This window comes from Arachis hypogaea, chromosome 14 (genome assembly GCF_003086295.3).
Source record: "Arachis hypogaea cultivar Tifrunner chromosome 14, arahy.Tifrunner.gnm2.J5K5, whole genome shotgun sequence".
Lineage (NCBI taxonomy): Eukaryota > Viridiplantae > Streptophyta > Magnoliopsida > Fabales > Fabaceae > Arachis > Arachis hypogaea.
The window spans coordinates 49,764,529-49,836,617 of NC_092049.1; the positions used below are offsets into that span (position 1 = coordinate 49,764,529).

Consider the following 72,089-nt stretch of genomic DNA (forward strand, 5'->3'; position numbering starts at 1 on the left):
ATCCTTCATTCTCCCTTAAATTATTTTGGTGTGCAACACCAAACTTAGATCCTTGCAATACAGACAAAACCACTCAACCTTTTTATTGAAATAGCTATGAAAAGAAAACTACCTCAAGTTGGGTTGCCTCCCAACAAGCGCTTCTTTATTATCATTAGCTTAACATTCTTCATGCTTGTTCAATTCAAATTCTGAACTTCCTTTTCCTTGTCCCACTGCCCTCCTAAGTAAAGCTTTTCTCTGTGACCATTTGCTGTGAAATGACTCTTTGTGGCTTCATCTAGCAATTCCAGGCTTCCATAAGGAAAAACCTTTGTCACCAGATATGGACCAGTCCACTTAGACTTAAGCTTGCCAGGGAAAACTTTTAGCCTTGAGTTATACAAGAGCACTTGCTCTCCTAGTTTGAACTCCTTCCTTAAGATCCTCTTGTCATGCCACCTCTTAGCTTTTTCCTTGAATATCTTGGCACTTTCATAAGCTTCCAGCCTAAATTCATCTAATTCATTTAGTTGTAGCAATCTTTTCTCTCCTGCAGCTTGAGAATTAAGATTGAGAAGTTTAGTGGCCCAAAAAGCTTTGTGTTCAAGCTCTACAGGGAGATGGAAGGATTTGCCATACAATAGCTGGAAGGGGGATTTTCCAATAGGTGTTTTGAAGGCTGTTCTATATGCCCAGAGTGCATCTTCTAGATTTCTAGCCCAATCTTTTCTAGTAGCTCCCACTGTCTTCTCTAAAATCCTTTTTAACTCTCTATTTGCAAGTTCTGCCTACCCGTTGGTCTGTGGGTGATAAGGTGTAGCCACTTTATGTACCACCCCATACTTATGAAGTAGTTTCTCCAACTGTTTGTTGTAAAAATGACCACCACCATCACTAACCAGGCCCTTGGGCACTCCATACCGAGTGAATATGTGCTTCTTTAGAAATTGCAAGACAATTTGTGCATCGCATGTGGTTGTGGCTATGGCTTCTACCCACTTTGAGACATACTCTACTACTACCAAGATGTATCTGAAAGAGTATAAGGGAGGAAACGGACCCATAAAATTAATTCCCAAAAGATCAAATAGCTCCACTTCTAAAATATAGTTTTGAGGCATCTCATTCCTTCTTGTCAACCCTCCAGTTTTTTGGCATTCATTACATTGATGAACAAACTCTCTAGCATCTTTAAAGATGGTTGGCCAATAAAATCCACTTTCAAGCACCTTGGCTGCTGTTCTTTCAGGCCCGAAATGTCCCCCATAAGCTGAGCCGTGACAATGCCACAAGATTTTACTTATTTCATTCTCAGGGACACATTTCCTTATCATTCCATCTGAGCACCTTCTGAACAAGAATGGCTCATCCCATATAAACTTCTTTGATTCATTGAGTAACTTCTTTGTTTGCTGCTTGGTGAGTTCCTTGGGGATCTTTCTTCCAACCTTATAGTTTGCAATGTTTGCAAACCAAGGGACTTGTTGGATCTGCAGGAGGTGTTCATCTGGAAAGCTTTCATTCATTAGTTGTGATGCTTCTTGGATTGTATCTTGTGGCAGTCTTGATAAATGATCAGCAACTTGATTCTCACTACCCCTCCTATCTTTTATTTCAATGTCAAATTCTTGTAGGAGCAATATCTATCTGATGAGTCTTGCTTTCGCGTCCTGTTTTGACATTAAATACTTAAGGGCAGCATGGTCAGTATAAACTATAATTTTGGATCCAATCAAGTATGATCTAAATTTATCAAATGCATAAACCACGACCAGCAATTCTTTCTCTGTCGTGGTATAATTTTTTTGAGCTTCATTCAGTTCTTTACTTGCATAATAGATGACATGATGCAAATTTCCCTTGTTTTGTCCCAATACAACTCCAATTGCAATGTCACTTGCATTACACATGAGTTCAAACGGTATTCCCCAATCTGGGGGTGTGATGATTGGTGCAGTTGTGAGTTTGTTCTTTAGAGTTTCAAAGGCATGCTGGCAATTTTCATCAAAAACAAAAGGATTATCAGCCATCAGCAAATTGCTCAATGGTTTGGCTATTTTTGAAAAATCCTTGATAAACCTTCTATAAAATCCAACATGTCCTAAGAAACTTCTAACAGATTTTACATTAGTTGGTGGAGGGAGTTTCTCTATGATCTCCACCTTTGCTTTGTCAACTTCTATCCCTTTTCTTGAAACTTTGTAACCAAGAACAATCCCTTCAGGTACCATAAAATGGCACTTTTCCCAATTTAAAACCACATTAGTTTCTTGGCACCGTTTTAAGACAAGGGTAAGATGATGCAAGCATGTACTGAAAGTGTCACCAAAAACAGAGAAATCATCCATGAAGACTTCAATAAATTTTTCTACCATATCCGAGAAGATTGAGAGCATGCATCTTTGAAATGTTGCAGAAGCATTACAAAATCCGAATGGCATCCTTCTGTATGCAAAAACTCCAAAGGGACATGTGAAAGATGTCTTCTCTTGATCCATGGGGTCAACTACTATTTGATTATAGCCAGAATACCCATCAAGGAAGAAGTAATATGCATGACCGGCTAGCCTCTCAAGTATTTGGTCAATGAATGGGAGAGGGAATTGATCTTTACGTGTGGCATCATTCAGCCTCCTATAGTCAATACACATCCTCCATCCAGTCACAGTTCTTGTGGGAATAAGTTCATTCTTTTCATTAACAATAACTGTCATCCCACCCTTCTTTGGTACCATTTAAACTGGGCTTATCCATGAATTGTTGGAGTTAGGATAGATGATCCCTACATTCCACAGCTTCATTACCTCCTTCTGGACAACTTCTTTCATTGTAGGATTTAACCTCCTGTGAGGTTGAACCACTGGTTTGGAATTATCCTCCAAAAGGACCTTATGCATACACACCGCAGGGCTGATGCCTTTCAGATCATCAATGGTCCATCCTAATGCATCCTTATGAGCTTTAAGTACACTTAGGAGTTCTTCCTCTTCCTCTTTTGTTAGGGAAGAATTGATGATTACTGGGAGGCTTTCTGATGTGCCAAAGATTGCATATTTGAGATGAGTGGGCAGTGGTTTCAATTCTTGTTTCGGTACTTCTCCTCTTCTGTCGTGTTTTTCCTCTTTTTAATAGAGATCTCAGCTACTTGTTCTTCTTTTGTCTCTTGATCTCCTTCCTTTTCTTGCTCATGATGATTATCTTCCAACATTTCTTGCACCAAAATCTCTATCATATCCAGTCTCATGTAATCCTCTTGCTCAGGAAGGTGTTGCATTCACTTGAAAACGTTTATGATCATTTGTTCATTGTGGACCCTGAAGATCATCTCTCCCTTTTCTACATCAATGATGGCTCTTGCTGTGGCTAGAAATGGCCTTCCCAAAATGATTGAATTGTTTCCTTCCTCCTCTGTATCCAAAATCACAAAATCTACTGGGAAGATAAACTCCTCAACCTTCACCAACAGGTTTTCCACAATTCCGTTGGGTATCTTGATTGATCTATCAGCCATAACCAATGACATCCTGGTGGGTTTAAGTTCTTCTATGGCAAGCTTTCTTATCATTGACAGGGGCATTAAGTTGATACTGGCACCAAGGTCACAGAGAGCTTTGTTGAGAACTATTTTGCCACTGGTGCGTGAGACTACAAAGATCCCTGGATCTTTGAGCTTTGGTAGAATACCCCTTTGAATCACAGTACTGCATTCCTCAGTGAGCAACACGGTGTCCTTCTTAAGCCAACTTCTCTTTTTGTTAATAAGTTCTTTTAAAAATTTTGAATACAGAGGCATCTGTTCTAATGCCTCAGCCAAGGGAATGTTTATCTCCAACTTCTTGAAAGACTCAAGGAACTTATGAAAGTGTTGATCCTTTGCTTCTTTATTGAATCTTTGGGGATATGGCAACAAAGTTGTGAAAGTTTTCACATCTTGCCTGTGATCCTTGGTTGGTTCCTCCATTACTTCCTTCCCTTTTCTTGAAATTTGTGGCTGGTCTTCCTTTTTTTGAGCCTGATTTTGAGTTTGCTTGCTTGTTACATCCTTGTTGCTGGCTTCTTCTTTCTCTGTTGGCTCTTTATTGCTGTTCATAGCTTTCTTGGTTGCTTCTTTGTTGTCCACCAATGTCCTTCCACTCCTTAGTTGTATTGCTTTGCACTCCTCTTTTGGATTAGGAATGGTGTCGCTTGGCAATAAGCTTGATGGTCTCTCAATAGCAATTTGCTTGGAAAGCTGTCTAATCTGCCTCTCCATATTCTTCATGGAAGCTTCCTGGTTCCTTGTTGTCATCTTTTGGTGCTTTATCATTTTCTCAATTAAGAGCTCCAAGTTGGTGATCCTCTGAGAGTCTTGTGAGATTAGTTGGTTGTGAGATGTTGAGGGTTGATGGTAGGTGTTTTGATTGGTGGCTTGGTTATTGGATGGATGATGGTTGGAGTTGGGTTAAGTGTTTTGTGGTTTTCTATATGTATTTTGTTTATTATTCTGCTGGTTGTTGTGGTTTGTGTTTTTCCAACTATTTTGGGTTGAATTCCTTTGCCATGGCTGTTGAGTCTGAGTGTGATTGTCTCCCCATCTGAGGTTGGGGTGGTTCTTCCAAGATGGGTTATAAGTGTCACCAAAAAATTCACCTGATCCAAACCCTTGATTATGCACTTGTTGAATTTGTTCTTGTTGTTGATCCTCTTGATTCTCTTCATTCTGCCCCCAAGTGGTTGATGGTTGGCTTGTGACATTCACTGCTGCAACTTGGAGGCTATCAATTCTTTTGGCCATTTGCTCAAATTATTGCTAAATTTGCTGCTGCATCATTTTGTTTTGAGCTAGGATTGAGTCCACTCCTTCCAACTCCATCACTCCTTTCCTTTGTGATGGTTGGCATTGCCTTTGGTGAGCAAAGAAATATTAGTTGTTAGCCACCATATCAATGAGATTTTGGGCCTCCTCTGTAGTCTTCATTAATTATAAGGAGCCTCCAGTTGAGTGATCCAGAGCCTCCTGAGATTTCAATGTCAAGCCTTCATAAAAATTCTATAACCTGTCCCATTCATTGAACATTTTAGGAGGGCACTTCCTAATTAGAGCCTTGTATCTCTCCCATGCCTCATAGATGGGTTCAGTATCCATCTGTGTGAATGTTTGTACTTCAGTTTTCAACCTATTGATCCTCTGAGGTGGGTAAAATTTGGCAAGAAACTTGCTCACTAGATCTTCCCAATATTGATGCTATCTCTTGGAAAAGATTTCAACTATTGAGTAGCTTTGTCTCTGAGAGAAAATAGAAATTACAGTAGCTTGTAGCTGTTAGGATGTACACCATTGGTTTTGACAGTGTCACAAATCCTTAGGAAGGTAGACAAGTGTTGGTTCGGATCTTCAAGTGGTCCTCCTCCGTAGGAGCAGTTGTTTTGAACCAAGGTGATGAGTTGTGGCTTTAGTTCAAAGTTGTTTGTATTAACATTTGGGGTAAGAATGTTACTCCCACAATGTCTAGGATTTGCAAATGTATAGGAAGCCAAAACTCTTCTCTGTGGTGGATTATTGTTGTTGTTGGCTGCTCCTCCTGGTGGATTTGTTGGGTTTGTTGAGTGTTCCTCCATGTCCTGGAATTCTTCTTCTGAATCCTCTTTTCCAACAATGTATTTCCCTCTCTCTGCTCTTCTTAATCTCCTGAAGGTTCTTTCGTCTTGTTCACAAAAAGTGGGTATAGCTCCCCTTATTCCTGACATACAACTAAAATAATGAAAATCACACAAAACTAGAAACACAGTAACACTTCAATCCATTGCTAGAGTGAAATTTTAGTTAGCTTAAGCAAAAATTCAAACAGTTAGTGTGTTAGTTAAAAATTAAAGAAACAGAAAAGAAAAAGTGCTTGATCTAGACCTCCACTTCACTTGATCATTGTCAATCTAATCAATCTCCGGCAATGGTGCCAAAAACTTGATGTGTGGAAAATGATCCAACACAAAACTCACCGACAAGTGTACCGAGTCGCATCAAGTAATAATAACTCACGTGAGTGAGGTCGATCCCACAGGGATTGAAGGATTGAACAATTTTAGTTTAATGGATGATTTAGTCAAGCAAACAAGAGTTGATTTGAGTGATTTGTAATTGACAGAAGCTAAATTGCATGAATTGTAAAGGGAGAAGGGGGGATTGCAGTAAATTAAAGAGAACAGAAAGAAAAAGTGATGAATCTTAAAGAACACGTAAAGTAAATGGCACAAACATAGAGTGCAAGAAATGTAAATAACTGAAACTTAAAGTGCAAGAAATGTAAATGGCTTGAATAATAAAATGAATTGGGGACTGGAAATGCAGAATTTAAATAAAGAAAAGTAAAATGACATTAAACAGAGAAGTAAAGGGTGAATTAGAATGCAACAGATCTAAACAAGAAAAGAACAATTGCTTGAAAATCCAAACAAAAAGCAAAATGTAGCTCAATTTCAATGGTTCAAGAGAAGTCAAAGATCTCAGGGTTAGAAGAGACTAGAGAACAAGTCTAGATCTCAATCCTTCCTTGATCCAACCAAGAACAATTGCAAAAGAAGTAGAAAAGTAAATTGCAGGAGAAGTAGAAGATGAAAGCAGTAAATGGAATTTTGATTCAAATCTCAGTTTGTAGAATTATGCAAAAAAATAACAGAGAGAGATCCCAAGGTGAGATTGAAACAGAATTTCTTCAATTCTCCACCCAAGATCCAAAACAAAGAGTAAAAAAATGTAGAAGCAAGAACAAGGAAGAAGAGAGATTAATTCTCCTTCCCAATTCCCCAAAATAGAACTCAGAGATCCAAAGTCAAAGAAAAACTCTCCAAATTACAAGTGAAAATTCTAAAAGAAGAGAAAGGACTTTTCTTAATCAAAATAACACCTATTTATACACTTCCTAATTTGGATCAAAGAATTTGGGTGGGCTCTAAAATTTGGTGAAGAAATTAATTAATTTGGATTTTTGATGAATTTTTGGCCCACGGTGCACCTCCCAGTGGAAAGCTCGCCTCTTGGCAAGAGCTTTGGCCAAGAGCTTTGGTTCCCTTCCTTGCCAAAGTGTGCGCATGTTCCTTCCGTGTGACCCGAGAATAAAGCTCTTTGCAAGAGCTTTGAGCTCTTGGCAAGAGCTTTGCTTGTCCTTGAGGTCCCTGGTTCAAGCCTTGGGTGAAGCACTTGCTGGCCATTTTCATTGGCACAAGAGTAGCGCCCAAAGTCTCCCTTCCTTGAGGTGCCCAGTTCGATCCTTGAGGAGTGCAAGAGCTGCTCATTTTTCATGGCACAAGAGTAGCGCCTAAAGTTTTGCTTCCTTGAGGTATATGGTTCGAACCCCATGGAGTGAAAACAAGCCAATTTTGGCTTGTTTTCCTTGTGAGGTAGTGCTACCCCCTTCCCCCTTGGTCTTGAGTTCAAGCCTTGGTGAGTGCATTGTTGAGCTCTTTTTCTCTTGATTTTTCCTTGAAGAAGCCCGAAAAAGCTCTTGGAAAGAGCTTTGTCTTGGATTTGCCTTACTTCCTCCTTCCTTGTGCACTTGGTTAAGCTCTTGGCAAGAGCTCTAGGCTCTTGGTAAGAGCTTGGCCTTTGATTTGTTAATGTAAAGCTCTCCACAAGAGCTCTAAACTCTTGGAAAGAGCTTTGTGCTCTTGCTCCTTGTTTTGAGCCACGCTTTTCTTCCCTTGAGCACGCTTTCTTTATTTCCTTAGATCACCCTCCTTAGGCTACACTTTTCTTATTTTTTTTCTTTTCTTCACCTACAAGTAATCAAAACAACCAATCAAAGTATCACAAAATTCACAAAGCTTAAAATTCATTTAAAACCAATTAATTTTAGCTTAAACTTTATGATTTTGTGTCAATTGAAGGGTGGTTGATTGATTCAAAGAAACGATGTAATTCCACTCCAAATTGCTAACTTACAATGCAAGAAAGTGTATAAAACCTATTGAAACAAGTGAAAAATTCTTGAAAAACTAGTATAAGATGACTTTTCAACAAGGTTCAATCTTTAAATTCTAGAATCATATCTTTTAGTTTCTTGTTAGTCAAGTCATCAACTTTAATTTTCAAAATTAAATCTTTTTAAATTTCCTTTTCAAATCTTTTTCAAAATAAATTTCAATCATATCTTTTTCAAAACTTAATTTCAAAATATTCTTCTAACTTCTTATCTTTTCAAAATTTATTTTCAAATCTTTTTCAATTAACCACTTGACTTGTTTGTTTTAATTTTAAAAAAAGTTTACTATTTCTTATCCTCTTCAAAACCACCTAACTAATTTTCTCTCTCATTAATTTTGAAAACTAACTAACAAATTTTGCAAAAATCTTTTTAATTAATTAATTTATTTAGTTTTTAATTTGCTTTTATTTCTTTTCTTAAATTTCAAATTCTAACTTATAATTAAAATAAAAACAAAAATATTTTTCTTTTTTTTAATTAATATTCGAATACTCTCTCTCTCTCTTTCATCTCTTTCTATTTATTTTATTTATTTACTAACACTTCTCTTCTACTCATAATTCGAACCCCTCTCTCTCTTCTCTGTTCGAATTACTCATCTCATCTATCTTCTCATTCTTTTATTCTTCTATTCTTATACTCATATAAAGGAATCTCTATACTGTGACATAGAGGATTCCCATTCTCTCTTTGTTCACTTCTTTTTCATATGAGCAGGAACAAGGATAAGGACATTCTTGTTGCAGCTGATCCTGAACCTGAAAAGACTCTAAAGAGGAAGCTAAGAAAAGCTAAAGCACAATACTCCAGAGAGGACCTTACAGAAAATTTCGAAAAAGAAGCAGACATGGCAGCCGAACCCAACAACAATGATGGATATGCAAGGACGGTGCTTGGTGACTTTACTACACCAACTTCTGACTTCTATGGAAGAAGCATCTCAATTTCTGCAATTGGAGCAAACAAATTTGAGCTTAAGCCTCAATTAGTTTCTCTAATGTAGCAGAATTGCAAGTTTCATGCACTTCCATTGGAAGATCCTCATCAATTCTTAGCTGAATTCTTGCAAATCTGTGACACTGTTAAGACCAATGGGGTTAATCCCGAGGTCTACAGATTTCTGCTTTTCCCCTTTGCTGTAAGAGACAGAGCTAGGATATGGTTGGACTCACAACCTAAAGAAAGCCTGAACTCTTGGGAAAAGTTGGTCAATGATTTCTTGGCCAAATTCTTTCCACCTCAAAAGTTGAGCAAGCTTAGAGTGGAAGTTCAAACCTTCAGACAGAAGGAAGGTGAATCCCTCTATGAAGCTTGGGAAAGATGCAAGCAATTGATCAGAAGGTGTCCTTCTGACATGCTTTCAGAATGGAGCATCTTATGTATATCCTATGATGGTCTGTCTGAATTGTCCAAGATGTCATTGGACCACTTTGCTGGTAGATGTCTTCATCTGAAGAAAACACCTGCAGAAGCCCAAGAACTCATTGAAATGGTTTGATGGGATATTTCTGTGGAAGAAACGAATTCCTCCAAAACACCCAAAACTCACCGGCAAGTGCACCGGGTCGCATCAAGTAATAAAACTCACGGGTGTGAGGTCGATCCACCAGGGATTGATGGATCAAGCAACTTTAGTGGGTGATTAGTTTAGTCAAGCTAATATTTGTGTGATAATTGATGCAGCAGAAAGTAAATGACAAGGAAAATTAAAGTGCAGAAAGTAAATTGGACAGTAACTTAAAGAACAAGGAAGTAAAATAGCAAGAATCTTAAATTGCAAGAAAAGTAAATTGCATGAAAGTAAAGGAGACTGGGTGCAGGGAAATTAAATAAAAGCAGTAAATCAAAGCTTAGAACAATTGCAAGGAAATTAAAATTGCATGAAAAGTAAATTCAGATCACAGTGGCTCAAATGTAAAATGCAGAGGAACAGAAGTGCTGGAAAGTAAATTGGGAACAAGGAGATCAGAGAGCAAAGTGACTGTGCTTAATTTGCAGAAATTTAAAAGGATGTTGAAGATCTCAGGAGTGGATCCTTCCTTGATTCAACAAGAGAAAAGTTGCAGAGAATTAAAAAAAGATTGCAGAAGAAGTAAAGAGAAGTTGCAAATAGAAAATGAAAACAAAATTCCTTCCAATCTCAATTCAAGATTCAAAACAGAAAATGAAACTCAGAGAGAGAGCTCTGTATTCCTAATGCTCCCTAGTGGAGCTCGCCTCCCTAATAAAATGAAACAGATGCCTATTTATAGGCATTTTTACAAAATAAAAATGAAATTCAAAACAAATTACAATTAAAATGAAATTTCTATTCTAAGTATCTCTTGTGCCTTTGAGTGATGACAATTGGGCCTATGCTCTTGATGGAATTGGGTTGATAGAGGCCTTGGTTGATTGCTCTTGGAGTTTGGAGAAGAACCGAATTAAACCGGGTTTGGAATCATGAAAGCTTGAGTAAAAGTTTGAGGCTAACTTTTACTCCAACTTTTCACATCAGCCACCCTTCTTTGCTGATACCAACGTTGGGGCAAAAGTTAGGGGTCAAACTTTTGCTCCAACGTTGGCCCCCTTGTGTGCATGTGTGGGGTGCTACTTTGTCCTCTTGTCAACGTTGCCAATTTCATGCCAACTATAGAATATTATATATGGTTGGAAAGCTATGAATGTCAGCTTTCTAACCCAATTGGAATCACCTCAATTGGACATCTACAACTCAAGTTATGCTCATTTGAAGAGGACAAGGTCGCTGGCCTTGGTGTGCAGCGTTTGAGGTAAAGTTTGCCTCAAACGTGGACGAAAACGCCAGTTCTGGAGGCTCAAACGCATTGTTCACCCCATACTATTATACATTATTGGAAAGCCCTGAATGTCTACTTTCCAATGCATTTGGAGCTCTACAGCTCGAGTTATACTCCGTCGAAGGTGCAGAGGTCAGTTGGCCTCACTGCATGTTGCCACCATATTCGTTTATGCACATTTCGGGGCAGTTTTCTCCCTCAATTTTAGTGTCCACCGTGCAGTGCCATATATGCATGGAAAGCTCTTGATTCCTACTTTCCATTGCTTTTTGAATCACCTCATTTGGAGCTCTGTAGCTCAAGTTATTCATGTTGGAAGTATACCCCTTGTATGCGCAAACTTTTGCTCTCCAGGGTGTGTTTTTCATGCGCCAACGTTAGCCAAAAAGTTAGGGGCTAACGTTGGCGCAAACTTTTGCTCTCCAGGCTGTTGATTTGTGATGCCAAAAGTTAGCCAAAAAGTTTGAGGCTAACTTTTGCTCCAGCTTTTTGCCCAAAAGTTAGCCAAAAAGTTTGAGGCTAACTTTTGCTCCAGCTTTTTGCTCCCTGGTTCATTTTCAATTAATCCAAAAGTTTGAGCTAAAGTTTGAGGCAAACTTTTGCTAAAACTTTTTGTCCTCTCTTCCTCCTAGCCATTCCTCCTTGCTTCAACCTTTCTCCAAGCTTTCTTCACCTATCATCAATCAACCAAGCACATCAAAGCTATGCTCAAAATCATGCGTTTGTCATTCTTTCATAATATATGACAATTATAGCATAAAACCTCATGAAATAGCATTAATTCATACATGGTTGATTAAATCAAAGGAAACATGGAAATCTACCCAATTGTCTTGCTTATGGCTTAAGAAAGTGCATAAAACCTATTGAAAACAAAGGAAAAAGCATAGAAAAACATGACATGGTGACATGTCATCACAACACCAAACTTAAACCTTGCTTGTCCCCAAGCAAGAAAAGAATCATGCAATAAAGATTGACAATCCAAGGCAAGAAGAATAGCAACTCAATGTTCATGGTAAGCTAGTTTTCTAAGCATGCTACAATCACAAAAGAAATGTAAATGATTGATGCTTCTATCTAGCTCATTTTATGAAATCTTTTCCTTATATTTCTTCCTTGAAACAAGCTTTTTGCTTTTCTTATTAGCTTCTCCTTTTGGGTGCTTTGCCCCATGAGTTGATAACAAAGCTACGACTTCTAAATGCTTTGTTTTCAAGTATTACCACTTGATACATAAGCACCACAAGCATTTGATTAGAGGACTTCATTAAGCTCATTTTTCTTTTCTTTTCTTGACTCTCTAATCATTGATGCTCAGAGCCTTGAGCTTTGAGGGAGTGCTTTTGCACTTTGAGCCTAACCTGGACTTCTAAGTGTTTTGTTTTCAAGCATTTGGCTTGATACATAAACACCACAAGCACTTAACAAATAAATTGCCATTGGTACTCAGAGCCTTCAGCTTTCTCATTATTTCCCTTTTTCTTTTCTTGCTCTTTTTTGCTTTTTCTTTCAAGGTTTTCATGATTTTCAAAAGATTTCACAAAATGTACTAGATGAAAACTTCAATTAAATAAAATCCAATGCAATTGAGCAACAATTAATCATACTAGCTTTCCAATACTTTTATGCACATGCTAAAATCTTCCTTAATGCCTTGTTTGTTTATGATCATGATACTTTGTTGCTTTTGAATTCACAAAACTCAAGTTGGTAATCATAATGACACAGCACCATGTTGCAAATCAAAATTCAAGTTATGCTTTATTGATACACACATGTAAACAGAAAGGATGAAGACAATCATGCAATTTAAGTGCTGGAAACAAATGAGGAGAAAAGGAACTCTACAACCTTGTAGTTTATCTTCATTATTGTTGTCCTTTTTCCTCTATTCTTCCTCCTTCCCTTGCCAAACTCAGAATGCTTGCTCATCCTCAAGCAACAATTAGAACCATGGCTATGGGGCTAAGATGGATCATGAGTGTCTTACACAATGAAAAGTTAGTAGTACATGTGTTTCAAGCAAGCAAAAGATAACAATCAAGGCATAAGAGATAAGGACATTGTGATTGCATAGATAAGAAGGTGTGCACAATACATTGCATAAAAGATAAGTGGCACACCAAACTTAGTGTGACACTTTCACTTGGAATTAATGCAAGTATCTTGTAAGGATTGGAACCAAATTTTGTTGCATAGCAACACCAAACTTAGAATGCAACCATATGTGAATTTATTTGAACTAAAACTAAACAAAAGAAACTGTTATATGTTAAATACAATCACCAAATGAAGAGTCTATTATGAATAAGGATGTCTTTGTGATGTATTAACAAAAACAGTTAATGAAGAAAAGCATTAAAAACAAGTAAATAAATGAAACAAAGAGAAAACAAAAATTATCCAACTAAGAAGAAAAATAACACTGTAAAAGGCAATATGATTATGCAGACAAGTGATGTTGCTGGATTGATTTGCATAAAAAAATAGGTGGCACAATAAACTTAGAATCTTGGTGTGTCACTTTCATGTAAAATTGATGCAATCATCCATGAAGATGGAAAACAGTTTGTTGTAGGGCAACACCAAACTTAGAATGTAACCATATGCCAATTTATTGAAATTTAAGCCAAGCAAGGAAAAGAAATGTACCTACTGTCTACCTGTTCTTTACTTTCTTCCTCTCCTTCCAATTTGTTAAGAGAAATGACTTCAAAGGAGGAGAAATTTCAGCTACTATCCCTTGCCTTGGCTTTTCCTCAGCAAGCTTCCTTTTGCAAAAGGCTTGATTGATCTTGCTTGCTGGATTAGGGACAGGATTGGTGCTCTTGTTAGTTGCCTTCACTTCTTTGAATCCAAGTCTTGGTTGCTGTGTGATTATTAGAGTTTTGTATTCATCCAGAGCCTTTTGAATCGGTGGTTCCATGAACTCTTCCTCACTTTCTTGCTCCTCCACTTCCTCTTTTACACTCAACATTTGTTTTAATAGCTCTTTTATGGAGGAGGTTTGTTGATCTTCCCAAGCTTTCTTCATCTCCTCTTCATACCTTTCAATCATGGATTCAAGTGTTGAGGCGTTTTGGTCCAGGGAGGTTTGTGAGAGTTGTGAGTCTTCATGTTATCTTGTCATCTCAAGTGGCCTTTGTGAATATGCAAGTTCAGGTTCAAATGTTTCCACCACCTCTTTTTTTTTTACTAAAAATCCACTTGACTCAGTAGCCTCTTCATCTTATTTTTCCTTCTTCTTCATTGCACTCACCAATTGGCCTAGCTGCACTTTCATGTTTTTGAGGGAGTTTTCTTGTTCTTTCCAGACTTTCATTGTCTCCTCCTCATATTTTTTGAACATGGACTCAAGCTTTGAGAGCCTTGAGTGGTTCATGGAAGTTTGTGTGGGTGGTGAGTTTTGAAAGGGGCTTTTTGTTGAAGTATGGTCAAGTGATGATATCTTTGGATGAATATCATATGGAGCACTAGAATTCCCTTCCCAGCCACCATTAGAGTCATGACTTGCATCATTTTGTGGTGGAGGGAAATATCCCATATGATTTTCTTTCTCATCTTGTGGTTCTGAAGCATAGCTCCATGAATTGGAGTGCCCAGAATTTGAAGTTTCTTGGTGATATTCCCAACCACCATTAGAGATTGGTGCTGGTGGGTGATATCCCATAAAATTTTGTTTGACCAAAAGATGAGTTGAACTCCATTTGTATTTTATAAACATCAATGAAAATTGAAATTCATGTCATAGAGAAAGAATTTCTTAGTGAGGCAATAACTCAAATACCTTGGTTTCAACTTAGAACAAAGAACAAAAATAAAGAAAATGCTTGATCTAGACTTCTCACCCACTTAATCATTGTTGATCTAAATCAATCCCTGGCAACGGCGCCAAAAACTTGATGGAATATTTCTGTGGAAGAAACGAATTCCTCCAAAACACCCAAAACTCACCGGCAAGTGCACCGGGTCGCATCAAGTAATAAAACTCACAGGAGTGAGGTCGATCCCACAGGGATTGATGGATCAAGCAACTTTAGTGGGTGATTAGTTTAGTCAAGCTAACATTTGTGTGATAATTGATGCAGCAGAAAGTAAATGACAAGGAAAATTAAAGTGCAGAAAGTAAATTGGACAGTAACTTAAAGAACAAGGAAGTAAAATAGCAAGAATCTTAAATTGCAAGAAAAGTAAATTGCAGTGAAAGTAAAGGAGACTGGGTGCAGGGAAATTAAATGAAAGCAGTAAATCAAAGCTTAGAACAATTGCAAGGAAATTAAAATTGCATGAAAAGTAAATTCAGATCATAGTGGCTCAAATGTAAAATGCAGAGGAACAAAAGTGCTGGAAAGTAAATTGGGAACAAGGAGATCAGAGAGCAAAGTGACTGTGCTTAATTTGCAGAAATTTAAAAGGATGTTGAAGATCTCAGGAGTGGATCCTTCCTTGATTCAACAAGAGAAAAGTTGCAGAGAATTAAAAAAAGATTACAGAAGAAGTAAAGAGAAGTTGCAAATAGAGAATGAAAACAGAATTCCTTCCAATCTCAATTCAAGATTCAAAACAGAAAATGAAACTCAGAGAGAGAGCTCTGTATTCCTAATGCTCCCTAGTGGAGCTCGCCTCCCTAATAAAATGAAACAGATGCCTATTTATAGGCATTTTTACAAAATGAAAATGAAATTCAAAACGAATTACAATTAAAATGAAATTTCTATTCTAACTATCTCTTGTGCCTTTGAGAGATGATAATTGGGCCCTTGCTCTTGATGGAATTGGGTTGATAGAGGCCTTGGTTGATTGCTCTTGGAGTTTGGAGAAGAACCGAATTGAACCGGGTTTGGAATCATGAAAGCTTGAGTAAAAGTTTGAGTAAAAGTTTGAGGCTAACTTTTACTCCAACTTTTCACATCAGCCACCCTTCTTTGCTGATACCAACGTTGGGGCAAAAGTTAGGGGTCAAACTTTTGCTCCAACGTTGGCCCCCTTGTGTGCATGTGTGGGGTGCTACTTTGTCCTCTTGTCAACGTTGCCAATTTCATGCCAACTATAGAATATTATATATGGTTGGAAAGCTCTGAATGTCAGCTTTTTAACCCAATTAGAATCACCTCAATTGGACATCTACAATGCAAGTTATGCTCATTTGAAGAGGACAAGGTCGCTAGCCTTGGTGTGCAGCGTTTGAGGTAAAGTTTGCCTCAAACGTGGACGAAAACGCCAGTTCTGGAGGCTCAAACGCATTGTTCACCCCATACTATTATACATTTTTGGAAAGCCCTGAATGTCTACTTTCCAATGCCTTTAGAAGCACATCATTTGGAGCTCTACAGCTCGAGTTATACTCCGTCGAAGGTGCAGAGGTCAGTTGGCCTCACTGCATGTTGCCACCATATTCGTTTATGCACATTTCGGGGCAGTTTTCTCCCTCAATTTTAGTGTCCACCATGCAGTGCCATATATGCATGGAAAGCTCTTGATTCCTACTTTCCATTGCTTTTTGAATCACCTCATTTGGAGCTCTGTAGCTCAAGTTATTCATGTTGGAAGTATACCCCTTGTATGCCTTGTGGCGCCAATGTTAGCCAAAAAGTTAGAGGCTAACGTTGGCGCAAACTTTTGCTCTCCAGGGTGTATTTTTCATGCGCCAATGTTAGCCAAAAAGTTAGGGGCTAACGTTGGCGCAAACTTTTGCTCTCCAGGGTGTTGATTTGTGATGCCAAAAGTTAGCCAAAAAGTTTGAGGCTAACTTTTGCTCCAAGTTTTTGCCCAAAAGTTAGCCAGAAAGTTTGAGGCTAACTTTTGCTCCAGCTTTTTGCTCCCTGGTTCATTTTCAATTAATCCAAAAGTTTGAGCTAAAGTTTGAGGCAAACTTTTGCTCAAACTTTTTGTCCTCTCTTCCTCCTAGCCATTCCTCCTTGCTTCAACCTTTCTCCAAGCTTTCTTCACCTATCATCAATCAACCAAGCACATCAAAGCTATGCTCAAAATCATGAGTTTGTCATTCTTTCATAATATATGACAATTATAGCATAAAACCTCATGAAATAACATTAATTCATACATGGTTGATTAAATCAAAGGAAACATGGAAATCTACCCAATTGGCTTGCTTATGGCTTAAGAAAGTGCATAAAACCTATTGAAAACAAAGGAAAAAGCATAGAAAAACATGACATGGTGACATGTCATCATGGTTGCACATAACTAGTTCATGTATACTTCTGAAAGAAATCTTGTGAATAATAGGATGACTCGGAAGAAAGGAGTTCTTGAGATTGATACTCTGAATGCCTTATTGGCTCAGAATAAAATATTGACTCAGCAAGTCAATATGATCTCTTAGAATCTGACTGGAATGCAAGCTGCATCTGGCAGTACTAAAGAAGCTTCCTCTAAAGGAGAAGCTTATGACCCTGAGAATCCTGCAATAGAAGAGGTGAATTACATGGGAGAATCCTATGGAAACACCTATAATCCTTCATGGAGAAATCATCCAAATTTCTCATGGAATGATCAATAGAAGCCTCAACATGGCTTCAATAATAATAATGGTGGGAGAAATAGGTTTGGCAATAGCAAGCCTTTTCCATCATCTTCTCAGCAACAGACAGAGAATTCTAAGAAGAGCCTCTCTGACTTACAAACCATAGTCTCTGATCTATCTAAGACCACTCTCAGTTTCATGACTGAAACAAGGTCCTCCATCAAAAATTTGGAGGCACAAGTAGGTCAGCTGAGTAAAAGAGTTACTGAAACTCCTCCTAGTACTCTCCCAAGCAGTACAGAAGAGAATCCCAAAAGAGAGTGCAAGGCCATAACTATATCCAAAGTGGTCGAACCTATAGAGAGTAAAATGGCAGTGATTTCCAGTGAGGAAGACCTTGCTGGACGTCCACTGACCAAAAAGGAGTTCCCTATTGAGGAACCAAAGGAATCTGAGGCTCATATAGAGACCATAGAGATTCCATGGAACTTAATGCTGCAGTTCAAGAGCTCTGATGAAGATTTTTCCTCTGACGAGGATGAAGATATTGTTGAAGAGCAAGTTGCTCAGTATCTAGAAGCAATCATGAAACTGAATGCCAAGTTATTTGGTAATGAGACTTGGGAGGATGAACCTCCATTGCTCATCAATGAACTAAATGCTTTGGTTCAACAAAAATTACCTCAGAAGAAACCGGATCCCGAAAAGTTCTTAATACCTTGTACCATAGGCACCATGACCTTTGAGAAGGCTCTGTGTGACCTGGGGTCAGGTATAAACCTCATGCCACTCTCTGTAATGGAGAAACTATGGATCTTTGAGGTACAAGCTGCAAGAATCTCATTAGAGATGGTAGACAAATCAACAAAACAGGCTTATGGACTTGTAGAGGATGTCTTAGTGAAGGTTGAAGGCCTGTACATCCCTGCTGACTTCATAATCCTAGACACTGGGAAGGATGAGGATGAATCTATCATCCTTGGAAGACCCTTCCTAGCCACAGCAAGAGTTGTGATTGATGTGGACAGAGGACAGTTCATCCTTCAATTGAATGAGGATTACCTTGTGTTTAAGGCTCAAGGATCTTCTTCTGTAACCATGGAGAGGAAGCATGAAAAGCTTCTCTCAATAAAGAGTCAAACAGAGCCCTCACACTCAACTTCTAAGTTTGGTGTTGGGAGGCCACCATTAAGCTCTGAGTCTCTGTAAAGCTCTCTAAGAGCACACTGTCAAGCTATTGACATTAAAAAAGCGCTTATTGGGAGGCAACCCAATGTTATTTAATTATATTTATTTTTATAGACATTTGTTTTCCATTGTCATGTTATGTTTTCTTTAGGTAGATGATCATGTGAAGTCACAAAAACAGCTGCAGAATTAAAGCGGAATAAAAAACAACATCAAAAATAGCACAACCTGGAGGATAGGCTTACTGGCGTTTAAACGCCAGTAAGAATAGCAGAATGGGCGTTTAACGCCCAGTCTGGCAGCATTCTGGGCGTTAAATGCCAGAATTAGCAGACAGACTGGCGTTTAACGCCAGAAAAGGGTGTCTAGCTGTCTGGCTGGCGTTAAACGCCAGAAGTAGCAGACAGACTGGCGTTTAACACCAGAAAAGGGTGTCTGGTTGGCGTTAAACACCAAAAAGGGGCATTAGCCTGGCGTTTAACAGCAGAGAAGGTAGCAAACATGGCGTTAAATGCCAGAAATGGTACACAGAGGGCGTTTAAATGCCAGAAAGGTGCAGGGACCAGAATTTCTTGACACCTCAGGATCTGTGGACCCCACAGGATTCCCACCTACCCCAACTCACTCTCTCTCCTCTTCACACCTTTCCATAACACTCTTTCCCAAATACCCTTGACCAATCACATCAATACCTCTTCTCTATAATCTCTTCTGTAACATCCCGCATTTTTGAAAATCTAATTATAAATAAATTATGATTTTATCTTATTAAGTTTAAACTTTATAATTTTGGAAATTATTTTGTTAGAAATAAATAAATAGATTCGGAGATAGTTTTATTTCGAATCAATTAATATTTTTAAGTAATCTAATTATAATGGAATATTTTGTATAATTTTAATAATTGAAAAATAAAAAAAAAGAATTGTATAATTTAATTTAAGTAACTATTATTCTGAAAAAAAAAAGTTACGATTTATTTTATTAATTTGATATCTTATTTTATAAATTAATTAATTAATAGTAATTAAATTAGTTTTATTAATATTTGGAGTTTAAGTTGATTAATATTCTTATGTAATTTTTATAATTGGTTATTTCATATGCTTTGGAAATAAAATTTAGTAAATAGAAGTATTATATAATTTAATTTAAGTAATTTCTATTATGAATGAATTATGGTTTATTTTATTAGTTTGAGTTTTAGAGATTAATTTATTAGGAATGATTAAATAGATTTTTATAAATACTTAAAGTTTAAGTAATTTTATTATAATTAGATATTTTGTACATTGAAATTAAAATTTTGGTGATAGAAAAATAATAAAAAGTTATATCATTTAATTTGAATAATTAGTATTGAGTTTAAACTGTATTTTATAAAAATGTGATTAATATGTTTATTTTATAATTTAAATTAGAAATAATTAATTTCACTTAGCAATATGTTGATAAATAATGTTCTTATATATTTTTAATAGAGTATATTTAATTTTAAAATTACTTTACTCTTCAATTTTATCAAAATATCTATTCATATCTATCTATATTCTTTTATAAAATCCTAATTTTAACCCTAATATCACAAATTCCTAATTTATAACCTAAATTCCTAAATCTACAATCAGAAAGGGAAAGAAAGGGCACGGGGAGCTTAAGGGGGGAAAACAGAAGGGAAGAAAGAAGGAAATAGAGAGCAGAGGGAGAGGGTGACGGAACAGAGAAGAAGAGGGAGAAGTGGATCGTCATCGAGGAGGGAGGAGATTGCCGCCGTCGTGAGCCATCACTGCGCGCTGCCGTCGAGTACACGGACCAGAGGGAGACGTGAGCAGTGACTGAGAGGAAGCTCCGTCCTCGTCGCTGTTCCATAGTCGCTGTTGAAGCCAACCTCGTTGTCGTCGAATCGTTGCTGCTGAACCGCTGCTGTGCCGCCATCAAGTCTGAGTTGAGGAAAGGAGACGTGGAGTCGGCGTCGCCTAGAGAGAAACGCGAATGGCGAGGCGAAGCAGAACGCATGGTGGGAAGGTTTTCCTTGCCACTGCCGCCGCCGGAATCATGAACCAAGGTGGAGGAGAAGGCCGTCTTCCCCGTTGCTGCTATAATCGTCCGTGCTGCTGCCGGTGCTTCCTTGTTCTGTTATTCCTTTCTAATTTTTGTAAGACATTCTTGTTCTGAACCTCCACTTGATGTTCTTGTTTATTCCACTTCCATTTTATTAGCCTTACTCTTGTTCCAATTTAATTTAGCCCCTGTTCCACCCCTGAATTTCCAGAATTATTACTCTACCCAATATGAATTCATTGTTTTGCTCACTGTCGTGGCCAACTCGCATTGCTGCTGCCCTGTCAAAGCTGTTGTGAGTGTTGCTAATAGTGGCGGATAAGGGATGAAGGAGCTGCTGCATTTTGGGTGCAGCCCAACCAGTCATCACGCCACAATTCCGTCTTCGGTTTCGATTTCTATGAAATTCGACATTGAGGTAGGGGGTTTAAAACGATTTCAATTTAAGAATGCCTACAAGGTTTATTGAATAACTGCAAATAGATTTAATAGCTGTGAGTAATTGATTGATTATGTAATTAATGAATTGTGGCTGAAATTGTGATTGGAATGGTTGAGATTGTGATTTGGAATTGTTGATTTGTGATATTGATTGATTATGTGGATTGGGAATTGCTTGATGACTAATTGTTGAGAATTTCTGAATTTTAATGGGTTATGTTGGATTTGTTTCCGTTGAGTTGTTATTTGGTATATTGTAATGTTAATGAACTTGGTTGGTGGTTGATTTGGGATTGATTATGAGGGGTTTTGAAGGGTTGGATTTTGAATACTAAATAGATTGCTGAAAAACTGATTTTTGAAATTAAAAGGTGACTTTGGAAGTGAATCAGTTATTCAACGATAATCGAAATGATATAAGAGCAAAGGCTGAGTAAATTATAATAAAAGTTGTTGTTGGGACTCAATTTTGAGAAGTTTGAATTAATTATAGAACTAGTTATGATTTTTCACAGTTAAAATGTAAAACTTGATTTTCTGCATTATTTTTAAAGGAAGCCGGAAACTTTGAAAAACTATAACTATTTCTGGGATTATCGGAATTGTGTGGGACCAAGTCCGGATTGAGTTTGGGGATATAGGGAACTGGACTGATAAATTTGAGACTTTTTCACTAAGTTTATGATTTATGGTGAATTTTTGAATCATGGATATCAAAACTGGTTTTTCTGCAGAACGTTTAACGCAGCAGCAACTTGATTCCTCTATTGGAAATTCTGCAGTTTGAATTTTGAAATAGAACCAATTTTAAATAAAACTTTATTTCTATTATTTTAATGCCGTAAAATTTCAGAACAATTGGACTTGTAGTTTTAAAGATATGAATTTTTGAAGGATGATGCATTATGCAGAAAAAGCCAGATTCTGTTTCCTTAAATTAGTAACTTTGGGAGTTTATAACTTTTGATCCTGGATAGATATTGAGATGCAACCAATTGGAGGTGAAAATTAAGTATGTTTAGTATATGTTACTTAAATTTCAGGATTTTCCATGTTTTAATAAGTGAGTTATGGGCTTCGAAGAGGTTGTGTTTAATGATTTGTAAAACAGAATTCTGCAGAAAATTACCTAACTTCCGAGCTACGTAACTCCTTCATTAAAAATGGTATGACCCTGGAACCAATTGAGAAAGAAATTTGGATGAGTTATGTTTAACCACATTAATTTTGAAGGTAGTTGGATTTAATTTGGATTTTATATGAAATTTCAAATGTTGTATGGTGCTGCGGTCTTCTGGTTTTAAAACACTGCAGAACAGTCACGGCTTTGCTTATATTCCCGAAGTTATAGTTAGCAAAAAATTATGATTTTTGATTTAATAGAAAGCTTAATCCGAGACGGTCGCATGGATATAAAGTTTGCGCAATTCCAAATTCATTTGGTATTTTAAAAACAAAATGAAAATCAGGCTGCCAAGTTGTGTTGGTAATTATTTTGGATATGGAATTTAAGAAATAGATTTTCTATTATCAAATGTTTTTGAAAATATATTGCTGTGGCAAATGCTGAAAGAGGCTGATGAACTATTGAGAAAGAAGGAACCCGTAAGGGTGGATAAGTCCTATTTTTAAAGGAGATTATGTCCAAATTTTTATAAAAAATATAAGGACTTAGTCAAAATAAATATTCAAGGCTTATTTAATAATAATAACTTCAATGATTCTTTTAAGAAAAGAATATTTGATCTATGAGATTGTTGGCAAGGGCGTGGGTCTAGTCCCGCTTGCGAATTTGTAATTATGGAAGAAAAAGGAAAGAGTAAAGTACTTATTGTATGATTATCTGTTGCTTGAGGCAACCCAAGAGATATTATTTGTTTGTTTGTTGCTTGAAGCAACCCAAGAGATGTTTGTTTGTTGCTTGAGGCAACCCAAGAGATATTGTTTGCTTATTCGTTGCTGAATGCAACCTAAGAGATAATATTTATTATCTGTTGCTTTAAGCAACAAAAGAGTTTCTGTAGGTAAACTTGGATACCTACAGCAATTTTCCGTTCCCAAGAGTATATTTCCTGCGAGTAGAAAGCAGAGGCTGTCTCAATAGAGCTGCTAATAATTATATGCGCATTTATTTGAACGGAAGATCGTATCCGGGAAATCGTGAACTCGTGACCGGATAAATGTCGGGAATGCAGGTGCTAACTGACACATGAGCTCATGGCCTGTACTAGGACTAGACATTCATCATATGCATCTATGTGACATTGTTTGGGTGTGCATATTGTAATTGGTTTGCCTAAATGAATAATTCTGTTAACTGTTAATTGCTATATTTGATATAATTGCTCTTGATTGTGTTTGAACCTCATTACTTGTGTTTGAAATTGATTGGCTGGATTGTGGTGAATTAGGTGTTGGTTGAATTGCTTGGGCCTGAGGCCATGACTGGTTTGTGTTGGAAGTCTAGTTCTGTATAAAGTATTTGACTGGTTCAGCATAGACTTAATGAACCTATGCTTGGAGCAGGATGATCATTTATACCGCGTAGGTAACTTCTTTTATGTTATGGTCTAGTAAGGTATGAAAAATCAAACTGGTTCAGCATAGACTTAATGAACCTATGACTGGGACAGGTTGGTCATTCATACAGTCTAGGAAACTTTTAAAAGTTTTACAAGAAAAATATGGATTTAGGATATTGAGTAATTAACTAATGCTTTTAAAGAAAGTTAGTTTCCTTTTAGATGTCTATGAATGCAGTTAACTATTTGCGCTTTATTCTTTACTTTCACGGCATTCTCTACCTCTACTGAGAACATGTGGTTTGGTTCTCACCCCCAAATTTTTCACCCTTTCAGTGCCACAGGTTTGAAGACACAATTTGAAGCTGCGAGCGATTAGTAGGCTTTCTTTATGATTTTGATTGCTTTCATAGAGTCCCCTCGCTCTTGTCCTTTGAGGTTTTATTTTAATAGAGGGGTAGGTTTAGTATATTGTATTTGAGATTTATTTGGTCTCTTTTGTATAAGAATTATTATCAATAATATTTATGTGATTATTATTATTTGTGAATGTTTGAATTATGACTTTAATGAATAAAAAAACAAAATTTTCTGGAATTTTCTTAAAACTGAAACGCGAACTCGATACAAAGGCTCGATATTTAAGTAGTTAATACTAGAGGAGGTTACGTAATGTTCTTTCTAGTGGAAATACCCTGACTTAAGCAAGGTATTTTGCTGGACGGGACATTACATCTTCACCACTCACTTCCATCCACTATTCCCCAAAAACCCATCATAAAACCCCACCTACCTCACCATTCAAATTCAAAACATTTCCCTCCCACACCCAACCCCCTCTTACACGAATTCCCTCTCTCTCTTACCCTATAAATACCCCTCCTTACCACCTTCAATTTCACACATCATAAACACTTAAACCCCCCTGGCCAAATCCAAAACACCCCTCTACCTCCTTCATTTCTTCTTTTTCTCCTACTTTCTTTCTTCTTTTGCTCGAGGACGAGCAAACCTTTTAAGTTTGGTGTGGGAAAAAGTTCTACTTTTTGTTTTTCCATAACCATTAATGGCACCTAAGGCCAGAGAAACCTCTACAAAGAGGAAAGGGAAAGCAATTGCTTCCACCTCCGAGTCATGGGAGATGGAGAGATTCATCTCAAAGGTCCATCAAGACCACTTCTATAAAATTGTGGCCAAGAAAAGGGTGATCCCCGAAGTCCCCTTCATGCTCAAAAAGAGTAAATATCTGGAGATCCGACGTGAGGTTCGGAGAAGAGGTTGGGAAGCTCTCACCAACCCCATCCAACAAGTCAGAATCTTAATGGTTCAAGAGTTCTATGCTAATGCATGGATCACTAAGAACCATGATCAAAGTATGAACCCGAACCCAAAGAATTGGCTCACAATGGTTCGGGGGAAATATTTGGATTTCAGTCCAGAAACTGTGAAGTTGGCATTCAACTTGCCAATAATGAGAGGAGATTCTCATCCTTTCACTAGAAGAGTTAACTTTGATCAAAGGTTGGACCAAGTCCTCACGGACATTTGTGTGGAAGGAGCACAATAGAAGAGAGACTCAAAAGGTAAGCCGATTCAATTGAGAAGGCCTGACCTCATACCCGTGGCTAGGGGATGGTTGGAGTTCATCCAATGCTCTATCATTCCTACTAGCAACCGGTCCGAAGTAACTGTGGATCGGGCTATCATGATCTATAGTATCATGATTGGAGAGGAAGTTGAAGTTCATGAGATCATACCTCTAGAATTATACAAGGTGGCTGACAAGCCCTCCACTTTGGCAAGGTTAGCCTTTCCTCATCTCATCTGTAACCTATGCAATTCAGTAGTAATTGTCATAGAAGAAGATATCCTCATTGAAGAGGACAAACGCATCACTAAAAAGAGGTTGGAGAAAACAAGAGAGCCCACTCATGGACCTCAACAAGAGCATAAGGAAGTCCCTCATCAAGAAATCCCTGAGATGCCTCAAGGGATGCATTTTCCTCCACAAAGCTATTGGGAGCAACTCAACACCCCTTTAGGAGATTTGAGTTCCAATATGGAGAAACTAAGGATGGAGCACCAAGAGCACTCCATTGTCCTCCATGAAATCAGAGACGACCAAAGAGTCATGAGAGAGGAGCAACAAAGGCAAGGAAGAGATATTGAGAAGATAAAGCACTCCATAGGATCTTCAAGAGGAAGAACTAGCCGCCGTCACTACAGTGGACTCGTTCTTTAATCTCCTTGTTCTTATTTTTCTATTTTTCGGTTTTTATGCTTTATGTTTTGTCTATGTTTTTGTCTTTATTACATGATCATTAGTGTCTAGTGTCTATGTCTTAAAGCTATGAATGCTCTATGAATCCTTTACCTTTCTTAAATGAAAAATATTTTCTAAAAAAGAAAAAGAAGTACATGAATTTTGAATTCTATCTTGAAAATAGTTTAATTATTTTGATGTGGTGGCAACACTTTTTGTTTTCTAAATGAATGCTTGAACAGTGCATATTTTTTATAGTGAAGTTTATGAATGTTAAAATTGTTAGCTCTTGAGAGAATAATGAAAAAGAAGAAATGTTATTGATAATCTAAAAAACCATAAAATTGATTCTTGAAGCAAGAAAAAGCAGTGAAAAGCAAAAGCTTGCGAAAAAAAAGCAAAAAATAAAGAAAAAAAGAAAGAAAAAGAAAAAGCAAGCAGAAAAAGCTAGTAACCCTTTAAACTAAAAGGCAAGGGTAAAAAAGATCCAAGGCTTTGAGCATTAATGGATAAGAGGGCCAAAAGGAATAAAATCCTGGCCTAAGCGGCTAAATCAAGCTGTCCCTAACCATGTGCTTGTGTCATGAAGGTCTAAGTGAAAAGCTTAAGACTGAGTGGTTAAAGTCATGGTCCAAAGCAAAAAGAGTGTGCTTAAGAGCTCTGGGCACCTCTAACTGGGGACTCTAGCAAAGCTGAGTCACAATCTGAAAAGGTTCACCCAGTTATGTGTTTGTGGCATTTTTGTATCCGGTGGTAATGCTGGAAAACAAAATGCTTAGGTCACGACCAAGACTCATAAAGTAGCTGTGTTCAAGAATCAACATACTGAACTATGAGAATCAATAACACTATCTGAATTTTTAGTTCCTATGGATGCAAATCATTCTGAACTTCAAAGGATAAAGTGAGATGCCAAAACTATTCAGAAGCAAAAACCTACTAGCCCTGCTCATCTAATTAAAACTAATCTTCATTGATAATTTTTGAATTTATTTTATTTTCTCTTCTTTTTATCCTATTTTGTTTTTAGTTTCTTGGGAATAAGCAACAATTTAAGTTTGGTGTTGTGATGAGCGGATAATTTATACCCTTTTTGGCATTGTTTTTACATAGTTTTTAGTATGTTTTAGTTACTTTCTATGATATTTTTATTAGTTTTTAACTCTAGAATTGGCCTATGGACGTGTAAAGCTCAATGCTCAGCCAAGCACACACCAAGTGGGCCCTATAAGTGGATTTCTGTACTTAGTTAATTATTATCTGTAATCCCTAGTAACCAGTTTAGTATAAATAGCACTTTTTACTACTGTATTCGCATCCCTGGATGTTTAGTCCTTAGACTTTGATGATTGGAAACCCTATTTTCACTTTTATATTACATTTGGGAGGCCGGCCATTCGGCCATGCCTAGACCTTTTTCTTGTGTATTTTCTACAGTGGAGTTTCTACACCTCATAGATTAAGATGCGGAGCTCTGTTGTTCTTCATGGATTAATCTAAGTACTATTGTGTCTCTTTCAATTCACGCTTACTTCTTCTCCAAGATATACTCTCGTACTTAATTCAGCTAAGTCAGAATGAAGGAGTGACCCGTGACAGTCACCCACTATCTTCGTTACTCGCTTAGCCAAGATTCGCGTGCCTGACAACCAGAAGCGGTCTACATGATGTTCAACGTAGTCATTGGACGACAGCCAGAGTATATTTTCTTGGGTCTCTAATCCACGGACTGAGTCCGTGAGATTAGAACCTTCGTGGTAGAGGCTGGAAACAATTGGCAGCATTCCTGAGATCCGGAAAGTCTAAACCTTGTCTGTGGTATTCCGAGTAGGATCTGGGAAAGGATGACTGTGACGAGCTTCAAACTCGCGAATGTTGGGCACAATGACAGTGTGCAAAAGGATAGAGATATCCTATTCTGACGCTAGTGAGAACCGACAGATGATTAGCCGTGCGGTAGCTATACCTGGTATTTTTCATCCGAGACGAGAAATTCGACATTTGATTAGCCGTGCAGAAATCGTACCTGGTATTTTTCATCCGAGAGGATCATACAGCTTGCCATGGAAGGGAGCACTCATGGTTGGATGAAGACAATAAGAAAGCAGAGTGGTGCACAAATTATGAATCACACTTTTCACAACTCGTACCACTGACCAGCAAGTGCACTGGGTCGTCCAAGTAATACCTTACGTGAGTAAGGGTCGAATCCCACGGAGATTGTTGGTTTGAAGCAATCTATGGTTATCTTGTAAATCTTAGTCAGGAAGTCAATTATGTTTATCAGTTGAATTGCAAATAAACAATAAAGCATGGATTAAAGGTTACTTGTTATGCAGTAATGGAGAGTATGTTGGAGTTTTGGAGATGCTTTGTCTTCTGAATCTCTGCTTTCCTCTGTCTTCTTGTTCACGCACGCACGTCTTCCTATGGCAAGCTGTGTGTTGGTGGATCACCGTTGTCAATGGCTACCTTCCATCATTCCAGTGAAAACTACGCTCACGCGCTCTGTCACAGCACGGCTAATCACCGGTTGGTTCTCGATCCAGTTGGAATAGGATTTACTATCCTTTTACAATCCTTGAATCCTACTCGGAATACCACAGACAAGGTTTAGACTTTCCGGATTCTCATGAATGCCGCCATCAGTTCTAGCTTATACCACGGAGATTCTGATTAAGGAATCTAAGAGATACTCATTCAATCATATATAGAACGGAGGTGGTTGTCAGGCACACGTTCATGATTTGAAGAAGGTGATGAGTGTCACAGATCATCACCTCCATCACTGTTAAGCGCGAATGAACATCTTAGATAGGAACAAGCGTGTTTGAATGGAAAACAGAAATACTTGCATTAATTCATCGAGACACAGCAGAGCTCCTCACCCCCAACAATGGAGTTTAGAGACTCATGCCGTCAGAGAATACAAAGTTCAGATCTAAAATGTCATGAGAGATACAAAATAAGTCTTTAAAAGTTGTTTAAATACTAAACTAGTAGCCTAGGGTTACAAAATATGAGTGGACTATGATGGATGATGCAGAGATCCACTTCTGGGGCCCACTTAGTGTGTGTTGGGCTGAGACTTAAGCAATTCACGTGCAGAGGCCATTTGTGGAGTTGAACGCCAGTTTTTATGCCAGTTTGGGCGTTCAACTCCAGCTTTTGATCCTTTTCTGGCGCTGGACGCCAGAATTGGGCAGAGAACTGGCGTTGAACGCCAGTTTACGTAGTCTATCCTTGTGCAAAGTATGGACTATTATATATTGCTAGAAAGCCCTGGATGTCTACTTTCCAAATAAATTGGAAGGATGCCATTTTGAGTTCTGTAGCTCCAGAAAATCCACTTTGAGTGAAGGGAGGTCAGAATCCAACAGCATCAGCAGTCCTTTTTCAGCCTGAATCAGATTTTTGCTCAGCTCCTTCAATTTCAGCCAGAAAAATACCTGAAATTACAGAAAAGCACACAACTCATAGTAAAGTCCAAAAAATATGAATTTTTCCTAAAAACTAATAAAAATAGACAAAAAACTAACTAAAACATACTCAAAACTATATGAAATTATCCCCAAAAAGCGTATAAAATATCCGCTTATCACAACACCAAACTTAAACTGTTGCTTGTCCTCAAGCAACTAGATAAATAAAATAGAAGACTAATAGGTTGAGAAGCAATAATATCTCAGAGTTTTTGATTGAAGCTCAGATTCTAATTAGATGAGTGGGACTAGTAGCTTTTTGCTTCTGAACAGTTTTGGCATCTCACTTTATCCATTAAAGCTCAGAGTGATTGGCATCTATAGGAACTTAGAATTCAGATAATGTTATTGATTCTCTTAGTTCAGTGTGATGATTCTTGAACACAGCTTCTTTATGAGTCTTGGCTGTGGCCCTAAGCACTTTGTTTTCCAGTATTACCACCGGATACATAAATGCCACAGACACATAACTGGATGAACCTTTTCAGATTGTGACTCAGCTTTGCTAAAGTCCCCAATTAGAGGTGTCCAGAGTTCTTAAGGACACTCTTCTTTTTGCTTTGGACCTTGACTTTAACCGCTCAGTCTCAAGTTTTCACTTGACACCTTCACGCCACAAGCACATGGTTAGGGACAGCTTGGTTTAGCCGCTTAGACCAGGATTTTAGTCCTTTAGGCCCTCCTATCCACTGATGCTCAAAGCCTTGGGATCCTTTTCAATTGCCCTTGCCTTTTGGTTTTAAGGGTCATTGGCTTTTTCTGCTTGCTTTTTCTCTCTCTCTTTTTTTTTTTTTTCTGCAAGCTTTGTTCTTTGATGCTTTTTCTTGCTTCAAGAATCATTTTCATGATTTTTCAGACTATCAATAACATGTCTCATGTTCATCATTCTTTCAAGAGCCAACATATTTAACAGTCTTAAACAGCAAATTCAAAAGACATATGCACTGTTCAAGCATTCATTCAGAAGATAGAAAGCATTGCCACCACATTTAACTAATTAGAATTTCTCTTATTAAACTCGAAATTTTATTGCCTCTTATTCAAAAGATCTACTACTTTATTCATGTTTGCTGATGATGAGAAAAATAAACTATAGCTTAATTGGAGATAAAATCAAAATAGAGACTAATTACTATTATATGACTTCTAAGGTAAACTTTTATAAGGACACTGTCACAGAGTTAAGGTAGAAATTGGAAATTAACAACCTTTATTCTGGGGGCACGGGGGTTCCTCTGATCCTTGGGGTGCTTGGTCCTACAAGAGAAGACTTTTGGCGCTTCAGTTCCCTTAAGTCACGCCCCTGCTCCTCTTGTTCTTTAAACCTATAGGTCAGCATTTGACTGTGTTCCTTCTGTTCTTTTATTATTTGCTCCATAGCTTCCCGTATCTTGGTAACGGACGTCTCAAGATACTCCCAGTATTCAGCTTGAGGGATCTCTGGGAGGAATTCCTGTGCTCTCTTCTTGATGGGATCCTCCTGTGCTTCTTGTTTTTCCATTGATGCTTTGGTGATTGGCTTTTCAATTAGGATATATTCAGTTATTCCCATCCTTATTCCAGCGTCCTTGCAGAGCAGAGAAATCACGCTTGGATAAGCCAACCTGGCCTCTTTTGAATTTTTGTTGGCAATCTTGTAGAGTTCAGTTGAAATCAGCTGATGAACCTCCACTTCCTTCCCCATCATGATGCAATGGATCATCACTGCTCTTTTAACTGTGACTTCAGAGCAGTTGCTAGTGGGCAACAGAGAACGCCCAATGAAGTCCAGCCATCCTCTGGCGACTGGTTTGAGATCCTCTCTCTTGAGTTGATTTGGGACACCCTTTGTGTTGGTGGTCCACCTGGCTCCAGGGATACATATGTCCTCTAGAATCTTATCCAGATCAATGTCTGCTCTCATCATCCTCCTATTGAAGGAGTCTGGATCATCCTTTAGTTGAGGTAGCTTTAAGATCTCTCTGATCTTGTCAGGGGTGGTATGAACAATCTTCCCTCTGACCATGGTCCGAAATTCATAGAAGGCAGTTCCAGATAGTTTTTGCTTGTCAGTCTGCCACATATTAGCATAGAACTCCTGGACCATGTTCCTTTCCACTTTCGTTTCAGGATTAGCTAGGACTTCCCAATTCCTGATTCGAATTTGCTCCTGGATCTCCGGATATTCATCTTCTTTCAGATCGAATCTAACTTCCGGGATCACTGATCTCAGACCCATTACTTTAAGATAATGGTCTGAATGTTCTTTAGATAAGAACTTCCCTTGATTCCAAAGTGTTTTTGGAACGCTCTCTTTCTTGCCTCTTGGAGTGGGTTGTTTTCCTTTAGGAGCCATGATCTTAGTGATCTCGGATAAACACACCAAACTTAGAGGTTTGCTTGTCCTCAAGCAAAAGAAAAGAAAGGAGAGGGATAGAAGGAGAGCTAGGTGCAATTGTTGATGGAGGAGGAGGGAGGCCAAACCCAAATTTAAAGGGATGGGGGGGTGGGTTATCGAAAAATTGGAAAAGATAAGATAAAAAGATTGAGTTGAAAAAGATAAGATAGAAGATATAGTTTAATTTTGATAAGATATGATAGATTTTTGAAAAAGATAAATCTGAATTTTGAAAAAGATAATATGGAGATTTGAAAAAGATATGGATTAGTTGAAAAGATTTTTGAGTGAAAAAGATAGATTTGTTTTCAGAAAAGATTTGAAAAGAGTTGGATTGAATTTGGAAAGATGGATTTTTAGAAATTAAGGATTTTAGAAATCAGGGTTCTTGACATGTTCATGTAAAAATCATGCATTGAAGCATAAAATTTGAAATTAAAATGGAAATACGTGTGGAAAAAAATGAATTTGGCTCCTCCCTGCCTTCCTGGCGTTTGAACGCCCAAACACTGCCTGTTTTGGGCATTCAGCGCCCAATTGCTGCTCTCCTGGGCGTTCAACGCCTAGCTACTGCCATTACTGGCGTTCAACGCCCAGTGGGTGCCCCTTTCTGGCGTTGAACGCCCAGCTGCTACCATCACTGGCGTTCAGCGCCCAGTGGATGCCCATTTTGGGCGTTGAACTCCCAAAATGCACTTTTACTGGCGTTTTCTTGCCAGTGAGATCTTTTTCTCTGTTTTGTGTGCCGAGGTCTTCTGTAAATGATTATTTACCTTGTTATCAATGAACTCTATATAAACAAATAAAAATAAAAATAGAAATAGGGCAAAAATGCTTAGAGGATTGTTGCCTCAAGGCTGGGTTGCCTCCCAGCAAGCGCTTCTTTATTGTCTTTAGCTGGACCTTGCTGAGTTTTTAATCTAGCTTCAGCCTTGAGCATTCTTGCTCAATGTTGCCTTCAAGATAATGCTTGATTCTCTGTCCATTGACAATGAACTTCTTATCAGAATCAATATCTTGAAGCTCCACATAACCATATGGTGACACACTTGTAATCACGTATGGTCCCCTCCACCAGGATTTCAGTTTCCCGGGGAATAGCCTGAGTCTAGAGTTAAACAACAGGACCTTCTGTCCTGATTCAAAGATTCTAGATGACAGCTTTCTGTCATGCCATTTTTTTGATTTTTCTTTATAAAGCTTGGCATTTTCGAAAGCTGTGAATCTGAATTCCTCTAGCTCATTTAGCTGGAGCAATCATTTTTCTCCTGCTAATTTGGCATCAAAGTTTAGGAATCTGATTACCCAGTAGGCCTTATGTTCCAGTTCCATGGGCAGGTGACATGCCTTACCATACACGAGTTGGTATGGAGATGTCCCTATGGGGGTCTTGAATGCTGTCCTGTAAGCCCACAGAGCATCATCCAGGCTCCGTGCCCAATCCTTTCTACGGATATTTACTGTCCGTTCCAGGATTCTCTTTAATTCTCTGTTAGAGACTTCAGCTTGCCCATTGGTTTGTGGATGATATGGAGTGGCCACCTTGTGGCGAATTCCATACCGAACCATGGCAAAGTAAAGCTGTTTATTGCAGAAGTGAGTTCCCCCATCTCTGATTAGCACTCTAGGGACACCAAACCTGCTAAAGATATGTTTCTGGAGGAACTTCAGCACTGTTTTAGTATCATTGGTGGGTGTGGCAATAGCCTCAACCCATTTTGATACATAGTCAACTGCCACCAGAATATAAGTGTTTGAGTATGATGGTGGGAAAGGTCCCATGAAGTCAATTCCCCATACGTCAAACAACTCAATTTCCAAGATTCCTTGTTGAGGCATGGCGTAACCATGAGGCAGGTTACCAGCTCTTTGGCAACTGTCACAATTACGTACAAACTCTCGGGAATCTTTATAGAGTGTGGGCCAATAGAAGCCACATTGGAGAACCTTGGTGGCTGTTCGCTCACCTCCGAAATGGCCTCCATATTGAGATCCGTGGCAATGCCACAGGATCCTCTGTGCTTCTTCTCTAGGCACACACCTACGGATAATTCCGTCTGCACATCTCTTAAAGAGATAAGGTTCATCCCACAAGTAGTACTTTGCATCAGTAATTAATTTATTCTTTTGTGTCCTGTTGTACTCCTTGGGTATGAACCTTGCAGCTTTATAGTTTGCAATATCGGCAAACCATGGTGCTTCCTGAATGGCGAATAAATGCTCATCAGGAAACGTCTCAGAGATCTCAAGAGAAGGGAGGGACGTCCCTTCCACTGGCTCAATCTGGGACAGATGATCAGCCACTTGGTTCTCTGTCCCTTTTCTGTCTCTTATTTCTATATCAAACTCTTGCAGAAGCAATACCCATCTGATGAGCCTGGGTTTTGAATCCTGTTTTGTGAGTTGATATTTAAGAGCAGCATGGTCAGTATACACAATCACTTTTGATCCTACTAAGTATGATTTGAACTTGTCAATGGCGTAAACCACTGCAAGTAGTTCTTTTTCTGTGGTTGTGTAATTTTTCTGGGCATCATTTAGAATGCGACTGGCATAATAAATGACATACAGAAGCTTGTCATGCCTCTGTCCCAATACTGCACCAATGGCATGATCACTGGCATCACACATTAGCTCAAATGGTAATGTCCAGTCTGGTGCAGAAATGACTGGTGCTGTGACCAGCTTAGCTTTCAGCGTTTCAAACGCCTGCAGGCACTTTGTGTCAAACACAAATGGCGTGTCAGCAGCTAGCAGATTTCTTAGAGGTTTTGCGATTTTTGAAAAATCCTTTATAAACCTCCTATAGAATCCTGCGTGCCCCAGAAAGCTTCTGATTGCCTTAACATTGGCAGGTGGTGGTAATTTTTCAATTACCTCTATTTTTGCTTGATCCACCTCTATTCCCTTGTTTGAGATTTTATGCCCAAGAACAATTCCTTCAGTCACCATGAAGTGACACTTTTCCCAGTTTAAAACTAGGTTGGTTTCTTGGCATCTTTTTAGAACAAGTTTCAGGTGATCAAGACAGGAGCTGAATGAGTCTCCATATACTGAGAAGTCATCCATGAAGACTTCTAGAAATTTTTCCACCATGTCAGAGAAAATAGAGAGCATGCATCTCTGGAAGGTTGCAGGCGCATTACATAGCCCAAAGGGCATCCTTCTATAAGCAAACACTCTGGATGGACATGTGAATGCTGTTTTCTCTTGATCCTGGGGATCCACTGCAATCTGGTTATAGCCTGAATAGCCATCCAAAAAGCAGTAATAATCATGACCTGCTAGTCTTTCTAGCATCTGGTCTATGAATGGTAAAGGAAAATAATCCTTTCTGGTGGCTGTATTGAGCCTTCTGTAGTCAATACACATGCACCACCCTGTAACTGTTCTTGTAGGAACCAGTTCATTTTTTTCATTATGAATCACTGTCATGCCTCCCTTTTTTGGGACGACTTGAACAGGGCTCACCCAGGGGCTATCAGAAATGGGATAAATAATCCTAGCCTCTAGTAATTTGGTGACCTCTTTCTGCACCACTTCCTTCATGGCTGGATTTAGCCGCCTCTGTGGTTGAACCACTGGTTTGGCATTATCCTCCAATAGGATTTTGTGCATGCATCTAGCTGGGCTTATGCCCTTAAGGTTACCTACGGACCACCCAAGAGCTGTCTTGTGTGTCCTTAGCACTTGAATAAGTGCTTCCTCTTCCTGTGAACTTAGAGCAGAGCTTATGATCACTGGAAAAGTATCACCTTCTCCTAGAAATGCATATTTCAAGGATGGTGGTAATGGCTTGAGCTCGGGTTTAGGAGGTTTCTCCTCTTTTAGAAGAAATTTCAGAGGCTCTTTTATGTCCTCTGAATCCTCCAAATCAGGCTGAACATCTTTAAAGATGTCTTCCAACTCTGATTTGAGACTCTCAACCATGTTGATCTCTTCTACCAAGGAGTCAATAAGATCAACTTTCATGCAGTCTGTTGATGTGTCTGGATGTTGCATGGCTTTGACAGCGTTCAACTTGAACTCATCATCATTGACTCTCAGGGTTATTTCCCCCTGTTGGACGTCAATAAGGGATCGTCCAGTTGCTAGGAAGGGTCTTCCTAGAATGAGAGTAGCACTCTTGTGCTCCTCCATTTCCAGCACAACAAAGTCAGTGGGAAAGGCGAATGGCCCAACCCTGACAATCATGTCTTCAATCACGCCTGATGGGTATTTAGTGGAGCCATCAGCAAGTTGAAGACATATCCGGGTTGGTTTAACTTCTTCAGTTAAACCAAGCTTTCTGATAGTGGATGCAGGTATTAGGTTGATGCTTGCCCCAAGATCGCATAAAGCTGTCTTGGTGCAATCACCTTCTAATATGCATGGTATCAGAAAACTCCCAGGGTCTTTAAGCTTTTCAGGAAAGCTTTTCAGAATGATTGCACTACATTCTTCAATGAGGAGAACTCTTTCTGTTTCTCTCCACTCCTTTTTATGACTCAAGATCTCTTTCATGAACTTGGCATAAGAAGGTATTTGCTCAAGTGCCTCTGCAAATGGAATCTTTATTTCAAGAGTCCTTAGATAATCTGCAAAGCGAGCAGATTGCTTATCCTGCTCCTCTTTCCGGAGTTTTTGAGGATAAGGTATCTTGGCTTTATATTCCTCAACCTTAGTGGTTAAAGAAGCCTTTTTAGAGGGGTTGTTATCAGCACTTGTGTGTGTCTGATCCCTCACTGGCAATTGAGTGCCAGAGTCAGAAGCTGGAGTGAAACTGGACGCCAGCTCCTTGTCTGCTTCTGGCGTCTGAACGCCAGAACTGTGCCCATTTTGGGCATTCAACGCTGGATTCTGCCCTATTTGGGTGTTCAACGCCAGATTCTTGCCCATTTCTGGCGTTGAACGCCAATCCTGCCTTGTTTCTGGCGTTGAACGCCAATCCTGCCTTGTTTCTTGCATTGAACGCCAGTTTTGGGCATAGTCTGGGCGTTCAGCGCCAGCCTTCCACCAATTCTCTGGTGTTTTAGCGCCAGAATTATTTTTCCCTGGGCTCTTACTGTCCTCGGGTGAATCTTTGGTGGGTTGCTCATTTCTTGACTTTTTGATGCCTTGAGGTGGGGTATTTAATGTTTTCCCAGTTCTTAACTGAACTGCTTGGCATTCTTCTGCTATTTGCCTTGATAACTGCTGCTTTGTTTGCTTAAACTGTTCGTCCATATGTATATTAGCTATCCTTGTCTCTTGTAGCCTGTCCTTGAATTCAGCTAGCTGCTTTGTTAGAAAATTCAATTGCTGATTGAATTCAGCAGCTTGTTTTACAGTACTGAATTCAGCAGTTACTGTGTTAACCTCTTCATTCATGGAAGGGTTGCTGCTTAGGTACAGATGCTGATTCCTGGCAACTGTATCAATGAGCTCTTGAGCCTCTTCAATTGTCTTTCTCATGTGGATAGATCCACCAGCTGAGTAATCTAGAGACATCTGAGCTCCTTCTGCAAGCCCATAGTAGAAGATGTCTAACTGAACCCACTCTAAAAATATTTCAGAGGGGCATTTTCGTAGCATCTCTCTGTATCTCTCCCAGGCATCATAAAGAGATTCATTATCTCATTTTTTAAAGCCTTGGATGTCCAGCCTTAGCTGTGTCATCCTTTTTGGAGGGAAATATTGATTCAGGAATTTTTCTGTTAGCTATTTCCATGTCCTTATGCTGGCCTTAGGTTGGTTATTCAACCACCTCTTAGCTTGATCTTTTGCAGCAAATGGAAACAGTAATAGTCTTTAGACATCCTGATCTATTTCTTTATCATGTACTGTGTCAGCAATTTGTAAAAACTGTGCCAGAAACTCTGTAGGTTCTTCCTGTGGAAGACCGGAATACTGGCAACTTTGCTGCACCATGATAATGAGCTGAGGATTCAACTCAAAGCTACTGACTCCAATGGAGGGTATGCAGATACTACTCCCATATGAAGCAGTAGAGGGGTTAGAATATGACCCCAGAGTCCTCCTGGACTGTTCATTTCCGCTTAGGTCCATGATGGAGAAAGGGAGATGATGTAAAATAGAAAAATTATTTTTATTCATTTATTTATATATTTATTTCGAAAATAAAATAAATTGAAATAAAATAAATAAAAATTGAGTGAATATTTTCGAAAAACTGAGGAGAGAGAAAGTGGTTAGGAAGTTTTGAAAAGGATATGACGATTTTGAAAAAAAAAAGTTTTAAATTTTGAAATAAAAATCTAAATTTTAGAAATATATTTCGAAAATTTGTTTCTAAAATAGAGAGAAAAGATATTTTTGATTTTTTAGAGGAAAGAGAAAAACAATAAAATAGCACAAGATTTAAAATTTTTAGATCTAATGCTCGCTATTTTCGAAATTTTTAAAAAACCAAACCAAAATTTTCGAAAATCAAAGGGAAATCAACAAGAAAACACAAAACTTAAAGTTTGGCACAAAATTTAATAGAGAAAATATTATTTATGAAAAAAAGGTTTTAAAAAGAGTGTACCAAACTGCCACGGGCTTAGACTAACACTCTAACCAATTGGGCAGTAAATGTAACACTTGTTTTAAAGAAGGATATTTTTAACCAAGAACAATAATAAGAGACTCTAAACCAAAAAGAAAAGTTTTCCTAATCTAAGCAACAAAATAGTCAGTCAGTTGTTCAAACACAAACAATCCCCGGCAACGGCGCCAAAAACTTGGTGCACAAATTATGAATCACACTTTTCACAACTCGTACCACTGACCAGCAAGTGCACTGGATCGTCCAAGTAATACCTCACGTGAGTAAGGGTCGAATCCCACGGAGATTGTTGGTTTGAAGCAATCTATGGTTATCTTGTAAATCTTAGTCAGGAAGTCAATTATGTTTATCAGTTGAATTGCAAATAAACAATAGAGCATGGATTAAAGGTTACTTGTTATGCAGTAATGGAGAGTATGTTGGAGTTTTGGAGATGCTTTGTCTTCTGAATCTCTGCTTTCCTCTGTCTTCTTGTTCACGCACGCACGTCCTCCTTTGGCAAGCTGTGTGTTGGTGGATCACCGTTGTCAATGGCTACCTTCCATCCTTCCAGTGAAAACTACGCTCACGCGCTTTGTCACAGCACAGCTAATCACCGGTTGGTTCTCGATCCAGTTGGAATAGGATTTACTATCCTTTTGCGTCTGTCACTAACGCCCAGCCTTCAGGAGTTTGAAACTCGTCATAGTCATTCAATCCTTGAATCCTACTCGGAATACCACAGACAAGGTTTAGACTTTCCGGATTCTCATGAATGCCGCCATCAGTTCTAGCTTATACCACGGAGATTCTGATTAAGGAATCTAAGAGATACTTATTCAATCGTATATAGAATGGACGTGGTTGTCAGGCACACGTTCATGATTTGAGGAAGGTCATGAGTGTCACAGATCATCACCTCCATCACAGTTAAGCGCGAATGAACATCTTAGATAGGAACAAGCGTGTTTGAATGGAAAACAGAAATACTTGCATTAATTCATCGAGACACAGCAGAGCTCCTCACCCCCAACAATGGGGTTTAGAGACTCATGCCATCAGAGAATACAAAGTTCAGATCTAAAATGTCATGAGAGATACAAAATAAGTCTCTAAAAGTTGTTTAAATACTAAACTAGTAGCCTAGGGTTACAAAATATGAGTGGACTATGATGGATGATGCAGAGATCCACTTCTGGGGCCCACTTGGTGTGTGCTGGGCTGAGACTTAAGCAATTCACGTGCAGAGGCCATTTGTGGAGTTGAACGCCAGTTTTTATGCCAGTTTGGGCGTTCAACTCCAGCTTTTGATCCTTTTCTGGCGCTGGACGCCAGAATTGGGCAGAGAACTGGCGTTGAACACCAGTTTACGTCATCTATCCTTGTGCAAAGTATGGACTATTATATATTGCTGGAAAGCCCTGGATGTCTACTTTCCAACGCAATTTGAAGCATGCCATTTTGAGTTCTGTAGCTCCAGAAAATCCACTTTGAGTGCAGGGAGGTCAGAATCCAACAACATCAGCAGTCCTTTTTCAGCCTGAATCAGATTTTTGCTCAGCTCCTTCAATTTTAGCCAGAAAAATACCTGAAATTACAGAAAAGCACACAACTCATAGTAAAGTCCAGAAATATGAATTTTTCCTAAAAACTAATAAAAATAGACTAAAAACTAACTAAAACATACTCAAAACTATATGAAATTATCCCCAAAAAGCGTATAAAATATCCGCTCATCACAGAGGTTCAGAAGCAACAAAGCATCTCCAAATGCTTATCTAAAATTCCCACCAATGAATAACATAAGTATCTTATTTTATTTTATGTTTTATTTATCTTTTAATTATCAAAACTCATGTCCAATTGAATCCGCCTGACTAATATTTACAAGATGACCATAGCTTGCTTCAAGCAGACAATCTCTGTGGGATCGACCCTTACTCACGTAAGGTATTACTTGGACGACCTAGTACACTTGCTGGTTAGTTGTGCGGAGTTGTGAAAAGTGTGATCAGAATTTCGTGCACCAAGTGCCCAGCCCCGTTGTTGATCTCCCTGTTGATCTCAGGGTGCTCGTTTCTCCCCACTTGGAAGCCGACCTCTGGAATGATTCCCCTCTCACTCACCCAACCATAAAACTGGTTTTGGTTGAATGAGGAGAGGAACTTGTACTCATTGAAACCTGAACTTGAGGATCCAGAGATTGGTTCTTTAGTCTTTCTTTTCTTTGATGCTGAGGTTTATGGTGGTGCCATTAGGTTGAGGGAGTGTGTTTAAAGGTTTGAAGAAAGTTAGGGAAGGTTGCAAGAGAGAGCAAGCAAAACGAAGTTTTGCTCCAACACCAAACTTAGAGCTTGATTATCCCAATCAAGAAAAAGGAAAGAAGTTCGGAAAGGGGAAAGAAAAGACATGAAAAGAAGGAAGGATTTGTGGAGTCTTTTCGTATGTGAATTAGGGTTTGAAGTGTGAGGAGAGGTGGGAAAAGTGGGGGCTTTTATAGGGGTGGAAAGTGTGGTTCCAATGGTGGGAAGTAAGGCAATTCAATGTTTTCCCACTTGGGGAGTGGCGCCTAGCGTGGGAAGAGGCACCATTCCTTATCCCACTTTACTTCCTGCATGTTTTGAGTTTCAAAGTGCAAGTCCACTTTGACCTCTTTTCTTTGTAAGCTATCAATCATTTGGTTCCCATTCTCTCTCCTGAAAATAAAACTAAAACCCTATCAGTAATGACAAAAGAATCCTCCACATTCCTTTTTAATATGGGTGAATGAATTTACAACTGATGGGTGTCCCTTGGGACACCAAACTAAATCTCATTGCATCATAATAAATTGGGTTCATGATTAGGTTTTTAATGTGTTCATAAAGGTAGAGTGATTCCAATCCTTTCATATACTTTTGCCTCTATCCCCTTCTGAACACAATTAAACCACGTCTATGCTCTCCCCAATATATTAAATGATTTCAGATTGAATAGTATTGGGCTTGCTATATGGGGGTATTTCGTATGGTGGTGGCCACACCAAACTTAATCTCTGGGCTTACCTTCAATTATAATTTTCTCAAAGGTAGTAAGCCTAGATTAAGTAGATTGGTGGCCACACCAAACTTAATCTCTGGGCTTACCTTCAGATATGACTTCTTTAAAGGTAGTAAGCTTAGATTAAGTAGATTGGTGGCCACACTAAACTTAGCTTTTTAGCTAGTCGTTAGCCCAATTACTCATCATTAGCAAATGTATTCATCAAATTGCATCTTCAAAATAAAAGAAACAGAATGTAAGGGTCTCCTAACTACCAATACTGATACTAAAATTCCTAATTTCTTACCTACAATCTACTTCTAGAAAGCAAGAAAACATAAATTTTCACTTGAAACTCAAACTATCTAAATTGACAAATTTTTACTACTTCTAAGAAAGCAATAAATCAAAAGGATATAAAGTGTTGGGGTGCCTCCCAACTAGCGCTTCTTTATCGTCACTAGCTTGACGTTCTTCCTTTGTTAGCTGAGGTTGTAGCTCACTCTCTTCTCATCCAGTGAGTCCCCTAGGTAATGCTTGAGTCTATGGCCATTCACAGTGAAGGTCCTTTGTGTTTTGTCTTCTACAAGCTCTACATGGCCATAGGGGAACAACCTGAGGATGGTGAAGGGTCCTGACCATCGAGACTTAAGCTTCCCAGGGAAGAACTTAAGTCTTGAATTGTACAGCAGCACCTTTTGCCCTTCAGTGAACTCCCTCCTTGCTATCTTCTGATCATTCCACCTTTTTTCATTCTCTTTGTAGATCTTTGCACTCTCATATGCTTTATTCCTAAACTCCTCCAGCTTATTTAGTTGCATAAGCCTCCTTTCTCCAGCAGCTTGCTCATCAAAGTTCAACATTTTCAGAGCCCATAAGACTCTATGTTCAAGCTCAATTGGTAAGTGACAAGCCTTACCAAACACTAATTGGTATGGAGACATCCCAATAGGTGTTTTGAAGGCTGTTCTGTAGGCCCATAATGCATCATCCAGCTTCTTAGACCAATCCTTTCTTGCGCTTCCAACAGTTTTTTCAAGGATTTTTTTAAGCTCTCTATTTGAAATCTCAACTTGTCTGTTGGTCTGTGGGTGGTACGGAGTTGCCACCTTGTGCTTGACTCCATACTTAGAGAGGAGTGCTTCAAGTTGCCTATTGCAGAAGTGTATCCCTCCATCACTGATGAGGGCTCTGGGCACTCCAAATCTACTGAAGATGTTCTTTCTCAAGAAGCTCATTACAACCTTGTTGTCATTTATTGGAGTGGCTATGGCTGCTACCAACTTTGACACATAATCTACAGCCACCAATATATAACTGTTTGAGTATGAGGATGGGAAAGGTCCCATAAAATCAATTCCCCACACATCAAATAATTCTAACTCCATTATGAACCTCTGTGGCATCTCATTTCTCTTGGGTAGATTGCTAGCCCTTTGGCATTTATCACATCTTGATACCAAGTCCTTTACATCTTTGAAAATAGATGGCCAGTAAAACCCTCATTGTAGTACCTTGGCTGCAGTTCTTTCCCCATTAAAATGGCCTCCATATGCAGATCAATGACATTACCAAAGCACTTCTTGCCCTTCCTCATGGGAAATACACTGTCTCAAGATTCCATCAGCACACTTTTTGAACAATAGGGCTCATTCTAGATGTAGTGTTTAGCATCTTTGACTAGCTTTTTCCTCATGTGCTTGTTGATGTTAGTTGGTAGTTCCCCAATAGCCTTAAAGTTGGTTATGTTTGCGAACCAAGGGGCCTCTTGCTTCATCATCAACTTCTCATCAGGAAAACATTCATTCAATGTAACTTGGTGTGCCCCATCTTTTTCTTGTGGAATCCTTGATAGGTGGTCAGCCACCTTATTTCCTGCTCCACTCCTATCTTTAATCTCAATATCAAACTCTTGGAGTAGCAGAATCCATCTTATTAGTCTGGGCTTGGACTCTTGTTTGGTGAGCAAGTAGTTGAGTACTGCATGATCAGTGAATACAATTACTTTAGAGCTAATAAGATATGATCTAAATTTATCAAAAGCAAAGACAATGGCAAGTAATTCCTTCTCTGTAGTGATATAGTTCCTTTGATTCTCATTAAGAACCTTGCTAGCATAGTAAGTGACATGCATCAATTTATCTTTCCTCTGTCCTAAAGCAGCACCCACCGCAAAATCTGATGCATCACCAATCAACTCAAAAGGTAAATCCCAGCATGGTGGTGCTATGATAGGCGCAGAGGAGAGTTTGTTTTTAAGTTCTTCAAAGGCTAGCATGCATTCATTATCAAAAACAAAAGGTACATTAGAGATAAGTAGGTTGCTCAAAGGTTTGGCAACCTCTGAAAAGTCTCTAATGAACCTCCTGTAGAAGCCAGCATGTCCTAGAAAACTTCTAATTTCCTTGACATTGCAAGGTGGGGGGTAACTTTTCAATCAACTCCACCTTAGCCTTGTCCACCTCTATGCCCCTTTTTGAGATCTTGTGACCAAGACCCACCCCTTTTGTTACCATGAAGTGGCATTTTTTCTAATTTAAAACAAAGTTGGTTTCTTGGCATCTCTTTAGCACCAAGGCTAAGTGGTGTAAGCAGTTAGAATATGAGTTACCAAATACAGAGAAGTCATCCATGAACACTTCAATGAATCTTTCAATCATGTCTGAAAATATGGAGAGCATGCTCTTTTGAAATGTTGCAGGTGCATTGCACAATCCAAAGGGCAATCTCTTATAAGCAAAGACACCGTATGGGCAAGTAAATAAAATTTTCTCCTGGTCCTTGGGGTCTAGAACTATTTGGTTGTAACCCGAATAACCGTCTAGGAAGCAATAATATTCATGTCCGGCCAATCTTTCAAGCATCTGATCCATGAAGGGTAAGGGGAAGTGATCCTTCTTGGTGGCTTCATTAAGCTTCCTATAGTCAATTCATATGCGCCAGCCAGTCACTGTTCTTCTTGGTATTAGTTCATTCTTCTCATTTGGCACAATAGTGACCCCTCCTTTCTTAGGAACTACTTGCACAGGGCTCACCCAAGGGCTGTCTGAGACGGGGTAAATCACCCAGCAACTTCAATACTTCTTTTTGGACCACTTCATTCATGGTTGGATTCAGCCTTCTTTGTTGCTGTATTGGGGGCTTAGCATCCTCTTCAAGTAAGATCTTATGCATGCACATCGAAGGACTGATTCCTTTTAAGTCTGCAAGTGTCCAACCTATAGCATCCTTGTGTTGTTTCAGCACTTGGATAAGCTCCTTTTCTTGCTCCTAACTCAAGCCTGAATTGATGATCACTGAGTAAGTGTTGTTGTCACCCAAATATGCATATTTCAAGCTTGGTGGTAAGGTCTTCAGCTCTAGTTTTGGTGCCTCCACTTCCTTGCTGTCTTTGGGGTTCAACATGATTGAATTCTCCATGGTTCCTTGTGGTAGTTCTCGACTTGATGCTTGCTGCTCTAACTCAATAGTTCCTTCACATTGTTCTTCTTCTAACACTCCTTGAACTATCTGTTCTATGGTGTTCACCATCATGCATTCTCCTGTGGATTCCTTGGGATAACTCATTACCTTAAAGACATTGAAGACCATCTTCTCTTCATGTAATCTCAAGACTAATTCCCCTTTCTGGACATCGATGATGGCTCCAACAGTAGCTAGGAATGGCCTTCCTAGGATGATTGCTGTGTTAGCCTCTTCCTCCATATCCAGCAGAACAAAGTCAGCTGGGAAAATGAACTCTCCCACCTTCACCAACAAGTCTTCCACTACCCCATGTGGGAACTTGAATGTTCTGTCAGCCAACTGGAGTGCCATTCTTGTTGGCTTGGCTTCCTCAATCTTCAACCTCTTTATCATGGTTAGGGACATGAGATTCATGCTAGCTCCCAAGTCACATAAGGCCTTCTCGATGTTGATATCCCCTATGATGTAGGGGATTTAGAAACTTCTTGGGTCTTTCATTTTCTGAGGTAGCTTCTTTTGTATTATGGCACTACACTCCTCAGTTAGCACTATGGTCTCTTTTTCTCCCTAGTTTCTTTTTCTTGTCATGAGCTCCTTTAGAACTTTGGCATAGTGTGGCATTTGCTCCAATGCTTCTGGCATGCCACGCCAATGAAATTTTGTGGCATTTGCTCCAAGTGGCACGTCAGTTTCACACGCCTAGCTTGTTTTGTTGTTTTCTTCCCCTTTTTGATGTCTTTTTCACCTGAAATTCAGCACAAATTCATTTCAAAGCAATATACTATAATATTTATCAAATAATGAATGAATTGCAATGATCTAATGAGATTATTCTCTTTTATGGTCCTTTTTATGCAAGAAAAAATGGTAGATGATGCAAGTCATCACAACACCAAACTTAAGCTTTGCTTGTCCCAAGCAAATTAGTGTGAGTAGCCCTTTTATGATTTGAGACTTTGACCTTGAATGGATGCAAACATGATTACGAGTAGGATTAAGTACTTAACACATGCATGAATAATTTTGTTTCAATGTCACAAAGATTCCTAGATCCTTGAGGGTTCCTTCAAGTAAAAGCTTCAGGGGTCCTTTTTATTAATTGTCACCTTGAAGTAGCAAGAGTTGTTTCATGTTCTTTTTGGTTGTTCTTTCTTTTCTATTTATTGACCACGACTCTAAGAGTTTTGTCTGAAGATAACCCTTTAGTTAGGCTTTCAATTAGCACTCCCGTACCAGTTGGTTTTAGGGTACTAAGTGTTGAAACACCCCTAAGAATTTACTTGCCCAGGTCTCTTCTTGACACATCTTCACCACAAGCATCTACTAGGTTCTCTAACTCTTTTGAGCTTTTTAATGTTTCTTTCCATCCTAGTAGTTGATGCTCAGAGCCTTGGGTCTTTACTGCTTACTACTTCTTGGTTCTATAGATGTTCAAGGAACACCCCGTTAACCTTTACTTGTCATACCTTCTAAGACTAGTTGCCTTTCATGACTCACTTTCTTTTTAATTCATTCAAGGTTCTACACTTGGTTCCTTGTCTCTTAGTTTATGAATGATCTCTCTTGGTCTTAGTCTCTTTTACTCTTCCTCTTATAATAACTCACAATAACTCTTATGGAAACAAACTGTGCTTTTATTGATATTGTAAAAACTTGAAATAACATTGCATTTTCTTTCTTGAAATTAAAAAGGCTCATAAAAGACTTCAGGATATATAAAAAAAACTAAGCATTGAAAATAAACTATCCTAATGTTCCAATTATTTAGGAACAGAATTTAAAACATAGAGAAAACTAAGCAGAATGCAGAAATTAGAGAGTGTCAACCATGGGACTTAACAACCTTGAGCAGCTTCAACTTCAGTTCATTGGCCCTTTGCCTTTGTCTTTCTTCTTGGAAGGGGAGGAGTCATCTTCATCCTTTTTCGAGGATCCTTCTTGTGCCTTAGCCTCTTTGGGCTTCCAAAATCCTAACCTTCTCATGTATTTCCTTTCATCCTCCTTGTGTTTGGCCATAATTTCTTCTTGTCTTGCACTCAACTCCTCCATTCCTTGCACGAATGTTGGGTATCATGGGTTTAGAGCGGCCACGGCATTACACAAGTGATTCAGTTTCGCTTGTGTGTTGATATCATATTGCCTTCTTGAAATGGTTCTGGCATCATAAAGATTTTTGAACTCAGCAAGGTTCCTCTGTTGTCATTTGCCCTGCTCTACTATTTTGTCGAGTGCACTTTGCACCTCCCCCCCCAGTCGAACTATTCTTGATGCCCCTTCCTCATGTGCTCCCAACTCCCTTGGAGTCGTTGTATGTTCTGATTCACTTGGTTCTATTGTTGTTGTTGATTATTCTTGAGTTGGTTAACATCCTCCCTCAGATGGTGTAGGTCTCCCTTCATTTGGTGTATGTCTCCTTGCAATTGTTCCCAATTGAATCCCTTTGGAAATTGTTGGTATTGCTGATATGGTAGCGGTTGGAATGCTAAAAAATCTGGTTGCTCATCTGCCTCTTCTTCTTCTTGTTGTTGTTGTTCTTGTGGCTCATGGGCATGAGCTCAATGCTCCCTGGCCCTGTGAAGTGGGTGGACAGCTACTACTTTGGCCATCTTCTTGGCAGTGATGGGCTTGTCTTGCTCCACTAGCACTTCATCAATAATTTTCTCCACCCCTGCTTCATCACACAGCTTCTGGATGATGCTGGAGAATGCCAACCTTGAGCTATCTTTGGTGTTTTTCAGTACTTTGTTAATGTTGTTGGCAATTAGCTCCCCAACATTGACATTCTCACCTCTCATGATGCTGTATATGAGCACAGCTCTCTCTTTGGTAACCTCTGAAGTGTTGGATGTGGGGATTAGGGACCTCCTCACAAAATCCAGCCACCCTCTAGCTTGGGGGCTCAAATCTCTTCTTCTCAGTTGGTTGGGCCTCCCATCCTTGTCATTTATCTATTGCACATTCAACACACATATTTTATTGAGGATTTCATTAAATCCTAGGTCTTGTTACTTCATTCTTTCCTCATAGCTCTGGGTGGAGGTTGTCTGCTTCACCATCAGCCTCCTCTCTATTTTAGTAGGGCTGTAATTAATAGACTTCCCCCTCACATAGCTAAGATAGCCATAGGATTATCCTGGCTGAGGCACGGCATTAGCATAGAACTCTCTCACCAAGCTTTCCATCACCTTCCTTGGTGGGTTGCACAAGAGTGCCCAGCCCCTGTTGTTGATCTCCCTGTTGATCTCAGGGTGCTCGTTTCTCCCCAGTTGGAAGTCGACCTCTGGAATGATTCCCCTCTCACTCACCCAACCATCAAACAGGTTTTGGTTGAATGAGAAGAGGAATTTGTACTCACTGAAACCTGAACTTGAGGATCCAGATATTGGTTTCTTAGTCTTTATTTTCTTTGATGTTGAGGTTTTTGGTGGTGCCATTAGGTTACGGGATTGTGTTTAATGGTTTGAAGAAGGTTAGGGAAGGTTGCAAGAGAGAGCAAGCAAAACAAAGTTTTGCTCTAACACCAAACTTAGAGCTTGATTGTCCCAATCAAGAACAGGGAAGAAGGTGGGAAAGGGGAAAGAAAAGAGGTTAAAAGAAGGAAGGATTTGTGGAGTCTTTTCGTATGTGAATTGGGGTTTGAAGTGTGAAGAGAGGTGGGAAAAGTGGGGGCTTTTATAGGGGTGGAAAGTGTGGTTCCAATGGTGGAAAGTAAGGCAATTCAATGTTTTCCCACTTGGGGAGTGGCGCCTAGCGTGGGAAGAGGCGCCAATCCTTATCCCACTTTACTTTCTACATGTTTTGAGTTCCAAAATGCAAGTACACTTTGACCTCTTTATTTTGTGCACTATCAATCATGTGGGCCCCATTTTCTCTCCTGAAAATAAAACTAAAACCCTATCAGTAATGACGAAAAAATCCTCCACATTCCTTTTTAATATGGTGAATGAATTTGCAACTGATGGGTGTCCCTTGGGACACCAAACTTAATCTCATTGCATCATAATAAATTGGGTTCATCATTGGGTTTTTAGTGTGTTCATAAAGGTAGATTCCAATCCTTTAATATACTTTTGCCTCCATCCCCTTCTGAACACAATTAAACCACGTCTATGCTCTCCCCAATATATTAAATGCTTTCAAATTGAGTAGTATTGGGCTTGCTAGATGGTGGTATTTTGTATGGTGGTGGCCACACCAAACTTAATCTCTGGGCTTACCTGCAATTATAATTTTCTCAAAGGTAGTAAGCCTAGATTAAGTGGATTGGTGGCCACACCAAACTTAATCTCTGGGCTTACCTTCAGATATGACTTATTGAAAGGTAGTAAGCCTAGATTAAGTAGATTAGTGGCCACACCAAACATAGCTTTTTAGCTAGTCCTTAGCCTAATTATTCATCATTAGCAAATGTATTCTTCAAATTGCATCTTCAGAATAAAAGAAACAGAATGTAAGGGTCTCCTAACTACCAAAACTGATACTAAAATTCCTAATCCATTACCTACAATCTACTTCTAGAAATCAAGAAAACATAAATTTTCTATTGAAACTCAAACTATCTAAATTGACAAATTTTAACTACTTCTAAGAAAGCAATAAATCAAAAGGATATAAAGTGTTGGGGTTCCTCCCAACTAGCGCTTCTAAATTGTCACTAGCTTGACATTCTTCCTTTGTTAGCTGAGGTTGTAGCGCACTCTCTTCTCATCCAGTGAGTCCCCTAGGTAATGTGACGAACGGATTTTCTATCGGTAAAGAAATTCACAAAAATAATCGCGTTGTAAGTATAGTTTCTAAACCAACAGAGAATCCTTTCGTACAAAAGTTTGGTTGTCACAAGTAACAAAACCCAATAAAATTTATAACCGAAGTATTTAAACGTCGGGTCGTCTCTCAAGGAATCGCAGGGAAGTATGATTTATTATTGGTTATGGAAAATGGTATATTTTGGGTTTTTGAAATAAGGAACAAGTAATTTAAATGGCAAGAAAAATAAATTAATAATTAGAAAAACTCTTGGAAAGGTATGAGAACTGAAAATCCCACCCTGATTATCCTTATCAGTTGTGATGAGAATTGGTTATTGCTCCCACTTAGTTAACCCTTACTAAATAAAGGAAAGTCAAGTGGACTAATTAATTTGATTCCTCAAGTCCTAGTCAACTCCCATGGAAAGACTAGCTTTAGAGGGATCCAAATCAACCAGCAAGAATTCCAATTTTCAATCAACAGCTGAGTTTGACAACTCAAGTGTCACCAATTACTCAACCAAGGCCAAAAAGGGATAAATAAAAATTATTTGAATCATAAAATAGAAGAAAGCAATCATAAATCTGAAATACCTTAAATTGCATTTAAACATAAATTCAAATCTAACATGGGAATTCATAAGCCAATCGGGAACATAAGTAATTAACAAGTGAAAGAACTAGAATAAATAAAAGTAGAAGAGAAACTAAATTAAAGGAACATTGAACCTGGAATTGAGAAGGAGTGAACCATAAACTAAGAGAAATCCTAATCCTAAAACGTAAGATAGAGGAGAGAGCCTCTCTCTCTCTCTAAAATTACATCTAAAACCTAAAATTGTGAATATGAAAGTTGTGTGTTTTTGAATAAATGGATTCCCCCACTTTATAGCCTCTAATCTGTATTTTCTGGGCCAAAAACTGGGCCAAAAACAGCCCAGAAATTGCTGGGGGAAAATTCTGATCCATACAGGTCGCTGATTTTTCTACAGGGCAAATTCTGTGATTCATGCGTGCGCGTCATTTTTCTCTATGGACACTATAGTGAATTATATATCATTTCTAATTCCCAGACGTTAGCTTTCCAACACAACTGGAACCGCCTCATTTGGACCTTTGTAGCTCAAGACCGTTTGAGTGCGAAGAGGTCAGGCTGGACAACTTAGCAATTCCTTCAACTTCTTGTATTCCTTCCACTGCATGCTTCCTTTCCATCCTCTAAGCCATTCCTGCCCTATAAACCCTGAAATCACTTAACACACATATCAAGGCATCGAATGGTATAAAGGATAATTAAAATTGATAGTTTAAAGGCCTAGGAAACATGTTCTCAATTATATCACAGGATTAGGAAGGAAAATGTAAAACCATGCAATTAGTACGAATAAGTGTATGAAAGATTGATAAAATCGACTCAATTGAACACAAGATAAATCATAAAATAGTGGTTTATCATAATGCTTGAGTCTATGGCCATTCACAGCGAAGGTCCTTTGTGTTTTGTCTTCCACAAGCTCTACATGGCCATAGGGGAACACCTTGAGGATGGTGAAGGGTCCTGACCGTGGAGACTTAAGCTTCCCAGGGAAGAACATGAGAATTGAATTGTACACCAGCACCTTTTGCCCTTCAGTGAACTCCCTCCTTGCTATCTTCTGATCATGCCACCTTTTTGCATTCTCTTTGTAGATCTTTGAACTCTCATATGCTTTATTCCTAAATTCCTCCAGCTCATTCAGTTGCATAAGCCTCCTTTCTCCAGCAGCTTGCTCATCAAAGTTCAACATTTTCAGAGCCCAGAATGCTCTATGTTCAAGCTCAACTGGTAAGTGACAAGCCTTACTAAACACCAATTGGTATGGAGACATCCCAATATGTGTTTTGAAGGCTGTCCTGTAGGCCCATAATGCATCATCCAGCTTCTTAGACTAATCCTTTCTTGCGCTTCCAACAGTTTTTTCAAGGATTCTTTTAAGCTCTCTGTTTGAAATCTCAACTTGTCCATTGGTCTGTGGGTGGTATGGAATTTCCACCTTGTGCTTGACTCCATACATAGAGAAGAGTGCTTCAAGTTGCCAATTGTAGAAGTGTGTCCCTCTATCACGGATGAGGTCTCTAGGCACTCTAAATCTACTGAAGATATTCTTTCTCAAGAAGCTCATAAAATAGAAGAAAGCAATCATAAATCTGAAATACCTTAAATTGCATTTAAACATAAATTCAAATCTAACATGGGAATTCATAAGCCAATTGGGAACATAAGTAATTAACAAGTGAAAGAACTAGAATAAATAAAAGTATAAGAGAAACTAAATTAAAGGAACATTGAACCTGGAATTGAGAAGGAGTGAACCATAAACTAAGAGAAATCCTAATCCGAAAATGTAAGATAGAGGAGAGAGCCTCTCTCTCTCTAAAATTACATCTAAAACCTAAAATTGTGAATATGAAAGTTGTGTTTTTTTGAATAAATGGATTCCCCCACTTTATAGCCTCTAATCTGTATTTTCTGGGCGAAAAACTGGGCCAAAAATAGCCCAGAAATTGCTGAGGGCAAATTCTGATCCATACAGGTCGGTGATTTTTCTACAGGGCAAATTCTGTGATTCATGCGTACGCGTCATTTTGCTCTATGGACACTATAGTGAATTATATATCATTTCTAATTCCCAGACGTTAGCTTTCCAACACAACTGGAACCGCCTCATTTGGACCTTTGTAGCTCAAGTTATGACCGTTTGAGTGCGTAGAGGTCAGGCTGGACAACTTAGCAATTCCTTCAACTTCTTGTATTCCTTCCACTTTTGCATGCTTCCTTTCCATCCTCTAAGCCATTCCTGCCCTATAAACCCTGAAATCACTTAACACACATATCAAGGCATCGAATGGTATAAAGGATAATTAAAATTGATAGTTTAAAGGCCTAGGAAACATGTTCTCAATTATATCACAGGATTAGGAAGGAAAATGTAAAACCATGCAATTAGTATGAATAAGTGTATGAAAGATTGATAAAATCGACTCAATTGAACACAAGATAAATCATAAAATAGTGGTTTATCATAATGCTTAAGTATATGGCCATTCACAGTGAAGGTCCTTTGTGTTTTGTCTTCCACAAGCTCTACATGGCCATAGGGGAACACCTTGAGGATGGTGAAGGGTCCTGACCATCGAGACTTAAGCTTCCCAGGGAAGAACATGAGTCTTGAATTGTACACCAGCACCTTTTGCCCTTCAGTGAACTCCCTCCTTGCTATCTTCTGATCATGCCACCTTTTTGCATTCTCTTTGTAGATCTTTGAACTCTCATATGCTTTATTCCTAAACTCCTCCAGCTCATTCAGTTGCATAAGCCTCCTTTCTCCAGCAGCTTGCTCATCAAAGTTCAACATTTTCAGAGCCCAGAATGCTCTATGTTCAAGCTCAACTGGTAAGTGACAAGCCTTACTAAACACCAATTGGTATGGAGACATCCCAATAGGTGTTTTGAAGGCTGTCCTGTAGGCCCATAATGCATCATCCAGCTTCTTAGACTAATCCTTTCTTGCGCTTCCAACAGTTTTTTCAAGGATTCTTTTAAGCTCTCTGTTTGAAATCTCAACTTGTCCATTGGTCTGTGGGTGGTATGGAGTTTCCACCTTGTGCTTGACTCCATACATAGAGAAGAGTGCTTCAAGTTGCCTATTGTAGAAGTGTGTCCCTCTATCACGGATGAGGGCTCTAGGCACTCTAAATCTACTGAAGATATTCTTTCTCAAGAAGCTCATTACAACCTTGTTGTCATTTGTTGGAGTGGCTATGGCTTCTACCCACTTTGACACATAATCTACAGCCACCAATATATAACTGTTTGAGTATGAGGATGGGAAAGGTCCCATAAAATCAATTCCCCACACATCAAACAATTCTAACTCCAGTATGAACCTCAGCGGCATCTCATTTCTCTTGGCTAGATTGTCAGCCCTTTAGCATTCATCACATCTTGACACCAAGTCCTTTGTATGTTTGAAAATAGATGGCCAGTAGAACCCACATTGTAGTACCTTGGCCGCAGTTCTTTCCCCACTAAAATGGCCTCCATATGCAGATCCATGACATTGCCAAAGAACTTCTTGCCCTTCCTCATGGGAAATACACCGTCTCAAGATTCCATTAGTACACTTTTGGAACAAATAGGGCTCATTCCAGATGTAGTGTTTAGCATCTTTGACTAGCTTTTTCCTCATGTGCTTGTTGATGTTAGTTGGTAGTTCCCCAATAGCCTTAAAGTTGGTTATGTTTGCGAACCAAGGGGCCTCTTGCTTCATCATCAACTTCTCATCAGGAAAACATTCATTCAATGTAACTTGGTGTGCTGATGCGCATAAACTTGTTATGCTACGATTTAGGAAATTGCACGATCGGCAAAATTCCTTCCGGCAAGTGCACCGGTTATCGTCGTCAAGTAAAAACTCACAATAGAGTGAGGTCGAATCCCACAAGGATTGGTTGAGTGAGCAATTCGGATTAGAAGTGTGTTCTAGTTGAGCGGAATCAAGAGTTGAGATGAGAATTGCGGAATGTAAAATTGGCGGGAAAAGTAAATGACAAGAAAATTAAATGGCTGAATCTTAAATTGCATGAATTAAAGAGCAGAATGTAAATTGCTGAAATTAAAGGGGAATGGGGATGATTGCAAGAATTGAATTGCGGAATGTAAAGAGAAAGTGGAAATCAGAAATGGGGAATTCATTGGGTTTAGGAGATATTGAAATCTCCGAATCAAAGCATGTAAATCTCTTCCTCAACCAATGCATTCATTGAATTTTGCTTGGCAATCTTATATGATTGGATCCCAATTCCTTGGCTCACCAATGCTCTCTAAAAACAAACAAATTCCCAATCCCTTGGTTTAAATGTTCATAAGAAGAGATGATGCTTGATCACTGATTATACCACACAATTTCATGAACCACAATTTGGTAGGATTACATGTCACAATATCCATCCAAACCCCAATCCAATCCACTGTGAGAAAGCTTCTCTAGCATGAATCCTCCATTCCTTTCCCAAGGCTCCGAAGGATTCCAAGTATGAGTAGTTTCTTTCCCAAGACAACTACTCAATGGAATTAGATCGAGAAGCTTTCTAACAAAATTCAAGAGAAAAGATTGAAGAAGAAGATAAACTATTATTGATTCATTGAATTACAATAGAGCTCCCTAACCCAATGAAAGGGGGTTTAGTGAATCATAGCTCTGAATTCAATTACAAAGAAAAGGAAAACTAGCTAAAAGTGAAAGTAAAAGTCCCCCTCAGGGGCTGGATTCCCCTTCAAATCCCCCCCCTAATGCAAAAACTAAGGCCTTTAAATAGGCTCCCTAAATTACAAAATGAAAATGAAATTCAAAGCAAATTACAATCAAATGAAAATAAACTATTCTAGATGATTCTTGTGGCCTTGATTTGGTGTTGTTGATGGGCCTTGCTTGCTTGAAGGGCTGAGTGACATAATTGATCCAAAAAGGATAATGATCCATTAAACTACACTCAAATGTTGCACCCCCTTTCTTGAGTCGTCACTTTGTTCTCTTGTCAACCTTGCCAATTTGATGCCAAATATAGACTATTATACCTCGTTGGAAAGCTATGGATGTCAGCTTTCTAACGCAACTGGAAGCACCTCAATTGGATCTCTAAAACTCGAGTTATACTCCATGGAAGGTGAAGAGGTCAGCTGGCCTGATTGCATGTTGGTACTATGCTCTTCTATGCACATTACGGGGCTGTTTTCTCCCTCAATTTTTAGTATCCACCATGCATGCCATATATGCTTGGAAAGCTCTAGATGTCTTCTTTCCAATGCATTTTGAATCACCTCATTTGGAGTTTTGTAGCTCAAGTTATTTATGTTTGAAGAAGGCATGGTCAAGCTGTTCCATATAACACGTTTAAGCTTCAGTTTAAGGTTAAACTGAAGCTTAAACGTGGATAAAGGAAGGGCAGCCCTGGAGGTAGAACACGTTTAACCTCCAGTTTGAGGTCAAACTGGAGGTTAAACGTGGAAGTTTAGAATGGTAGCCCTGGAGGTGTCGAACACGTTTAACCTCCAGTTTGAGGTCAAACTGGAGGTTAAACGTGGAACTCCTTCCTGAGTGGCATTATTATTCTGGCGTTTAACCTCCAGTTTGAGGTCAAACTGGAGGTTAAACGTGGAAATGCTTCTTTGGTGAGACCTTCCATTCTGGCGTTTAACCTCCAGTTTGAGGTCAAACTGGAGGTTAAACTTCATTTCCAGCATTTCTTATCCTTCATGATTTTTGGCGTTTAAGCTCCAGTTTAGGCTTAAACTGGAACTTAAACTCCACATGTGATATTCAAGCTTCCTTTATTGATTTTGTTGCTTCCTTGCCTAGCCTCTTCTTCCCTGAAATCATCCAAACAGTTGCATCAAAGTCTTGCTAAAATTCATGAGAATTCTTCCATTCATAGCATTCAAGGAATATAACTAAAAACTCATGGAATTTGCATAAGAATCTTCATGTTTGAATGATTTAAGACAAGCATGACTATTTGGCCAAAATGATTACTTAAGGCTCAAGAAAATGCATAAAACAACTAAAAATAAAAGAAAAAGGCTAGTGAAACTAGCCTAAGATGCCTTGGCATCACAACACCAAACTTAATCCTTGCTTGTCCCCAAGCAAGTTCTGAATTATTGAGAAGAAAGAATGAAACAGAAAGTAAATTCATTAGCCATATCAGTAAGTAATTGACATTGATTAATGGGGTGTTCATGCAGAAAGTTGTTGCAGCATCATTTTATTGTTTCTTAGGTAAGAAAGTCACTTTTTATGTTTCCACTAAAACACTGCTTATGGCCTCTTGTTATTCACATATCCTTGGCAAGTTTCTTTTCTTTGTTTTTCTTTTTATTTGAGCTTATTTGCTCCTTGTTGCTCAGTGTCATGTGTTGCTCAAGCCTTTGGCATTTTCTTTTTCTTATTAGTGCACTACACATATCCACTACAGGCATTTTAGTTCACATTTCTTCTTGAGACATTGGTGCCCAGCACCTCTTTGTGTGACTAAATGTTTTGTATTTAGGTTGCTCTTGATAATGGACTTTTGGTTGATAATCCCGGGTTAGTTAACCCAAGTTACCAAGTGTTGAAACACTCCTCAGAACCTATTCATCCAAGCATATCCTTAATACATAAACACCACAGGCATTTGTCTCAGAAGTTCAAACCATTGGTGCCTAGCTTATTTTCTCAATTTTTTGCTTTTTGGTTGCCCTTTTTCAGTGGCTTTTTCTTCTTCTTTTTCTTTCTTTTTCATGGCCAAAGACATTTATTCATCAAGATCCATAGACAGCATCCTAATTTCCACTAAAAGTGACAATTCTAACTTTATTTCTTAGTGAGCTGACTATTCAATCAAACATGCATACCACCACTTAATCTTATTTGATTTCTTACCAAATGGAATTGAGTTACTTTTGTTCAAACATTTCTTTTATTTTATGGAAACAGAACAAGCATGGCAAGCATACATTTAAGCAAGTGAAGTTTATCCAGACACTTAGACTATCACTTATTTGGAAATTAAACAAACAGACAAACAAAAACTGCAATGACTCAAACTTAAAGCAGGGGTGCATGCAAACTTCCAATATCAGCAATTCAAAGTACAAGCAATTAAGTGACAATACAACCTTTTAGCATCTTCTTTGTTGTTCATCATCCTTCTAGCCTTGGTGTTCTCTTTGATGATGATGTATATTCCTTCCATGAGATTGATTGTCTTCCTGCAAAGCTATTAGAAGTTGCTTGTTCCCCAAGCACTTTGGTTAGCATGCATGTATGTTTGTAGGCCTCTGAACTTAGATTGGTGTGTGAACACCAAACTTAGTTCCTTGCCATATGCAGCAATTTGGATCATATGCAGAAAACCTCATGTGCTTTTATTAAGAAAATAACTATGAACTAGAAAAAGAAACTATGAACTAGAAATTGAACTATTGTTTAAGTAGTTTCCCTGATTGGTTGGAGCTAGTGACTAGTCATGCTGAGGTAGAAATGTGCTTTTAATGAAGTTTTTGGTGGAACACCAAACTTAGAATCTCACATTCACCCTTGAATTGTTTTGGTGTGCAACACCAAACTTAGCTCCTTGCAATACAGATAAATCTACTTAACTCTTTTATTGAAATAACTAGAAAAGAAAAACTACCTTTGGTTGGGTTGCCTCCCAACAAGCGCTTCTTTAACGTCATTAGCTTGACATGCTGTTCTTGACTTTCTTCCTCTTCCTCCAGTTTGTTAAGAGGAATGACTTCAAGTGGATAAAGGAGCTAGTTAGTGCCCCTTGTTGTGAATGCTTCTTTCCAGCAAGCTTTCCCTTGTGATTGGCTTGAGTGAACTTGCTTGTTGGCTCAGGAGTTGGATTGTTCTTCGACCTTCTCTTCTTCATGGATATGGTCCTTTGTTTCTCGGTCACAATCCTCATTTTGGTGCTTGTTTCTACTGCCTTCACATCCTTGATCTCAGAACTTGGTTGTTGTTGGATAGTTGGAGTATCCTGTTCATCAAAAGCTTCCTGAATTTGTGGTTCAATGAACCCTTCCTCTTTGCAACTCTCTGTGTCATTGGAGTGTGATCTCCCTTGATTGACTTTCTCCCTTTCTTGTTCTTCTGATTCCTCCCTTGGGTTTGCCATGGTCTCACTAGAAGAATTGTGGGTAGGGATTTGCTTTGATAGATATCCAATTTGTGCTTCTAGCTTTTGAATGGCAGCACCTTGATTTTGTAAGTTGGATATCAATTCTTCCTTAAAGCCTTTCAAATCGGTTATGTCTTGACTCATGGTTGCAAGCATTCCTTCTATCCTGTTTAATTGATCTTGAAATTGTTGGTTCGGATTAGGTTGATGAGGTTGATTATCTTGGCTGTGATATGGTGGCTGGGAGTATGTGTTTTGTGTGGGTTGATAGAGTCTTTGGTTGGCGTGTTGGTAGTGGTATGACTCTTGTGTGTAGTGGAATGAGTCTTGTGGATAGTGAAATGAATTGTATGAATTTGAGAAGGAATTTTGTGCTGAGAAATGCTCAAGTGATGAAGAATTTGGATATGTAAAACTAGGAGGTGAGGTTGGATAATTCAGAGGTGATGGCTCTTGATGAATGGGGTGTGAATAAGTGAAATCTCTTTGGTTTTGATCTTCCCAGCCACAACTTGAGTAGTGATCAAATTCACCAAAACATGGACCATTTTGTGGCTCTGGGAAGTACCCCGTTTCCTGTTCCTGATACTCCCACCCACCATGAGCATAATAACATGAATCATTCTGTGGTGGTGGAGAGTTTCTCATGGATTTTGATTGACCAAAAGATGATGGATACTCCTTTCTTTTTTGCAATGTGCTTAGTCTCAAACAATACTCATCCAAAGATAGTGGAAATCCCATAGTGAGGCAATATCACAAACAGCTAGTGGTTAGTATGCTAACAAGTGAATAAGCAAAGAAAACAAATTAAAATCTGCAGAAATTAGCAGTAATAAACTGAAACAAAAACTATTAACAAAAGAAAAGAAAAATTGCTCAATCTAGTTAACTTCCAATTTGAGAATTGTCAATCGAAAACCAATCCCCAGCAACGGCGCCATAAACTTGATGCGCATAAACTTGTTATGCTACGATTTAGGAAATTGCACGATCGGCAAAATTCCTTCCGGCAAGTGCACCGGTTATCGTCGTCAAGTAAAAACTCACAATAGAGTGAGGTCGAATCCCACAAGGATTGGTTGAGTGAGCAATTCGGATTAGAAGTGTGTTCTAGTTGAGCGGAATCAAGAGTTGAGATGAGAATTGCGGAATGTAAAATTGGCGGGAAAAGTAAATGACAAGAAAATTAAATGGCTGAATCTTAAATTGCATGAATTAAAGAGCAGAATGTAAATTGCTGAAATTAAAGGGGAATGGGGATGATTGCAAGAATTGAATTGCGGAATGTAAAGAGAAAGTGGAAATCAGAAATGGGGAATTCATTGGGTTTAGGAGATATTGAAATCTCCGAATCAAAGCATGTAAATCTCTTCCTCAACCAATGCATTCATTGAATTTTGCTTGGCAATCTTATATGATTGGATCCCAATTCCTTGGCTCACCAATGCTCTCTAAAAACAAACAAATTCCCAATCCCTTGGTTTAAATGTTCATAAGAAGAGATGATGCTTGATCACTGATTATACCACACAATTTCATGAACCACAATTTGGTAGGATTACATGTCACAATATCCATCCAAACCCCAATCCAATCCACTGTGAGAAAGCTTCTCTAGCATGAATCCTCCATTCCTTTCCCAAGGCTCCGAAGGATTCCAAGTATGAGTAGTTTCTTTCCCAAGACAACTACTCAATGGAATTAGATCGAGAAGCTTTCTAACAAAATTCAAGAGAAAAGATTGAAGAAGAAGATAAACTATTATTGATTCATTGAATTACAATAGAGCTCCCTAACCCAATGAAAGGGGGTTTAGTGAATCATAGCTCTGAATTCAATTACAAAGAAAAGGAAAACTAGCTAAAAGTGAAAGTAAAAGTCCCCCTCAGGGGCTGGATTCCCCTTCAAATCCCCCCCCTAATGCAAAAACTAAGGCCTTTAAATAGGCTCCCTAAATTACAAAATGAAAATGAAATTCAAAGCAAATTACAATCAAATGAAAATAAACTATTCTAGATGATTCTTGTGGCCTTGATTTGGTGTTGTTGATGGGCCTTGCTTGCTTGAAGGGCTGAGTGACATAATTGATCCAAAAAGGATAATGATCCATTAAACTACACTCAAATGTTGCACCCCCTTTCTTGAGTCGTCATTTTGTTCTCTTGTCAACCTTGCCAATTTGATGCCAAATATAGACTATTATACCTCTTTGGAAAGCTATGGATGTCAGCTTTCTAACGCAACTGGAAGCACCTCAATTGGATCTCTACAACTCGAGTTATACTCCATGGAAGGTGAAGAGGTCAGCTGGCCTGATTGCATGTTGGTACTATGCTCTTCTATGCACATTACGGGGCTGTTTTCTCCCTCAATTTTTAGTATCCACCATGCATGCCATATATGCTTGGAAAGCTCTAGATGTCTTCTTTCCAATGCATTTTGAATCACCTCATTTGGAGTTTTGTAGCTCAAGTTATTTATGTTTGAAGAAGGCATGGTCAAGCTGTTCCATATAACACGTTTAAGCTTCAGTTTAAGGTTAAACTGAAGCTTAAACGTGGATAAAGGAAGGGCAGCCCTGGAGGTAGAACACGTTTAACCTCCAGTTTGAGGTCAAACTGGAGGTTAAACGTGGAAGCTTAGAATGGTAGCCCTGGAGGTGTCGAACACGTTTAACCTCCAGTTTGAGGTCAAACTGGAGGTTAAACGTGGAACTCCTTCCTGAGTGGCATTATTATTCTGGCGTTTAACCTCCAGTTTGAGGTCAAACTGGAGGTTAAACGTGGAAATGCTTCTTTGGTGAGACCTTCCATTCTGGCGTTTAACCTCCAGTTTGAGGTCAAACTGGAGGTTAAACTTCATTTCCAGCATTTCTTATCCTTCATGATTTTTGGCGTTTAAGCTCCAGTTTAGGCTTAAACTGGAACTTAAACTCCACATGTGATATTCAAGCTTCCTTTATTGATTTTGTTGCTTCCTTGCCTAGCCTCTTCTTCCCTGAAATCATCCAAACAGTTGCATCAAAGTCTTGCTAAAATTCATGAGAATTCTTCCATTCATAGCATTCAAGGAATATAACTAAAAACTCATGGAATTTGCATAAAAATCTTCATGTTTGAATGATTTAAGACAAGCATGACTATTTGGCCAAAATGATTACTTAAGGCTCAAGAAAATGCATAAAACAACTAAAAATAAAAGAAAAAGGCTAGTGAAACTAGCCTAAGATGCCTTGGCATCATGTGCCCCATCTTTTTCTTGTGGAATCCTTGATAGGTGGTCAGCCACCTTATTTCCTGCTCCACTCCTATCTTTAATCTCAATATCAAACTCTTGGAGTAGCAGAATCCATCTTATTAGTCTGGGCTTGGACTCTTGTTTGGTGAGCAAGTAGTTGAGTGCTGCATGATCAGTGAATACAATTACTTTAGAGCTAATAAGATATGATCTAAATTTATCAAAAGCAAAGACAATGGCAAGTAATTCCTTCTCTGTAGTGATATAGTTCCTTTGATTCTCATTAAGAACCTTGCTAGCATAGTAAGTGACATGCATCAATTTATCTTTCCTCTGTCCTAAAGCAGCACCCACCGCAAAATCTGATGCATCACCAATCAACTCAAAAGGTAAATCCCAGCATGGTGGTGCTATGATAGGCGCAGAGGAGAGTTTGTTTTTAAGTTCTTCAAAGGCTAGCATGCATTCATTATCAAAAACAAAAGGTACATTAGAGATAAGTAGGTTGCTCAAAGGTTTGGCAACCTCTGAAAAGTCTCTAATGAACCTCCTGTAGAAGCCAGCATGTCCTAGAAAACTTCTAATTTCCTTGACATTGCAAGGTGGGGGGTAACTTTTCAATCAACTCCACCTTAGCCTTGTCCACCTCTATGCCCCTTTTTGAGATCTTGTGACCAAGACCCACCCCTTTTGTTACCATGAAGTGGCATTTTTTCTAATTTAAAACAAAGTTGGTTTCTTGGCATCTCTTTAGCACCAAGGCTAAGTGGTGTAAGCAGTTAGAATATGAGTTACCAAATACAGAGAAGTCATCCATGAACACTTCAATGAATCTTTCAATCATGTCTGAAAATATGGAGAGCATGCTCTTTTGAAATGTTGCAGGTGCATTGCACAATCCAAAGGGCAATCTCTTATAAGCAAAGACACCGTATGGGCAAGTAAATAAAATTTTCTCCTGGTCCTTGGGGTCTAGAACTATTTGGTTGTAACCCGAATAACCGTCTAGGAAGCAATAATATTCATGTCCGGCCAATCTTTCAAGCATCTGATCCATGAAGGGTAAGGGGAAGTGATCCTTCTTGGTGGCTTCATTAAGCTTCCTATAGTCAATTCATATGCGCCAGCCAGTCACTGTTCTTCTTGGTATTAGTTCATTCTTCTCATTTGGCACAATAGTGACCCCTCCTTTCTTAGGAACTACTTGCACAGGGCTCACCCAAGGGCTGTCTGAGACGGGGTAAATCACCCAGCAACTTCAATACTTCTTTTTGGACCACTTCATTCATGGTTGGATTCAGCCTTCTTTGTTGCTGTATTGGGGGCTTAGCATCCTCTTCAAGTAAGATCTTATGCATGCACATCGAAGGACTGATTCCTTTTAAGTCTGCAAGTGTCCAACCTATAGCATCCTTGTGTTGTTTCAGCACTTGGATAAGCTCCTTTTCTTGCTCCTAACTCAAGCCTGAATTGATGATCACTGAGTAAGTGTTGTTGTCACCCAAATATGCATATTTCAAGCTTGGTGGTAAGGTCTTCAGCTCTAGTTTTGGTGCCTCCACTTCCTTGCTGTCTTTGGGGTTCAACATGATTGAATTCTCCATGGTTCCTTGTGGTAGTTCTCGACTTGATGCTTGCTGCTCTAACTCAATAGTTCCTTCACATTGTTCTTCTTCTAACACTCCTTGAACTATCTGTTCTATGGTGTCCACCATCATGCATTCTCCTGTGGATTCCTTGGGATAACTCATTGCCTTAAAGACATTGAAGACCATCTTCTCTTCATGTAATCTCAAGACTAATTCCCCTTTCTGGACATCGATGATGGCTCCAGCAGTAGCTAGGAATGGCCTTCCTAGGATGATTGATGTGTTAGCCTCTTCCTCCATATCCAGCAGAACAAAGTCAGCTGGGAAAATGAACTCTCCCACCTTCACCAACAAGTCTTCCACTACCCCATGTGGGAACTTGAATGTTCTGTCAGCCAACTGGAGTGCCATTCTTGTTGGCTTGGCTTCCTCAATCTTCAACCTCTTTATCATGGTTAGGGACATGAGATTCATGCTAGCTCCCAAGTCACATAAGGCCTTCTCGATGTTGATATCCCCTATGATGTAGGGGATTTAGAAACTTCTTGGGTCTTTCATTTTCTGAGGTAGCTTCTTTTGTATTATGGCACTACACTCCTCAGTTAGCACTATGGTCTCTTTTTCTCCCTAGTTTCTTTTTCTTGTCATGAGCTCCTTTAGAACTTTGGCATAGTGTGGCATTTGCTCCAATGCTTCTGGCATGCCACGCCAATGAAATTTTGTGGCATTTGCTCCAAGTGGCACGTCAGTTTCACACGCCTAGCTTGTTTTGTTGTTTTCTTCCCCTTTTTGATGTCTTTTTCACCTGAAATTCAGCACAAATTCATTTCAAAGCAATATACTATAATATTTATCAAATAATGAATGAATTGCAATGATCTAATGAGATTATTCTCTTTTATGGTCCTTTTTATGCAAGAAAAAATGGTAGATGATGCAAGTCATCACAACACCAAACTTAAGCTTTGCTTGTCCCAAGCAAATTAGTGTGAGTAGCCCTTTTATGATTTGAGACTTTGACCTTGAATGGATGCAAACATGATTACGAGTAGGATTAAGTACTTAACACATGCATGAATAATTTTGTTTCAATGTCACAAAGATTCCTAGATCCTTGAGGGTTCCTTCAAGTAAAAGCTTCAGGGGTCCTTTTTATTAATTGTCACCTTGAAGTAGCAAGAGTTGTTTCATGTTCTTTTTGGTTGTTCTTTCTTTTCTATTTATTGACCACGACTCTAAGAGTTTTGTCTGAAGATAACCCTTTAGTTAGGCTTTCAATTAGCACTCCCGTACCAGTTGGTTTTAGGGTACTAAGTGTTGAAACACCCCTAAGAATTTACTTGCCCAGGTCTCTTCTTGACACATCTTCACCACAAGCATCTACTAGGTTCTCTAACTCTTTTGAGCTTTTTAATGTTTCTTTCCATCCTAGTAGTTGATGCTCAGAGCCTTGGGTCTTTACTGCTTACTACTTCTTGGTTCTATAGATGTTCAAGGAACACCCCGTTAACCTTTACTTGTCATACCTTCTAAGACTAGTTGCCTTTCATGACTCACTTTCTTTTTAATTCATTCAAGGTTCTACACTTGGTTCCTTGTCTCTTAGTTTATGAATGATCTCTCTTGGTCTTAGTCTCTTTTACTCTTCCTCTTATAATAACTCACAATAACTCTTATGGAAACAAACTGTGCTTTTATTGATATTGTAAAAACTTGAAATAACATTGCATTTTCTTTCTTGAAATTAAAAAGGCTCATAAAAGACTTCAGGATATATAAAAAAAACTAAGCATTGAAAATAAACTATCCTAATGTTCCAATTATTTAGGAACAGAATTTAAAACATAGAGAAAACTAAGCAGAATGCAGAAATTAGAGAGTGTCAACCATGGGACTTAACAACCTTGAGCAGCTTCAACTTCAGTTCATTGGCCCTTTGCCTTTGTCTTTCTTCTTGGAAGGGGAGGAGTCATCTTCATCCTTTTTCGAGGATCCTTCTTGTGCCTTAGCCTCTTTGGGCTTCCAAAATCCTAACCTTCTCATGTATTTCCTTTCATCCTCCTTGTGTTTGGCCATAATTTCTTCTTGTCTTGCACTCAACTCCTCCATTTCTTGCACGAATGTTGGGTATCATGGGTTTAGAGCGGCCACGGCATTACACAAGTGATTCAGTTTCGCTTGTGTGTTGATATCATATTGCCTTCTTGAAATGGTTCTGGCATCATAAAGATTTTTGAACTCAGCAAGGTTCCTCTGTTGTCATTTGCCCTGCTCTACTATTTTGTCGAGTGCACTTTGCACCTCCCCCCCAGTCGAACTATTCTTGATGCCCCTTCCTCATGTGCTCCCAACTCCCTTGGAGTCGTTGTATGTTCTGATTCACTTGGTTCTATTGTTGTTGTTGATTATTCTTGAGTTGGTTAACATCCTCCCTCAGATGGTGTAGGTCTCCCTTCATTTGGTGTATGTCTCCTTGCAATTGTTCCCAATTGAATCCCTTTGGAAATTGTTGGTATTGCTGATATGGTAGCGGTTGGAATGCTAAAAAATCTGGTTGCTCATCTGCCTCTTCTTCTTCTTGTTGTTGTTGTTCTTGTGGCTCATGGGCATGAGCTCAATGCTCCCTGGCCCTGTGAAGTGGGTGGACAGCTACTACTTTGGCCATCTTCTTGGCAGTGATGGGCTTGTCTTGCTCCACTAGCACTTCATCAATAATTTTCTCCACCCCTGCTTCATCACACAGCTTCTGGATGATGCTGGAGAATGCCAACCTTGAGCTATCTTTGGTGTTTTTCAGTACTTTGTTAATGTTGTTGGCAATTAGCTCCCCAACATTGACATTCTCACCTCTCATGATGCTGTATATGAGCACAGCTCTCTCTTTGGTAACCTCTGAAGTGTTGGATGTGGGGATTAGGGACCTCCTCACAAAATCCAGCCACCCTCTAGCTTGGGGGCTCAAATCTCTTCTTCTCAGTTGGTTGGGCCTCCCATCCTTGTCATTTATCTATTGCACATTCAACACACATATTTTATTGAGGATTTCATTAAATCCTAGGTCTTGTTACTTCATTCTTTCCTCATAGCTCTGGGTGGAGGTTGTCTGCTTCACCATCAGCCTCCTCTCTATTTTAGTAGGGCTGTAATTAATAGACTTCCCCCTCACATAGCTAAGATAGCCATAGGATTATCCTGGCTGAGGCACGGCATTAGCATAGAACTCTCTCACCAAGCTTTCCATCACCTTCCTTGGTGGGTTGCACAAGAGTGCCCAGCCCCTGTTGTTGATCTCCCTGTTGATCTCAGGGTGCTCGTTTCTCCCCAGTTGGAAGTCGACCTCTGGAATGATTCCCCTCTCACTCACCCAACCATCAAACAGGTTTTGGTTGAATGAGAAGAGGAATTTGTACTCACTGAAACCTGAACTTGAGGATCCAGATATTGGTTTCTTAGTCTTTATTTTCTTTGATGTTGAGGTTTTTGGTGGTGCCATTAGGTTACGGGATTGTGTTTAATGGTTTGAAGAAGGTTAGGGAAGGTTGCAAGAGAGAGCAAGCAAAACAAAGTTTTGCTCTAACACCAAACTTAGAGCTTGATTGTCCCAATCAAGAACAGGGAAGAAGGTGGGAAAGGGGAAAGAAAAGAGGTTAAAAGAAGGAAGGATTTGTGGAGTCTTTTCGTATGTGAATTGGGGTTTGAAGTGTGAAGAGAGGTGGGAAAAGTGGGGGCTTTTATAGGGGTGGAAAGTGTGGTTCCAATGGTGGAAAGTAAGGCAATTCAATGTTTTCCCACTTGGGGAGTGGCGCCTAGCGTGGGAAGAGGCGCCAATCCTTATCCCACTTTACTTTCTACATGTTTTGAGTTCCAAAATGCAAGTACACTTTGACCTCTTTATTTTGTGCACTATCAATCATGTGGGCCCCATTTTCTCTCCTGAAAATAAAACTAAAACCCTATCAGTAATGACAAAAAAATCCTCCACATTCCTTTTTAATATGGTGAATGAATTTGCAACTGATGGGTGTCCCTTGGGACTCCAAACTTAATCTCATTGCATCATAATAAATTGGGTTCATCATTGGGTTTTTAGTGTGTTCATAAAGGTAGATTCCAATCCTTTAATATACTTTTGCCTCCATCCCCTTCTGAACACAATTAAACCACGTCTATGCTCTCCCCAATATATTAAATGCTTTCAAATTGAGTAGTATTGGGCTTGCTAGATGGTGGTATTTTGTATGGTGGTGGCCACACCAAACTTAATCTCTGGGCTTACCTGCAATTATAATTTTCTCAAAGGTAGTAAGCCTAGATTAAGTGGATTGGTGGCCACACCAAACTTAATCTCTGGGCTTACCTTCAGATATGACTTATTGAAAGGTAGTAAGCCTAGATTAAGTAGATTAGTGGCCACACCAAACATAGCTTTTTAGCTAGTCCTTAGCCTAATTATTCATCATTAGCAAATGTATTCTTCAAATTGCATCTTCAGAATAAATGAAACAGAATGTAAGGGTCTCCTAACTACCAAAACTGATACTAAAATTCCTAATCCATTACCTACAATCTACTTCTAGAAATCAAGAAAACATAAATTTTCTATTGAAACTCAAACTATCTAAATTGACAAATTTTAACTACTTCTAAGAAAGCAATAAATCAAAAGGATATAAAGTGTTGGGGTTCCTCCCAACTAGCGCTTCTAAATTGTCACTAGCTTGACATTCTTCCTTTGTTAGCTGAGGTTGTAGCGCACTCTCTTCTCATCCAGTGAGTCCCTAGGTAATGTGACGAACGGATTTACTATCGGTAAAGAAATTCACAAAAATAATCGCGTTGTAAGTATAGTTTCTAAACCAACAGAGAATCCTTTCGTACAAAAGTTTGGTTGTCACAAGTAACAAAACCCAATAAAATTTATAACCGAAGTATTTAAACGTCGGGTCGTCTCTCAAGGAATCGCAGGGAAGTATGATTTATTATTGGTTATGGAAAATGGTATATTTTTGGGTTTTTGAAATAAGGAACAAGTAATTTAAATGGCAAGAAAAATAAATTAATAATTAGAAAAACTCTTGGAAAGGTATGAGAACTGAAAATCCCACCCTGATTATCCTTATCAGTTGTGATGAGAATTGGTTATTGCTCCCACTTAGTTAACCCTTACTAAATAAAGGAAAGTCAAGTGGACTAATTAATTTGATTCCTCAAGTCCTAGTCAACTCCCATGGAAAGACTAGCTTTAGAGGGATCCAAATCAACCAGCAAGAATTCCAATTTTCAATCAACAGCTGAGTTTGACAACTCAAGTGTCACCAATTACTCAACCAAGGCCAAAAAGGGATAAATAAAAATTATTTGAATCATAAAATAGAAGAAAGCAATCATAAATCTGAAATACCTTAAATTGCATTTAAACATAAATTCAAATCTAACATGGGAATTCATAAGCCAATCGGGAACATAAGTAATTAACAAGTGAAAGAACTAGAATAAATAAAAGTAGAAGAGAAACTAAATTAAAGGAACATTGAACCTGGAATTGAGAAGGAGTGAACCATAAACTAAGAGAAATCCTAATCCTAAAACGTAAGATAGAGGAGAGAGCCTCTCTCTCTCTCTAAAATTACATCTAAAACCTAAAATTGTGAATATGAAAGTTGTGTGTTTTTGAATAAATGGATTCCCCCACTTTATAGCCTCTAATCTGTATTTTCTGGGCCAAAAACTGGGCCAAAAACAGCCCAGAAATTGCTGGGGGAAAATTCTGATCCATACAGGTCGCTGATTTTTCTACAGGGCAAATTCTGTGATTCATGCGTGCGCGTCATTTTTCTCTATGGACACTATAGTGAATTATATATCATTTCTAATTCCCAGACGTTAGCTTTCCAACACAACTGGAACCGCCTCATTTGGACCTTTGTAGCTCAAGACCGTTTGAGTGCGAAGTGGTCAGGCTGGACAATTTAGCAATTCCTTCAACTTCTTGTATTCCTTCCACTGCATGCTTCCTTTCCATCCTCTAAGCCATTCCTGCCCTATAAACCCTGAAATCACTTAACACACATATCAAGGCATCGAATGGTATAAAGGATAATTAAAATTGATAGTTTAAAGGCCTAGGAAACATGTTCTCAATTATATCACAGGATTAGGAAGGAAAATGTAAAACCATGCAATTAGTATGAATAAGTGTATGAAAGATTGATAAAATCGACTCAATTGAACACAAGATAAATCATAAAATAGTGGTTTATCATAATGCTTGAGTCTATGGCCATTCACAGCGAAGGTCCTTTGTGTTTTGTCTTCCACAAGCTCTACATGGCCATAGGGGAACACCTTGAGGATGGTGAAGGGTCCTGACCGTGGAGACTTAAGCTTCCCAGGGAAGAGCACGAGAATTGAATTGTACACCAGCACCTTTTGCCCTTCAGTGAACTCCCTCCTTGCTATCTTCTGATCATGCCACCTTTTTGCATTCTCTTTGTAGATCTTTGAACTCTCATATGCTTTATTCCTAAACTCCTCCAGCTCATTCAGTTGCATAAGCCTCCTTTCTCCAGCAGCTTGCTCATCAAAGTTCAACATTTTCAGAGCCCAGAATGCTCTATGTTCAAGCTCAACTGGTAAGTGACAAGCCTTACTAAACACCAATTGGTATGGAGACATCCCAATATGTGTTTTGAAGGCTGTCCTGTAGGCCCATAATGCATCATCCAGCTTCTTAGACTAATCCTTTCTTGCGCTTCCAACAGTTTTTTCAAGGATTCTTTTAAGCTCTCTGTTTGAAATCTCAACTTGTCCATTGGTCTGTGGGTGGTATGGAATTTCCACCTTGTGCTTAACTCCATACATAGAGAAGAGTGCTTCAAGTTGCCAATTGTAGAAGTGTGTCCCTCTATCACGGATGAGGTCTCTAGGCACTCTAAATCTACTGAAGATATTCTTTCTCAAGAAGCTCATAAAATAGAAGAAAGCAATCATAAATCTGAAATACCTTAAATTGCATTTAAACATAAATTCAAATCTAACATGGGAATTCATAAGCCAATTGGGAACATAAGTAATTAACAAGTGAAAGAACTAGAATAAATAAAAGTATAAGAGAAACTAAATTAAAGGAACATTGAACCTGGAATTGAGAAGGAGTGAACCATAAACTAAGAGAAATCCTAATCCGAAAATGTAAGATAGAGGAGAGAGCCTCTCTCTCTCTAAAATTACATCTAAAACCTAAAATTGTGAATATGAAAGTTGTGTTTTTTTGAATAAATGGATTCCCCCACTTTATAGCCTCTAATCTGTATTTTCTGGGCGAAAAACTGGGCCAAAAATAGCCCAGAAATTGCTGAGGGCAAATTCTGATCCATACAGGTCGGTGATTTTTCTACAGGGCAAATTCTGTGATTCATGCGTACGCGTCATTTTGCTCTATGGACACTATAGTGAATTATATATCATTTCTAATTCCCAGACGTTAGCTTTCCAACACAACTGGAACCGCCTCATTTGGACCTTTGTAGCTCAAGTTATGACCGTTTGAGTGCGTAGAGGTCAGGCTGGACAACTTAGCAATTCCTTCAACTTCTTGTATTCCTTCCACTTTTGCATGCTTCCTTTCCATCCTCTAAGCCATTCCTGCCCTATAAACCCTGAAATCACTTAACACACATATCAAGGCATCGAATGGTATAAAGGATAATTAAAATTGATAGTTTAAAGGCCTAGGAAACATGTTCTCAATTATATCACAGGATTAGGAAGGAAAATGTAAAACCATGCAATTAGTATGAATAAGTGTATGAAAGATTGATAAAATCGACTCAATTGAACACAAGATAAATCATAAAATAGTGGTTTATCATAATGCTTAAGTATATGGCCATTCACAGTGAAGGTCCTTTGTGTTTTGTCTTCCACAAGCTCTACATGGCCATAGGGGAACACCTTGAGGATGGTGAAGGGTCCTGACCATCGAGACTTAAGCTTCCCAGGGAAGAACATGAGTCTTGAATTGTACACCAGCACCTTTTGCCCTTCAGTGAACTCCCTCCTTGCTATCTTCTGATCATGCCACCTTTTTGCATTCTCTTTGTAGATCTTTGAACTCTCATATGCTTTATTCCTAAACTCCTCCAGCTCATTCAGTTGCATAAGCCTCCTTTCTCCAGCAGCTTGCTCATCAAAGTTCAACATTTTCAGTCCCCAGAATGCTCTATGTTCAAGCTCAACTGGTAAGTGACAAGCCTTACTAAACACCAATTGGTATGGAGACATCCCAATAGGTGTTTTGAAGGCTGTCCTGTAGGCCCATAATGCATCATCCAGCTTCTTAGACTAATCCTTTCTTGCGCTTCCAACAGTTTTTTCAAGGATTCTTTTAAGCTCTCTGTTTGAAATCTCAACTTGTCCATTGGTCTGTGGGTGGTATGGAGTTTCCACCTTGTGCTTGACTCCATACATAGAGAAGAGTGCTTCAAGTTGCCTATTGTAGAAGTGTGTCCCTCTATCACGGATGAGGGCTCTAGGCACTCTAAATCTACTGAAGATATTCTTTCTCAAGAAGCTCATTACAACCTTGTTGTCATTTGTTGGAGTGGCTATGGCTTCTACCCACTTTGACACATAATCTACAGCCACCAATATATAACTGTTTGAGTATGAGGATGGGAAAGGTCCCATAAAATCAATTCCCCACACATCAAACAATTCTAACTCCAGTATGAACCTCAGCGGCATCTCATTTCTCTTGGCTAGATTGTCAGCCCTTTAGCATTCATCACATCTTGACACCAAGTCCTTTGTATGTTTGAAAATAGATGGCCAGTAGAACCCACATTGTAGTACCTTGGCCGCAGTTCTTTCCCCACTAAAATGGCCTCCATATGCAGATCCATGACATTGCCAAAGAACTTCTTGCCCTTCCTCATGGGAAATACACCGTCTCAAGATTCCATTAGTACACTTTTGGAACAAATAGGGCTCATTCCAGATGTAGTGTTTAGCATCTTTGACTAGCTTTTTCCTCATGTGCTTGTTGATGTTAGTTGGTAGTTCCCCAATAGCCTTAAAGTTGGTTATGTTTGCGAACCAAGGGGCCTCTTGCTTCATCATCAACTTCTCATCAGGAAAACATTCATTCAATGTAACTTGGTGTGCTGATGCGCATAAACTTGTTATGCTACGATTTAGGAAATTGCACGATCGGCAAAATTCCTTCCGGCAAGTGCACCGGTTATCGTCG

General features: G+C 38.9%; 1 long non-coding RNA gene and 1 other non-coding gene across 2 annotated transcripts; one reads left to right on the forward strand and one right to left on the reverse strand.

The window, feature by feature from the left end:
* Positions 1-9,192: 9,192 nt before the first annotated feature.
* On the reverse strand, positions 9,193-9,300 carry LOC112745865 (small nucleolar RNA R71). Its single transcript, XR_003173773.1, has one exon. It is a non-coding gene; the product is annotated as a small nucleolar RNA R71 (small nucleolar RNA).
* A 10,702-nt stretch (positions 9,301-20,002) lies between these two features.
* On the forward strand, positions 20,003-24,037 carry LOC140178290 (uncharacterized). Its single transcript, XR_011870898.1, has 3 exons — positions 20,003-20,571; positions 20,689-20,895; positions 23,777-24,037. It is a non-coding gene; the product is annotated as an uncharacterized lncRNA (long non-coding RNA).
* Positions 24,038-72,089: the final 48,052 nt, after the last annotated feature.